The sequence below is a fragment of the Dama dama genome, chromosome 4 (assembly GCF_033118175.1).
Source record: "Dama dama isolate Ldn47 chromosome 4, ASM3311817v1, whole genome shotgun sequence".
NCBI lineage: Eukaryota > Metazoa > Chordata > Mammalia > Artiodactyla > Cervidae > Dama > Dama dama.
This window is the reverse complement of record NC_083684.1, coordinates 54,876,618-54,933,009: the sequence shown is the minus strand read 5'-3', so window position 1 is coordinate 54,933,009 and position 56,392 is coordinate 54,876,618. Positions and strand designations below refer to the sequence as shown.

Below are 56,392 nucleotides of genomic sequence, written 5' to 3'. Positions count from 1 at the left end.
GCCAGGCTTCCCTGTCCTTCACTGTCTCCTGGAGTTTGCTCACATTCATGTCCATTGAGTGATGAGAACCAACAGGGGACTTATGCACGATTGTCCATCTCAGGGTCACTTGCCATGGACCCAGCCTGCAAAGTCCTGTGTAGTATCTCCCCACCTTGTGCCAGGGATCTCTGTGTCCTAATCTGTACACCCTGAGAATATGTTAAAATATCTTTCATGGCATAGGGGGCTTTGCAGATGGGACGAAGTTAAGGATCTTGAGGTGGGGAGATTAACCTTGATTATCTGGATGGACCCAATGTAACAGCAAGAGGTTTTATAAGAGGGAGGCAGAGTGAATTCCCCGGTGGTCCAGTGGTTATGACTCCATGCTTCCACTGCAGGAGGCACAGGTTCTATCCCTGGTTGGGGAACTAAGATCCTGCAAGCCATGTGGTGTGTCCCCCTGGAGAAAAAAAGGAGCAAGGCAGAAGATCAGACATAGAGAAGACAGTGGCAGAGGTCAGAGAAGAAAGAAGATGCTATGCTCCTGGCTTTGAAGACTGAGGAAGGGGCCATGAGCCAAGAGATGCCACATCTAATAACCAAAAATGTGTAAGATAATAAAAAGAAATGAACTGTAAGGTGATACAGCTAAATCAATAAATAAGCTGTAAGATAATACATTTGTGTTATTTGCAGGCACTGAGTTTGTGATCGTTTTTTATATCAGCCATAGGAAACTGATATATCATGTGACTTTCCATCTGGGGTCATCCCAGTCTATATTAGTTTCTAAGTCTGTTGTAACAAGGATCACGGAGTCATCAGAGTTGATTCCTTCTAAAAGCCATGGGAGAGAATCTATTCCAGGCCTCTCCCCTCGTGTCTGGTGATTTGCTGGCCATCTTTGATGTTCCCTGACTTCGAGAAGCATCATCCTCATCTCTGCCTTTATCTTCCCATGGCATTCTCTCTGGGATGTGTCTGTGTCCTGAACTACCCCTGTCATAAAGACACCAGTCTAACAAGATTGGGGCCCACACTAAGGACCTCTTTTTAACTTGGTTACATTTGCAAGGAATGAATGCATCTTCAAATAAGGTCACATTCTGAGGTACTGGGGGTTAAGACTTCAATTCAGTTCAGTTCAATCACTCAGTCATGTCCGACTCTCTGTGACTCCATGGAAGGCAGCACACCAGGTCTCCCTGTCCGTCACCAACTCCCGTTGACTCAAACTCATGTCCACTGAGTTGGACTTCAATGTATCAATTTTGGGGATGACACAGTTAAACCCCAGAAAATCGTTATTCATGTCACAATAGTCTTCTGGGCCCCTGCCACGACCCAAACACCCAACTGGGCCCTGGAAACACCAGACTCATACAGTCTGTGCCCTGCAGGGACTGGGATTTACATATCGCAAACTCTTCTGCTTCCTGACCTTTGTTTCCTGTTGATCATATTGTGGTGCATTTCAACACAGGGGTGAAACATGCACTTTCCTGACCTTGGAGCTGCACCACCGTGGACTTTCCTGACCCCAGGTCATGGTTCCTACTGTGCTGTGTGACCTGTGTGATTCATTCAATAGCCACATTCTTGATGTAATGTGTATAAAGAATTTTAAAACACCCCATTTTAGGAATATTACTCATTCATGAAAAGGAACGCATCTGAGTCTGTGCTAATGAGATGGATGAACTTACAGCCTATTATACAGAGTGAAGTAAGTCAGAAAAAGAAAAACAAATGTGTCATATTGACGCATATATATGGAATCTAGAGAGATGGTACTGATGAATCTATTTGTAGGGCAGCAACGGTGATGCAGCCATAGAGAACGGACTTGGGGACGTGGGGGTGGGAGGAGGAAGGTGAGGGTGGGATGGATGGAGAGAGTAGCATGGAAGAACATACACTACCATGTGTAAAGTAGATAGCGTTTGGGAATTTGCTCTATGGCTCATGGAACTCGAACCTGGGCTCTGTAACAACCTAGAGGGTGAGGTGGGGGTGGGAGGTGGGAGGGAGGGGACATGGGTATGCCTATGGCGGATTCATGTTGGTGCATGGCAGAAATCAACACAGTATTGTAAAGCAATTATCCTCCCATTAAAAAGAAATGTTTTAAAAAAGATGAGAAAAAACATAAAAACTCCCCATTTTATAGATGACAAAATGGAGGCCTAGGGAGGACAGTCACTTGTCAAAGCTAATATGTGCCAGAGACAATGTTTAAATCCAGGCCTGCAGGACTCCAGGGCCTCGATTTGAAGCCTCTAGACCTGGAAGTCTTTATCTGAGGTCCAGGCACCCCTAGAATTCAGGGGCCCCAGGAAATTGGTTGGAAAACAAAATTGTATGTTTTTCACTAAACTCATTCTGAACTTTAGCCTTTCTCTCATTTATGAAGGCAGATTGCAGTCATGTCAGCAGTAACAGTGGGTTTGTCACTAACGGAAACCAGATATTTTCTTCTCTTTTCGGCCAAGCCCTGCAACATTTGGGATATTGTATCCCCGACCAGGAAAGGAACCCATTCAATCCTGCTGCATTCCTGCTGCAGCCCTAACCACTGGACCATCAGGGAAGCCCCCAGAACCCACAGGTATTTTCATAGCACATTTCAATTGCAGCTCTGGAAATATCATTTAGACTCATCACCAGTCAAAATGATGCCACTAGATCTTGTTTTTGAAGACGTTTCTGAGAAGAATGCACTATATCACACATTTGGTTTATTTTTGACTTTTAATAAATTGACTTTTGTGGGGATCGTATGAAGTAAAGTGTTTTTTTGTTTGTTTGTTTGTTTGTTTTTTATCATCCTGGGCTTCCCTGGTTGCTCAGACGGTAAAGCGTCTGTCTGCAATGCTGGAGACCCGGGTTCGATCCCTGGGTCAGGAAGATCCCTGGAGGAGCAAAAGGCAACCCACTCTAGTATTCTTGCCTGGAAAATCCCATGGACAGAGGAGCCTTGTAGGCTACAGTCCATGGGGTCGGAAAGAGTCCGACTCGACTGAGCGACTTTACTTACATACTTCACAGCAAATATAACATGAGCTGTACTATTTTTAAAAGTTCAATTTGTAAGGCACAGTTCCGGTGAGGCAGAAAAGGAAAGACGACCTCAACAGAAGTAGGTTACCTTTATTCAGGCAAGGAGGGGTGACAGTCGGCCTAACGACCAGGCTGAGCGCCGAAAGGGATCAGGGAGGATTCATACTTATAGGGAGTTTTGTGGAAGTGATAAGGGAAACGTCAATCAGGCGGGATATTTTGAGTATTCTTTTGTTGAGATGACACTTGTAGTTGGGCAGGGGGTGATAAGTCTTCTGGGCGAGTGTAGGGGGTGGTAGGTTTCCGGACAGGGGGTGATAAGTCCCAGATAGATGCAACTGGCCTGGAGCATCAGGATGGAACTAAAGTTATGCTTTGCTTTCTCCGAAGTTAGATGATTCAGCAAGGGGCCTTTGAGACTTTTGTTCTCTTTTCTAGGCCCAAAAGACTTCTTCACAATTGAGTGCATGAAGTACACACAGGATGCTGTAAAACCATACCACTGTCTAGTTTCAGAGCCTTGTCATCACCCCAAAGGAAAACCCTGTATATATTAGGCAGGCACATCCCATTCTCCCCTCCCCTAGTCTCTGCCAACAACTGATCTTTCTGCGTCCACAGATTTGCCAGTTCTGGATATTTCATGGAAATGGAATCATGTGCAATGTGTGACTTTGTGTGATTGACTTCTTTTTCTGGTTTGACATTCATTTATGCTAAAGAAACTTTATGATGGTATATGAAGAATATTAGATATCTTAAAAATTGCCTTTTTTTTCCCTTTTGAACTTTATTTTGTATTGGGGTGTAGGCAACTAACCAGGAGGGCATGGCAATGCATTCCAGTATTCTTCCCTGGAGAATCCCCATGAACAGAGGAGCCTGGCGGGCTACTGTCCCCGGGGTCGCAAAGAGTCAGACATGAGTGAACGACTAAGCGTCACACACAGCCGATTAACAACGATGTTGTGATAACTTCAGGTGAACAGCAAAAGGACTCAGCCATCGCGTGTGCTTGGCTTCTTTAAGGAATTTAACCGGATGCAGTTAAAAGCATTATTCTGAAACCATTGTGCACCTTCATGTGTGAATGGGCAAAAGAGGATTTGGAGCAAACCTCCTGATGTTTCAATTGACTTTAGCAGGAAAACAAGTGTGTAATGGGTAATACATGCTAGAATCTACCCACGTTGCTTTTTCTTTTGTTTAAATACTTCTAATTTTTATTTATTTGGCTGTGCTGGGTGTTAGTGGTGGCATGCAGAGTCTTTAGCTTGCAGCGTGGGGGATCATTAGTTGTGATATGTGGGATCTCATTCCCTTATCAGGGATGGAACCTGGGCCCCCTGGTTTGGCAGCACAGAGTCTTAGCCACTGGACCATCAGGGTGTGACAAGCGTAGGTGTGACACCTGACTGAACTCTCGCAGCATCCCTGGGGAAGGCGTTGGCCGTTATCCCCATTTGACAGTGAGGGGAGAGAGGCACAGCCAGGTCTGAGAATCACACAGACAGTGCTGGTGGCAGTCGGACACGACTTAGCAACTAGACATCTACAACCACCAGGGCGAGGGAAGTCGCCCCGTCGTGTCCGACTCGTTGCGACCCCCTGGACTGTGGCCCGCCAGGCTCCTCCATCCATGGACTTTTCCAGGCAAGAGTACTGGAGTGGGTTGCCATTTCCTTCTCCAGGGGATCTTCCTTACCCGGGGATCAAACCCAGGTCTCTCGCACTGCAGGCAGACGCTTTACCGTCTGAGCTACCAGGGAAGCCCCCACAGGGACGGCACCGGGGAAGGCCCTACACAAGTGCCTGCACTTCTCCCATGTTCATGTCTGTCCTCTGTCCGTCTGTCTCGGGGCTCCTGGGTTTCCCTCTTCGTGTCTCAGCATCTCTCTGCCTGCCTCTATGCCATACCTGTCCTCTCAGATCTCAGGTATCACCATTTCCACCTTTGTGCCTCCTTCCCTGACAATAAAACGTGTCCCACTCCCAGGGTGATTAGCAAACCGCCATGGACCCAGCACAGGTGGATGCTGATCAAACGAAATGTGCACAGGTGATAGACAATCAGGAAGGACAACCCAGGGCTTGATGCCTGTATGTTACCTGTCACTGTGGGAATTTACTGAATGTATCACCGTTTATTGTTATCTGACCCTCCCGCTAGAATGTTAGCTCTGTGAGAGCGAAGATATTCACGTTTTGTTCACTGCTGCGTCCCCAGTGCCTAAAACAGGGCCTGGCACACACTCGGCACCCAATAATGGCTTATTGAATGAATGAGTAAATGTCTGCTGTGTCCTTTGAGGTCTCGCCATAGCCTTGTCTTGGGTGTCTCTCTCAGTCATGTCTCAAGTCTCTCTTTCTGGGCCTGTCTGTCTCTCTGCCTTCCTCAGTCTTGATCTCTGAGTCTCTGTGTCCCTCTCTGTGGCCACAGTGCATTCATAGAACACTTACTTTGGCCAGGCCTGCCAGCGTCCAGCCTCAGCAGGATCCCGGGGTACCCTCAGGTTGAATGGCGTCGGAGAGAGAGAGAGAAAGAGAGGGAGACCAGACTACGGGTATGCAGCAGGGTCTGGCAATGCTCTATTTTTTAAAGTAGCTTTTATACCCTAAGTTAGTACATTTCTAAGGGGAAGATAGTGTAACTTTACATCAGCTTGTCCTTCACGAAACCAGGGTGTTTTCTGCATCCTTCTTTGTTTATGAGAGTCTTGTACATTATCTTCTGGCCTCGGGGCCTATTGACATTTTATGACCTAGGTGAATGCAAAGCTGTTTTCTGTAATCTATTCTTTACTGAACACAAAGGTCAGTCCTTTTGCAGAAGTTATCAGTTAAATTTATCTAAAAGGTTTACCACACAAAGACTCTGCAGCCCTGGTGAGGCAGCCCCCGTTTAGCATTCCTGGTTAAAATTAACAATTCTAAACTCTTATTTTCCTAAATCTTTAACTATAACCACTTTTAGAATAATATTTTGTGTTCTCTAATAGGGCTTCCTCACCTCCAAAGGGCTCTGTGCCTATTAGGGCCTTTTGTGTGATCAGGTTCTTTATGCTGTTTATGATTAAGGTGTTGTGAGCAGTCATATGCATTAGTACGCATTTGCCAAGCAGGCTAGAATGCCAGCAAAGGGGTCTAAACTGAAACACTCCTTTCATCCTGGATAATCTTACAGGATAACACTGTCTGGGGGACATATTAATTAAAGTTCTTAGTTGATTCTGTTTGGAGAGAGATCGGGGAAGGCCATCTACCTATGTCACAGAAATTAGGGAGTAGTCTAATATAGCAAGCATCAGAAAGACAGAGATCATCTTTAAGGTGAGCGCTGGGGCAGCTTTTTGAAATCCCTGATGTCTTGATCTGCCTTGCTTGTCAGGTCTTCTCCTCATGACCTTGTCACGGGTGGGGTCTCCTGTGCTGGCTCACGGCACAGGCCCCCTTCACACTGGGTCTCATTTTCATTCTCATAAATATCCTATAGCGTAGGTACCCACATTTTCCTGATGAGCAAACTGGAAGGTCAAAGAGCAGCAGACACTTGCCCAGGAGATTGTGAGTGTCCTCCAAATAGACTGGGAGCTCCTGTCAAGTCCCCTCCCCTCTTGATGAGTGATTGACAGCTCATGTTAGCAATCTAAGGACTCGGAGAAGTCCTGTAGGAAAGAAAGCAGTTTGTTTCACCAAGCTTCTCCCTTGCTTACTGACCCAGAGAACTCTTTCCCTTCGAACTAACTGTCCTCTCTGCCTCTCACCCTTTCCATTTCGTTGTCTTTCTGCTTCTCTTTGTCTGTTATCTCTCTCTGCATGTGTCTCAGAAAGGCAGCCCAGTCAAGAGGTGGGAAGAACAGACTCTGGAGCTAGACTGTCTGGGCTTGACTCCTGATGCTACCTCTGGATGGCTGTGTGACCTTGGGCAAGATCTTAATCTCTCTGTCGTTCACTCCATTAACTGAATGAGGATTAGGTGATTTCTTCTGGGTAAAGCACTTCATGTCTCCCCATCGGTGATTCCTGGGCCTGGAATAAGACCCAAGTTCAGTGCCAGTTCACACAGCACAGGGGAACCCAGGACCTGGGTTAAGGAAAGTTCATGGTGGCCTCTCTCCAAGGTCAGGAAAGTACAGGTCCCACCTCTTCAAGAGATCAAGGGACACTGGGTTGGAGGAGTCTGACTCAACTGCTGGGATCAGAGTTTTGGGTCCTCAAGAGGTTTGTCTAACATTGCAAGAAAGAGACTGCCACCCTCCTTCTAAAGAGGAGAGACAGAGGGAGGTGGAAAGCCAGACCCAGGCCACGACACATGGACACAGACAGAATCATTAGCGTATTTGGTAAATACAAATGGGGCTGCCAACGGCTCAGGGGAGGCAGGAGACAGGCCAGCTGAGTGGACATTGATCAAACTGCACACAGTCTCTGCTCTTGGAGGTCAGAGTTTAAGGAGTGAAACAGACACAGAGACAGAGAGAGACAGCAGGAGAGACACACACACAGATATGGACTGTCATCGGGGGATGGAGGAAAGTCCTGCCGCTGTGAAGATGGAGCAGGAGGCAGGGAGAAAACTCAGGGCATCAGAGATCTGAAGACCCCAGAGCTGTGTCTCTCACCCCGATTGTTTTGTTTTTCCTGTCTCTCCCATCTGTGGCTCTCACAGAAGGGAGGGCGAAGGAGGGGGGCTGCCGAGATAAAGGCTGAGTGTCTGCAAGCTCTGTAGTGGCAGGGACTGTCTGATGCGCGCGCACACACACACACACACACACACACACAGACACACACAGACTCACACACACAGACCCATCCCACCACCACCACCACCACGAAAACGCAACACACCTTCATGTGTGAGGCACCACATAAATACATAGATCCACATACGTGCAGAGACATATGTGTAAGCACACTCATACTCATGTGCAGAAACACACATGGGCATGTTCACATAAATACAAGGCCTCTTTCATGTGTAGGAATCATGCAAGCACACACATGGAAGCAGGTATACACCAAAGTATTAAACACAAACCCAGGAACAGAGCTAAAGCCAGGAGACAACGCATGCTCCCCATACCCACAAAAGTCAACAGACTCATGGTGACCTTGTTATGGCTACCGTGGTGTCTCTGCCAGCCTCTAGGGAGGGGCTGTAGAGGTGTCAGGGGAGCAGGTCACCTGACTGCGGGAGCAGGAAGTATGTGCTCCTTTTCTTTTGAGTTCACACTCGCTGAGGATTCCAGGGAATGGATGATGTTACATAACTGGGTGTGGAGGCAGGCTTAGCATAAAAGGCTCAGCCAGAAGCCCAGCGGTTGGGACACCGTTGGACGGCGACCATGGAGCTCAGCGTGCTCCTTCTTCTTGCTCTGCTCGCCGGACTCTGGGTCCTGCTGGCCAGAGGCCACCCAAAGGCCCATGGCCGCCTCCCACCTGGCCCCCGTCCGCTGCCCTTCCTGGGGAACCTTCTGCAGATGGACAGAAAAGGCCTGCTCAAATCCTTCCTGAGGGTGAGACTCGGGTGGGCGGGGTCTGAGGGTGGCTCCTTGCCTCTATCCTCGGGGATGATTCATCAGGAAATGTGAGGCATCCTTCCAGGCTCAAGGGTGGGCTGTGGGAAGTTCTGCGAGGAAGGGATGTGGAGCTGAAGTGTGGTGGATGGCAATCAGGCAGTCAGGGGCGTCCCTTGCTCAGTTGCAAGTGTGTGGGCACTGTCCCTGGAGAGGGTGGGCGGGTGTGAAGTGGTGTTTGGGTGTGAGCCGGGGGTATAGAAATCCCTGCTCCTCTGTCCCCCTCTCCCGAGTCCCTGCCTGCCACAGGGAGAGAGAGAGAAAGGGTGCTGGTACCAGTCAATAGGTTTCTCCTCTGCCAACGAAAGCTGTCAAAGATTGGCCCCAGCCAGAGCCAGATAAAGGGGAGGAGGGTGGGGGAACAGAGGAGGCAGATCCCAAGTTCTTACCAATCGTTAACATTGATGTGCAATGAGTAGCTGACCCTGGAGTGTTTACCAGGCCCTGTATCATGGCTCTCTAGGCATGATTTCATGATGGATGATCTATTTATGTATCAATAATGAAATCCATGGGCTACCCAGGTGGTGCAGCGGTAAAGAATCTGCCTGTCAGTGGGTTCGAATTCTTGGTTGGGAAAATCCCTTGGAGTAGGAAATGGCAACCCACTCCAGTAGTCTTGCCTGGAAAATTCCATGGACAGAGAAGCCTGGGGGGCTACAGTCCATGGGGCGGCAAGGAGTCAGACACGACTGAGCAGCCGAACACATGCACCATGTAATCTGCACCCTCGAGCCCACTGCCCAGCAGGTCAGGCTTAGGGAACACTCGACAGTAACCCCCAGCAGCCCCAGTGCTCTGTCCCCTCCCCCCAGCCCCTGCAGTGACCACACTCCTGAATCTCGGGCTTGCCATCTGTTTTGTGTGTTTTTGATTTTTTGTGCTCTGCTGGTCCTTTGCTGTGGTGTGTGAACTTCCTCTAGTTGTGGTCTGCCAGCTTCACTTGTAGCGCATGGGCTCTAGAGCGCGCAGACTCAGTAGTTGTGACTCAAGAGCTCTCTAGTTGGGGCAGTCTGGTTTAGTTCCTCTGTGGCATGTGGGATCTTAGTTCCCCCACCAGGGATCGAACATGTGTCCCCTGCATAGGAAAGTGGGTTTTTTTTACCACTGGACCACCCTTGATTTTAAGGGAGAGTGTTTTATCACAGATGTGGGGGCCCCAAGTGTGTATTATTTCATTTCCATCACAAGGGTGAACACTACGGACTTTGGCGGAAATAACTGGACTTAGTTTCTTCACTCAGAATTAAGTGGCTAGGATTTACCTGTATTGTGGAGCGAAATCATTAGGTCTTGGTTACAACAGCTCGTGGCCTAGAAGAGGAGTCGCCCTCACCTTAGAGAAATAGAGAGTGACGACAGCCCGGGGAAGGCACTGGGCCGTAGTTACACCCTGGGACTTCAGAGAGGGGATGTGCGAGTCCAGCATGGAGGCCTTTTCCTCTCCTTCATAGATGGAAGCTGCCTAATAATTTGTTATTTTATTTATTGTTATCACATGCACACTCAGTTGTGTCCGACTCTTCGTGACCCCATGGACTGTAGCCTTGCACACTGCTCTGTGCATGGGATTCTTCAGGCAAGAATACTGGTGCGGGTTGCCATGTTCTACTCCAGGGGATCTTCCCAATCCAGGGATCAAAACCCCTTTTCCTGGGTCTCCTGACAACTTGGGGATCACTAAATCCTTTGGGAGTTTAAGTCATGGTGGATCCCTTCCTCCGTAAATATTCACATACATTTTGCATAAGTTTTTGCTAGTTCCAGACCCCCTAAATCTCTTCTATAGCTCTTGCAAGGATCCTTTGTGTGTCTGTGATCTTCTTTTTTTCCTGTCGTGTCATGGGGCATGTGGGATCTTAATTCCCCAACCCGGGATTGAACTCATGCCCCCTACCATGGGAGCTTGGAATTCCAACCACTGGACCACCAGGGAATTCCCCATGATCTTCCATTCTAATTGTGTCTTTGGAGAGAGAGAGAGAGGTTGAGGGAGATAGAGGGAGGGAGGGAAAGAGAGGTCATAGGTTAGTAGGTGTCATAATTTACTTCCAAATCCTTCTGGAGTCAGATGGATGAGGGTTTGTGTTCCAGATTCAACTCTTACTCATGGAATCTTAGCTTCTCTTCAGCAAGATGAGGTTGTGATGATAAGAATGCCTGCCTCATAAGAGACTTGTGAGGACTAGATAGTGATTAGAGCTTGGTATACAGTAAGTGCTCATTAAATGGAGGTAACTTGGTCTATTCATTCATTTATTCATTCATTCAGTGGTAACTTACTGGGCACCTTCTGTGTGCCAGGAAACATTCTAGGCATTGATGATGTGGCATTAGACAGGGCACACAAACAGAGAAGGAAACATTAGGTTGGTAAGAACTATGATTAAAGTAAAGCAAGGTGATATTTTCAAGAGTTGGGAGAGCCAGAAACCAGTGGTCTGTGACAACCTAGAGCAGTGGGATGGGGTGTGAGGTGGGAGGGAGGTTCAAGAGGGAGGGGACATAGGTATACCTACGACTGATTTATGTTCACATATGCAGAAACCAACCTAATGTTGTAAAGTCATTATCCTCTAATTAAATAATTTTTTACAAAAGTGACAGGAGCTACTTGAAGCTACTTTAGAATGAGTGGTGAAGGAAAGGCTCCATCTTGCCTTGTTGCTGATCAGACACCCTGAAAGATGCCTGTGGAAGATATCAATGAGAGACAGGTGTCAGAGCCAGAACTCAGAAGCAGGAGCAAGCTCAGCATGTTTGGGGAACCACAGGGAGCCTGGAGCTGTGGGATCGAAGGGTCTGTGTGAGTGGGTGGAGATGTCAGAGGGGTTATGGGGCAACATCGTGTAGGGCTCTGTCCACCATGGGGAAACTTCAGGTCTCAGTCTCAGGGTAGGAGGAGTGCGGGATGGTTTGAAACAGGTTAGGATATTAATTAATTTACATTTTAATGAGGTAGCTCTGGTTTCAAGATAGGGTGGGGTATGCAGTGAAAGGATTGTGTGTAGCACAGGAAAGGAAGTAAGGAAAGAGGGTTTGTAGAGATCAAGGTGAGAGAGTTTTCAGTGAACTTAACCTTTTTATAATTTTAAGTCAACTTTTTAATCAATTTTTGAAATTGTAGTATTGCTGATTTCCCAAGTTTTGCTGATTTCTGCTGTACAGAAAAGTGATTCCGTTGTACATATATACGCATTCCTTCTAAAAGTCTTCTTTTCCATTATGGTTTATCTCAGGATATTGAATGTAGTTCCCTGTCCTATACAATAGGACTTCATTTTCTATCCTTTCCATGATAAAAGTTTACATCTGCTGTGCCCAGCCTCCCACTCCATCCCCAGGTCTTCCCCTTGACAACAACCTGTCTGTTCTCTATGTCTGGGATTCTGTTTCTGTTTCTTAGGTATGTTAATTTGTATCATATTTGTTTCATTTGTGTCACTTTTTAAATTAATTTTTTTTACACTGTGTTACCTTACTTTAATTATTATTTCTTTGGCCAGATTGTGCAGCATGCAGAATCTTTTGACTGTGTCATACTTTAGATTCCACATACAAGTGATATCATATGGTGTTTGTCTTTCCTCTTCTGTAAGTCAACTTGTAAGTGAAGTTTAACCTTTAGGGTAAAGTACACAAATCCTACATGCTCAGCTCAGTGAATTTTTTCAAAGGAACATACTAATGGAGTTGACATACAGATAGGTAACAACTTGGCTCATGCCCAGAAACCTCCTTAAGTCCCCCTTCCAGTCACCACCCTCCTATTATTCTGACACCATAAGTTCCTGTTATCTATTTCTGGATTTCATATAAATAGAATTATGACATATGAACTCTTCTGGGTCTATTTGCTTTCACTCAATATTACATCTGTGAGTTTCATTCTTGTTGTTGGTTGTAGCAATGGTTTGTTTTTTCATGGCTGCATAGTAGTCCACATTATTAATTCATCACTAGTTGTTTATTCCCTATATTGCAGAGCATTTTATTATAAGGCAACTATGAATCTCCTCGTTTTTTATTTTGCTGAGCACCTGTACGCATTTTAGTTGAGTGTATTTCTGGGAATGAAGCGGCTGAGTTACTTAGTATACATGCCTCCAGCTTCAATAAATACTGTTGACTGTTGCCCAAGTGGCAAGATTTGATGTTATGATTTTTCAAATTTCATCATAAGCCCCAGAAGGCTATCACTTTAGCTTCATGCCTCCCAAGTGGGTGGTTGGATCTCTGGGGAAATTGCTAGGAGGCAGATGGGGGTTGAAGGTGGGTCACAAGGAGGATGATTTTTTTTAAAAAATATTTTATTTATTTATTTTTCCTGTGCTAGGTCTTAGCTCTCTTCACTGTGCAATGCAAATGCTTAGTTGCGGCATGTGGGATCCAGTTCCCTGAGCAGGGATTGAACATGGTCCCCTGCATTGCGAGCTCAGAGTCTTAGCCAGTGGACCACCACGGAAGTTCCAAGAAGGATGATTTTTCAGTTGAGATGCCAGTGAGATCTCACCAGACTCAACTAATATCACCTGGGCTGGGGCCAAATTCTTAATAAGAATATTTAACCATCTGTGCTTCTTAGGGTGCTTTCCAGGTGGTGATAGTGGTAAAGAACCCACCTGCCAATGCAGAAGATGTCAGAGTTCTTGGTTCGATCCCTGGGTCAGAAAGATCCCCTGTAGGAGAGCATGGCAACCCACTCCAGTGTTCTTGCCTGGAGAATCCTATTGATAGAGGAGCCCGGGGGACTATGGTCCATAGGATCATAAAGAGTTGGACACGACTGAAGTGACTTAGCACACACACATGCTGGTTAAGACACAAACCAAGCCAAGCAGTGTGGACTGGGCTGGGTCATGGGTTAATCTTTTAGTTGCTGGGTTCTGGGAAGCAAAAACACAGACTGGGGTGTAAGGTCTTGGGTCAGTGGGTAGTTATCACTCTATATGTAAGTGTTTAATTACCAATCTATATGTAAGTGTTTTAGGGCTTCCCTGGTGGCTTAGATGGTAAAGAGTTTGCTTGCAATCCAGGAGACCCAGGTTCGATCCCTGGTTTGGGAAGATCCCCTGGAGAAGGGCGTGGCCACCCACTCCAGTATTCTTGCCTGGAGACTTCCTTGGAAAGAGAAGTCTGGCGGGCTACAGTCTATGGGGTCGCAAAGAGTCAGACACAACTGAGTGACTAACACACACACACAAGTGTTTTCCTGGTTTATAAATGGAGATGGGGACAGAGGTGCATGCTGAGTAATAGCAGCCCTGGCTGTGGGTTTGCTTGGCAGTTCCAACAGAAATATGGGGATGTCTTCACGGTGTACCTGGGGCCAAGGCCAGTGGTCATCATATGTGGGACAGAGGCCATTCGGGAGGCCCTGGTGGACCAGGCCGAGGCCTTCTCTGGCCGAGCGAAGATCGCCGTTGTTGACCCAGTTTTCCAGGGATACGGTAAGGGCCTCAGGGCGACCGGGAGGGGACAGGGGATGAGGATGGGGATTGGGGAGGGTGAGCCTGGGAAGGGAAGATAAGGGGTGGAGTGGGACCCGGAGTCTCCTTGAAAATTCCTCTGCCACCCAAGCCTGTCCTAAACCCTAGGTGTTATCTTTGCCAACGGGGGACGTTGGAAGGCCCTTCGGCGATTCTCTCTGGCCACCATGAGGGACTTCGGGATGGGAAAGCGGAGCGTGGAGGAGCGGATTCAGGAGGAGGCTCAATGTCTGGTGGAGGAGCTGCGGAAATCCCAGGGTGAGCCCTGGGGCGGGTGTGGGCAGGAGAGGAACACGGGGAAGCCGTGTGAGCACAGTAGCACAAAGAGAGAGGGTGTAGGTGGGCAGAAAGAGAGATGTAGAGACAGAGTGGAGACAGAGCTTGGGAGGCCAGCAGAGGAACAGGGACCGGGAGAGGGGCAAAGAGACGGGGCAGAGGTGGGTAGGTGAGAAATGCGGGGGGCAGGAGAGGTACAGGCGTACAGTGTCAAGAGGAGGGCAAAGACGACTCAGGCAGTAAATAGCATGTTAGTTGCCTGTGTTCAGGGGAACCGGTTCGTGGTTTGATTGTATCTGTCAAGGGCCAAAATGTGACTTCAATTAAAACAAAGTAAAGAGAAAAAAAGAGAAAACAGACATTTCAAAAAAACGAACATACTGTGTTTTCCTTTCTTTGGCTGAACAACTGGCAGTGAGCGAGGGGGGCAGTCGGGATTTTCTGCTCTTAGAAAGTCAGGTGGGCACTTCTGGGGGCTTTAGGATTCCTCAGAAACGTCCTGAGACATAGGGGTGACAAGATGCTTTCTTAAGAGATTTTGAGACTTAAACGGAGAGTCTGGGAGGAAGAGGCAGAGCCATTGACAGCTGTTGAGGTATAAGGATGGAAGGACTCAGAATAAGACAAGAGGAGACAGAATGATTCAAATGGAGACACAGAGAGGAAGAAAGAGACAGAGATGGAGGGATCGAAGCAAAAAGAGGAGACTCAGAGAGGCAGGAAGGAACAATGGCAGGGAGAAACTGAGGCACGAAGATTGGAGAGAGACAGAGAGGCTCAGGAAAGGGTGTGCAAGGGAAAAAGAGACAGTGGACAGGAGAGACCCAGGGAGAGGCCGCACTGACCTACAGGCCTGGGTGCACAGCCCGCCCTCCCTCCGCCTGGGGTGAGCTTGGCGCATCCAGACACCAACAATCACGTGCAGAGCAGTTCCCAAGGACCGGAGAGCTCTAGGGGTGGATGGAAAAGATGGGGGTGGGGGGGAAGGGCGGACAGTTAAGGGACCAGGAGAACAGAGCTTTGTCAATGGCACCTGCAATTGATTGAACAAGTCCACTGCACCTTCTTCACAGGACTGACATGAGAATTTAATAAAATAATATGTGAAGTGCTTAGAATAGGGCCTGGCACAACTAGGCTAGTGAGTGTTGGCTGTGATGAGGCTGCTTTTTTTTTTAATTGTGAGTTACTGATAGAGGAGAGTCACACAGAGACAGCTCCCCTGGCACTAGAGTCTGTGTCCTGTGACCCACCCCTTTCCGTCTAGGAGCCCTCCAGGATCCCGTCTTCTACTTCCACTCCATCACCGCCAACATCATCTGCTCCATTGTCTTCGGAAAACGCTTTGACTACAGAGATCCTGAGTTCCTGAGGCTGCTGGACTTGTTCTTCCAATCGTTCGTGCTCATCAGCTCCCTGTCCAGCCAGGTCCGGGAGGACAGAGCTCCGGTGGACACCCAGACAGGGGAGAGGGGTGATTTGCTTTTGGGAACTGGAAATGCAGCTTCCAGCCAGAAAAGGGACAAAGACAACAGAGAGACAGGGACACAGAGGCCTGGGGGAAGGGAGAGATGGTGAGACAAGGACTGAGAGAGTAAGAGGAAGAAAGGGGAGTGATGCAGGAGGGAGAAACAGGAAGAGGAATCAAAGACACACACATGAACCTGCTCCTCTCTTCAAATAAAAAGGTAAAGTGTGTCTTTCTCAATGAACCTAGAAATACCCCTATTGCAAAATGTGAAAGTGTTGGTCCCTCAGTTGTGTCTGACTCTTTGGGATCCCAGGGATTGTAGCCTGCCAGGCTCCTCCTCTGTCCATGCAGTTCTCCAGGCAGGAATGCTGGAAGGGGTTGCCATTTCCTCCTGGAGGGGATCTTCCGGACCCCAGGCATTGCAGACAGATTCTTTACCTTCTGAGCCACCAGGGAAGCCCCACCCATATTGTATGTTCAGTTAAAGAGTTAAACTTCAGAAAAGTCTGCCTGGCTGTTCCTCTCAACCGAGAGTGCAGGTCAGAGTCACAGGAATGAATATGGGAAATCCAAATTCCCATGACCTCCTAGTGGAGAGTCAGGCCTGGAAAATCTGCAAGGAGGTTCAGATGAGTACTTGCACAAGTCCAACACAGGGTTTCAATTTTCTTCTCTCACAGAGAACCACAGAGAGGGGGAAAGTCTGGAAGGAGTTCTGCCAAACAGTTAACCATGTTATCTCTCGAAGGACAGGTGAAGGAGGAATTCCACATCATAGTTTATACTATCCTGCATTTTTTGCAATTGTTGGCAACAAGTCAGATGTTAGATTTCTCATTAGGCAAAGCAATAGACATAAGCTCCCAGACAGTCAGTAGCTTCATTTTGTGTAGGCATCGTGTTATCAACGCCTGACACAGCAAGATGATGCAAGAGGAGGAAAGAGGCAGAGAGAGGTTTGAGTAGAAGAGATAAACTGGCTGGGGTAGGCAGGGACAGGGCAGAGGGTAGATGAGCAGGAGACCCATGGAGATGAGGAGAGGTGGAAAGGAGAGAGAGACAGGTGGGCCAGAGACTAACAAGAAGACACAAAGAGAGGGGGAAAGATGCAGAAAGAGAAAAACGTGATCTCTTACACAAAGGAGACACAGAAGCAGTGAGTGAGGGGCTCAGATACAGAGTGAGAGCTGGAGGGAGACAGAGACTGAGAGGTGGAGAGAGAGACAGAGACAGGGAGACCAAGACACCCCAGAGAGGCAGAGAGAGATGGAGAGAGAGACAGGAAAACAGAGATCCCTTGTGAGGGTACTGGGCAGAAGGGCTGTCCCTCCCTGTGACCCGCTAGCTGAACCCTGCAAGGGCCTCACAGTCCCTTCTCTCCCGCAGCTGTTCGAGCTCTACCACAGCTTCCTGAAGTACTTTCCTGGCTCACACAGGCAAATCTACAAAAACCTGCAGGAAATCAACGTCTTCATTGGCCGCAGTGTGGAGAAGCACCGTGAGACCCTCGACCCCAATGCCCCCCGGGATTTCATTGACTGCTACCTGCTCCGCATGGAAAAAGTAGGATTTGGAAGAGGCAATGGGGTGGAAGGGAGGAGACCAAAAGATATAGTGTGAAAAGGGAGGGGAAAGGAGTAGAGCAGTGGGGGGAAGGGAGAGGGGAGGGGAGATTTGGAAGGAAGCAGAGGGAGAGAGGAAAGAGGGGGGAGTTGCTGGGGAGGAGACAGAGGTTCGGGAAACACAGGACAAGGGGGAAAATGCAGCAGCTGGTGAAAAGAGTCACAGAGGCAGTGAGACTGGGAGAGGAAGGGAGACAAACACACCAAAGAGATGGAATATGATTGAAACAGAGCAAGACAGAGCGAAGGGAGATTGAGACCAAGATAGAGAAATGGTGGGACACACAGAGAAAAGAGGAAGGGGGAAAGGGCCAGACGGTGTAAGACCCAGAAACAGATGGAGGGACCCTGAGAGAAGAGGTGTGGGCAGCAGGGCCCCCGGCCTCCCCTGATGTGAACCCCACCCGTCTTGATTCAGGATAAATCCAACCCGCAAAGCCAGTTTGATCATCAGAACCTCATCATGTCTGTTCTGTCGCTCTTCTTTGCTGGCACGGAGACAACCAGCACCACGCTCCGTTACGGGTTCCTGCTCATGCTCAAGTACCCGCACATTGCAGGTGGGCAGGCTGGGAACGGACACTGGGAGGGGCTTCTGACCCCTCTGCAGGTCCAGAAATGGGGCTAGAGGTCTTTGGTGAAGGAGAGAGGCAGCTTTCCCCTCTTACACCAGGAGCCTTAGGTTGTTTTTGTCTTTCTGTTTCCCTTGGCCCCTGACCAGGCATGGAATTTGCACCCCATGCTGTGGCAGTGAGCAGCCTTAACCACTGGACCACCAGGGAAGTCCCCTGAGCAGTGCAGGTTTTGAATGATCTACCCAACTAAGCCAGCCCTGCTGGTGGATGGATGAATGAAGAATTTGTCAATCTGGGGAGTTCCCTGGAGGTCCAGTGCTTAGGACTCAGTACTTTCAATACCATGGCCCTGGGTTCAATCCCTGGTCAGGAAACTAAGATATGGCAAGTAGCACAGAGTGGCCAAAAAAACAGAATCTGTCAATCTGTTTTCCCACTGTTTCTTCTATCACTTAAATATCGACCCACTCATTTACCCATCTGTCCTTTCAACTCATCAATCAACCTGTGCACTTAGATTCTTTCATCTATGATTCATCTAGGATATATACATCCATGCTTTATTTGGACAAACTAATTCATCTATTGATCTTTTGAAACAGTGATTCATTGAATGAAGTGTTTGTCACTGATTCATCTGTTTCTTCATTTATTCATGCATCCATCTTTTTTTCTAAAACTAGGTTACATACCTTAATCCTTCCATTGCTTGTTTTTCACTGCATCCTTCACCCATCTATATTTTCATTTATTTATTTAATAACACACTCATTTATTCACCCTTGATTTATATATCTATCATTCAATCCATCCAACCACCCATTTATTCCTCTGTTTACCTGTTCCTTTAATGTATTCATTCACATGTTCTTCCATAAATTTAGCCATCCAACCATTCACATGAGTTATTGGTTCATCAAGTTCATTTATTTATTTGTCTATGGATCATTTAGTAATAAATTATTCTTTGATAAGTTAAGAATAAATTCATTCATTAGCATTCTTCCATTTACCAGTCTTTCCACTCATGAATTGGAGAAGGAAATGGCAACCCACTGCACTATTCTTGCCTGGAGAATCCTGCGGACAGAGGAGCCTGGTGGGCTGCTGTCCATAGGGTCGAACAAAGTCGGAAACGACTGAAGTGACTTAGCATAAATGCATACATTGGAGAAGGAAATGGCAACCCACTCCAGTTATCTTGCCAGGAGAATCCCAGGGACAGAGGAGCCTGGTGGGCTGTCGTCTCTGGGGTCGCACAGAGTCGGACACGACTGAAGCGACTTAGCAGCAACAGCAGCAGCAGCTGCTCATGATCTACTAATTGATCAAATGATTGATGTGCTCATTAATTTCTCCAGTTGTTCATGGGTTAATCCACTGATGTGTTTTACTATTATATTCCTGAGGACCTAGCACAATGCCTCATCTATAATATACACACAATAAATATTAGTTCATTTTCTACTCATCTTAGAGGAGGAACTTTGATAGGTTCATAGCCTTGAGTTCTTAGTCTGAAATTCTGAGCAAAACTGGGATTCACATGTGTGTGTGTGTGTTTGGTTGTGTATGTTGGGAGAGAATCCATAATGTTCGTTAGATATTAAAGAGTGAAAATTCTTGTAGTTTTCCCATTTCTCCTCCCACCCCAAGGTGGTTGCTCAGAGGAGTGTCAATGATCTAACCATTTCCTATCAGTTTTCTGGGCTTATTGGCCTGGAAATGAATGGACCAATGTTCATAGAACATTGAACTGTGTTCCAACATAGAAAGCAGTGTTCCTGGTGAAATGTCTCTATTATGAGGTTCACTGGTCCCACGCTTCTGTGCAGAGAAAATCCACAAGGAGATTGACCAGGTGATTGGCTCATATCGCCCACCAGCACTGGATGACAGAGCCCAAATGCCATACACGGATGCAGTCATCCATGAGATTCAGAGATTTTCGGACCTCATCCCCATTGGCGTGCCCCACATGGTCACTAAAGACACTCATTTCCGAGGGTACATCCTCCCCAAGGTACAGCACCTCACTGGGCTGCCATATCTCCCTCGTGGGGCTCTCCTGGGTTCTCTTTCACCTCCCAACCTTGACCTCTTTTTGGCTTTGTCACTCACCCTTGGGTCATGATGTGTAGGGGTGGCTTGGGGGAGGAAATGGAGATATCTTTCAATCTTGTGACCCTCCCTCAGGGCACAGAAGTCTACCCCATCCTGAGCTCTGCTCTCCATGACTCGCATTACTTTGAGAAACCAGATGACTTCAACCCTAACCACTTTCTGGATGCCAGTGGGGCGGTGAAGAAAAATGACGCTTTTATGCCCTTCTCTATAGGTAAGCTGGGCCTGCATTCCAGAGTGCAGGTGCCATGACCTCTTGAGGACAATCAAAGAGAGGTCTTTGTTCATTGAGCAGTTTATCTGTGCCAGTTGCTTTACCTGTATTAACTCATCTCATCTTCACACCAACCCTAGAGGGGGCTTGAGAACCAAGATCACATCCCAAAGGCACAACTCTGTAAGGGGGACAGTTATATCTCTCTACACACAGGTATTAAATCTGTTGAGCACCACTATGAGCCAAACATTTTATCAGAGTTTGAAGATAACGCATCAGACAAGTCACAAAGAGACACAGTTTGGCTTTGGGTAGTGATGAGGCAAAGTGTGTGCATCCGCTCCCAGTGCTCACCGTGATCCGAAATTCTGTGCCTTGTGTCCACATGGTGAACCTTTTTTCTGTCCCCACAGGGAAGCGCATCTGTCTTGGTGAAGGCATCGCCCGCACCGAATTATTCCTCTTCTTCACCACCATCCTCCAGAACTTCTCCGTGGCCACCCCTGTGGCCCCTGAGGACCTTGACCTTACTCCCCGGGAGAGTGGGGTGGGCAAAGTGCCCCCCAGCTACCAGATCCAGTTCCTGCCCCGCCAAAGAGGCTGAGGGAAGGCGATCAAGGATACCAGGGTCACGTGTGTCCCCACCTCCGCAGAGAATGGCCCCCGAACTCTCTCCGTGTCTTCCTGCCTCTGAGCAGGCTGTGCTGTGAGCCAGCATCCCTCCCCTCCATGCATGCCACCTCCTTGGGAAAGTCCCACCTGCATCTCACTTCCTTCCATCCTTCTGCAGCTCTTCTAAACTCAATGAGGTGTCTCCTTTCACCTATTAATAGATTTCCACAAGTGATGTATACATATATACATAAATATGTGTATATATGTATATGTATATATATGTACATGCATATGTATATGTATATACTTGGTTGAATAAATGAAGCAAAGAATGAAAACTTGCCTCAGTATCTCTCAGCATTTCTGCCTTTGAGGCCAGAACTTACCCAAGTGACTAGTCCCCTCTTGAGAATAACCACAGCCTCCCTTTCTCCACACCTTGGGCTCCTTGATCTGTGCATCCATGAGCTCACTTGAGTCCTTCCAGTAGCCCTACGTGGTGAGTACAATGATCATGCCCATTGTACAGATGAGTAAACAGAGGCCATGCAATGGCCAGCATGGTCTGAGGTGACCTGGCTAGTGAGTGGAGAAGCAAGATTCGCACTCTGGGTCCCTGGCTCTTGAACCCAAACTCTTCACATAGCTTCTTTCTGTCCCCAAGATAGACTTTAAAGTGAAGATGAAGTTCATATCTTGTAACTAACCAGTCTCAAGTGTATAATGAGGTGGCATTTAGTTCATTCACAATCCTGGCCATCACCAGCACTATTTAGTTTCAAACATTTTCATCACCCAGAAGAAAACCTGGTACCCATATTAGACATTCCCCATTTTCCCTTGTGCTCAGCCCCTGGCAAAACCAAATGCTTGATGTCTCCATGGATTTGCTATTCTGCACATTTCATATAAACGGATCATGCAATCTGTGTTCTTTCATGTCTGGACTCTTTCACGTAGTGTGATGCTTTTGAGGTACATCCATGTTTGTAGACTGTGGGTTACACAGAGTGGTCCTCCTTATTTATCTTCCTGCTTCTCCTGCCTCCCTCCTCCCACGAAGGACCTCAGCCCATGGCCCCTGAGTTGTGTGGCTCTATACAGGGGTCTTGGATTCCCTGACATCCCCCCTCCAATGCCCCGAGTGGCAAATAAACATCAGAAACCTGACATCCCTGGGTCCAGTGGTGATCCCTGCCAGCTTACATATGACTCATTGATTGTCAGGTCACTGGAGATCATTCCAGAAGATGAGAACTGCTTCATCTCAATGCCTGTTCCTTGAGGGAAAACCTATTGTCTTGTTTAATACTCTACCATCAGCATCTGAGGCAGTGTGTGGTAGGTGACAGGTATCTAAAATATTTGCTGATGGATGAATGAACAAAGCAATGAACCCCTAAGCCCAGACCACACGGAGTTAGGTCTTCCATCAGACCCCGCCTCCTCCTCTACACCTCACTCTCCACAGATGTGCAGACAAACCCCTGTCCCCAGTGGGCACAGGACGCCCACTTCTGCTGGCCTGCTAATCTTAATCTCTTAGTTGCGATGCCACTCACTGATAAAATGTCTGAGAGCCGCCCTTGCAGGGCCACCACCCTAAGTGCAGCCTCCACAAGTTCCTTCATCTGACACCATCCCTCTTCCTTGGAGGATGTGCTCCCTGTTCAATGGCATCACCCACCAAGACAACTCTAGCCCATCAGGGACTCGTGGGGAGCTGGCTTGGGATCTGCTGAGATGATAAAACTTCGTGGCCTCTGCAACCCCTGCAAACTTCGGGCTCTCTCTTGTCTCTGGAGAGTTAACAGGAGCTCGGCCAGGGCAGGATCCTTGCACAACCTCCACACCCATCGGGCAAAATAACAAAGAACAGAGACACCTACATTTTTAGAGGAACGTCAGATGGAAGGCAGGCATGGACCATGGCTCCCTCTGCCATCCTGCTCCTCATTCTCTTCATTGGCCTCCTGATCCTCTGGGGCTGCCCTGACTCCCAGGGCCACCTCCCCGCTGAACCCCGGCCTCTGCCCTTCCTGGGAAGTGTTTGCAAAAGAACCCCAAGGATTTACTCAAGTCACTGCAGGTGATGAGATGGAAAGGGCACCAGGGGGTGGAAAGCAAGAGGTGGGTGAAAGGGAAACAGCTCCCAGTTAGCAAGGAAGCCAGGGGAGGCGGGTCAACTTTGGATGGGATTTCCCAGACTCCCTTGGGAACTGTCTTCTTCCAGCCATGATCTGGCCCTAGATATGCGACAGAGAAGCTGCCAGAATTCCTATGAGAAGGAGTGGAGGATGGGTTGAGTGAAGAGAGAAGTAACTTTTTTTTTAAATTAAAATTGTTTATTGGAGTATAGTTGATTTATACTCTTGTGTTAGTTTCAGATGTACAGAGAAGTGATTCAGTTAAACATATACATATGTTTTCAAATTCTTTGCCCATGTAGGTTATTACAGAATATTGAGTAGAGTTCCCTGCTATATAGAGGTCCTTGTTGATTATCTGTTTTATATTAATACATAGATGGGTGTGTATGTTAATCCCAAACTCCTAATTTATCCTGTCCCACCTTGCTGCCTTATGTTTTCTCTTCAGTAACCATAAATTTGATTTTTACATCTGTGACTCTGTTTCTGTTTTGGAAATAAGTTCATCTGTATCATTTTAAAAAATTGTATTCCACATATTAACAACATCATAAGATACTTGTTCTCTTTCTTACTTCACTTCCTTTGATAATCTAGGTCCATCCATGTTGCTGCAAATGGCATTACTTTGTTCTTTTTTATGGCTAAGTAATATTTCACTGTATACATACACCATATCTTCTTTCCCAAGCCTCTGTCAATGGACGCGTACATTGCTTCTGTTTCTTCCTTATTGTGAATAGTGCTGCAATCAACATTAGGGTGCAAGAATCTTTTCTTTTTAAAAAAAGACTTTTAACACAGTTCCCAGTACAGTTTAATAACAAGTGCCAAATGGGTTTTCAAAAAGTAGTTTTCAAAGTAAGGATAGATAATGATCATTAGTACTTTGGAAGGTTCAGTGAAAGAGTTGCTCCTTAAGGGCTTCTTAAAAAAAATTTTTTTTTTTAATTTTTGGTCGAGCTGAGTCTTTGAGGCTGCTTGTGGGCTTTCTTTAGTTTCAGAGAGCAGGGGCTACTCTCTAGTTGAGGTGTGTGGGATTCGCATTGTGGTGGCTCCTCTTGTTGAGGAGAACAGGCTCTAGGCACACGAACTTCAGTAGTTGTGGTACATGGACTTAGCTGCTCTGCAGCATGTGGAATCCTCCAGGGCCAGGGATCAAACCCGTGTTCCCTGCAGCGGCAGGAGGATTCTTATCCACTGTACCATAGGGAAGCCCTGCATTATTTCTCTAATTCACTTTATATTGGAGTATAGTTGAGTTAGAATGTTTTGTTAGTTTCTGCTGTATAGCAAAGTGAATCAATGATGCATATAGATATATCCACTCTTTTTATGGTCTTCCCTGATGGCTCAGACAGTAAAGAATCTGCCTGCAATGTGGGAACCCAGGTTCAATCCCTGGGTTGGGAGATCCCCTGGAGAAGGGAATGGCAATTCACTCCAATATTCTTGCCTGAAAAATCCCACAGAGAGAGGAGCCTGGTGGGCTACAGTCCATGGGATCACAAATAGTTGGACATGACTGAGTGACTAGCACACACAGACTCTTTTTAAGATTCTTTTCTCATATAAGTCACTATAGAGTATTGAGACGAGTCCCCTGTGCTATATGGTAAGTTCTTATTAGTTATCTATTTTATATATATTAATGTATATATGTTAGTCCCAATCTCCCTTCTTTTACCCCTGGTTACTGTGAGTTTGTCTTTTTGTATTTGTGACTATTTCTGTCTCACAATTTTAATTGACTTTTTACTGGAGTATAGTTGACTCCTAATGGCGTGTTGGTTTCTGCTGCACAGCACAGTGAATCAGCCACACACACACACATATGTATCCACTCTCCTTTAGACTCCATTCCCATACTGTACATTGCAGAGAACTGAGTAGAATTCTCTATTACGCAGTACGTTCTTATCAGTTACCTATTTTGCATATAATCCTGAGTATATGTCAAACCAGTCTCCCAAGTTATCCTCCCCCACTTTCCCTCTAGGTAACCTATAAGTTTGTTTTCTACATCTGTGACTCAATTACTCTTTCTAGATAGGTTTTTTTGATACCATTTTTTTAGATTCTATATATATGTGATACCATATATTTTCCTTTTCTATCTGCCTTACTTCACTCAGTTTGACAATCCCAGGTCCATCTGTGTCAGTACAAATGGCATTACTTCATTCTCTTTTATGGCTGAGTAACTGTCCATTGTATATATGTACCATATCCTTTTTATCTGCTTCTCTATTGGTGGACATTTAGGTTGCTTCCATGTCCTGGCTATTGTAAATACTGCTGCAATAAACACTGGGGTGCATATATCTTTTTGAATTATGGTTTTCTCCAGACATATGCATAGGAGAGGGATGGCTGGGTCATATGGAAACTCTATTTTTAGTATTTTTAAAGAACATCCATTCTATTCTCTATAATGGGTGTACCATAGCAGCTGCACCAATAGTGTCGGAGGGTTTCCTTTGGAGAGAGAGATTCTGATAGACTTGAGACTTTGAGCTGTGGTCCTGTGTGGGTTGGAGAGGAGAGATTCTATAGCTTGGATGTGATAATCTCTGTAATTCTTAAAAGCAAAGCTGGGGAGAATCTTGGAAAAGCCAAGAGAGGAGGATGCTTTGGGTCAGGTGATATATGTGAGGCTCGGAGGAGACCACAGAGTTCCAGTCTCTGCTCTTCCCTGACGGGGCTGCAGCCTGCAGGGTAGGCTACCTGGGAGGTGTGGTCCAGGGGTGAGGTGGAGAGCCTTCTCTTGAGTCAGAGAGTGAGACCTGGTCTCTGCCCCCACAGCTGCAGGAGAAATATGGGGATGTCTATATCATCCACCTGGGGTCTGGGCCTGTTGTCATCCTGTGGGGGTACAAGGCGATGAGGGAGGTCCTGGTGGATCATGCCGAGGCATTCTCTGGCCGAGGGCACATTGCCATCATTGACCCTGTCTTCCAGGGAACAGGTGAGTGGGGGACGAGGGTGAGGATTAGGGAGGGGAGGAGGGACCATCCCATGTGCCTTCAAAACCTTCCCTCCACGCCCCACCATCAGGTGTGGATTTTGCCAGTGGAAAGTCTTGGAAGGTTCTACAGCAATTCTCTGTGACCACCATGAAGGACTTTGGGATGGGGAAGTGGAGTATTGAGGAATGACTCAAGGAGGAACCTCAGTGCCTGGTGGAGGAGCTTCAGAAATCCCAAGGTGAGTGTGGGCTGGGTGGAGGTGGGGATGAGATGGGGACAGGGAGGAGAGAGAGAGATGCACAGACAGGTTCAGGAATAGAGAGAAGGGGACATAGACAGAAAAACAGAAAATGGTAGAGAGAGAGAGAGACAAAGTGAGACTAGCAGAGACACAGAGAAACAGGCAGAGAAAGCAGCCAGAAGCACCAGAGACCAGAGACAGAGAGAAACAGGCAGAGAAAGCAGCCAGAAACACCAGAGACAGAGAGAAAACAAAAGACAGAGATACTGAGGACACTGGAAAAACGAACCCGGGAGAGAAACTGCAAGAAAAAACCATACAAAGATAAAGGTAAAGAGAGACATAGAGTCAGAGGAACACAGAATGTCAGTGAGGTCAAGGAGAGAGGTCATAAAGGTAGATGGGGAGATGGAGAGAGAACAAAGAAGGGGTGAGTCTGAAATAAAGAGTCAAAAATAAGACCAGAGAAAGTCAGCCCAAGACAGAGAGCAAGAAAAACTACAAGAGACACAGATGTGGACATTCCTAAAGAAAAAAGGGGAGACAGAGAGGAACAATGAAAGCAAAGAAAAATGGAGGAAAACCATCAAACAAGCTAGGCTGGCACCAGTCAGGTCAGTCTCCTAGAAAGGCAATGCAGGGGACCCCCATGACAGACCTCTCCTCCTCAGGGGCCTACCTGGATCCCCACTTTCTCTTTAACATCACTGTGAACATCGTCTCCTCCATCGTCTTCAGCGAGCACTTACCAGGACCCTCAATTATTACGGCTCCTACATTTAATGAATGAGGGCTCTGTCATTATCAGCTCCTTCCATACCAAGGTGAGGCTAAAGATTCCATGGTGCGCCAGGAATCAGGGTGGGTAGACCCTGGGAAGAGGTCAGATGCTTTCTGTCCTGATTACCAAAGGCAGAAGGCATTGAGAGATCAGTTTTATGTACACACTCCAAGCCCTGACCCCTCCCAGGTGAAGTCATCCGTCAGTTTCAGTGTCAGAATCAGGCCTTGGACAGGATGGGCTTCGAGAGAAGAAACCTCAGCAGATGAGACAGTGACTGGGGCTGGATGCAGAGGTCCATGCAGCACTGTGTGTGTGTGTGTGTGTGTGTGTGTTCAGGTGGGAGGCACACCCTCCAAGTCTGCAGGGTAAATAGTTGCCTTTGGATGTTGCTACGTGTGTAGCTCAGAACATCAACACTCACAGAACCAGCCCAGTGAATGCAATGGGTTCTGCGCCTTGTCTGCTGCCCTGTAGGTGTTTGAAATCTTCCCAGGCATCTTGAAACACTTTCCTGGCACACACACCCGCTTGTACAGCATGCTTCAAGAAGTGAAAGATTTTATCACTGAGAACATGGAGAGGCACCAGAAGATGCTGGATCCCAGTGGCCCTAAGGACTTCATTGATTCCTTCCTGCTTTGCATGGACAAGGCAAGACCTGCCCCAGATGGGCGTTGGGGGTGGGAAACGGAGTGATGGAAACCGTATTGACATTGAACTAATATCTTTGGGTGTGACTACATGTTTTTTAAATGTTGAAATATTTCCTTAAGGATTAGCAAGAAAGCCAAGATCCACAGTCCCCCACTATTTTTTCCTATGCCTCCCCAAGCCTTCCTCCCAGCAGCCTTTAAAGAGATGGTAATTAAGCAGTTAACGTGTGTCCAGTAAGCTTTCTCTGAGACACAGCTCACTTCTTCCCCAGTTCTGACAGAGTCAAGTCTGTTCTGATTAGTCAGGCTCCGCGTATATTCAGATTGATAGAGACCAATGTCTGTTCTGATTGGTGCAGGCCAATGTCTGTTCTGATTGGTGCAGGCCAACGTCTGTTCTGATTGGTGCAGGCCAACGTCTGTTCTGATTGGTGCAGGCCAACGTCTGTTCTGATTGGTGCAGGCCAACGTCTGTTCTGATTGGTGCAGGCCAACGTCTGTTCTGATTGGTCTGGGGCACGTGCTGTGTGCTGTGCTGTGTTTAGTGGCTCAGTCGTGTCTGACTCTTTGTGACTCCAAGGACTGCAGCCCACCAGGCTCCTCTGTCCATGGGGATTCTCCAAGCAAGAATACTGGAGTGGGATGCCATGCCCTCCTCCAGAGGGAATCTTCCCAACCCAGGTCTCCAGCATTGCAGGCGGATTCTTTACTGACTGAGCCACCGTGAAAGCCCAAGAATACTGGAGTGGGGAGCCTATCCCTTCTCCAGGGAATCTTCCTTACCCAGGAATCCAAGTGGGGTCTCCTGCATTGCAGGCAGATTCTTTACCAGCTGAGCTACCAGGGAAGCTTGGCAAGTGCCATACCAGTTGTTATATGTCTTTATTCGCATCCCGGGAATGTCAGCTTCAAGGGCCAAACAGGAGTGCAATGACACCCAAAGACAGAAAAACAACAACACAAGAACAACATCAACAATTTAAACTCTACATTCATTGAACTTGAAAGTAAAAGTGTTAGTCGTTGAGTTGTGTCCAACTCTTTGTGATTCCATGGACTGTAGCCTGCTAGGCTCCTCAGATTGGAATTCTCCAAGCAAGAACACTGGAGTGGGTTGATATTTCCTTCTGCAGAGGATCTTCCTGACCCAGGTATCAAACCTGGGTCTCCCGCATTGCAGGCAGATTTTTTACCATCTGAGCTACTAGGGAAGCCCATTGAGCTTATTATACATTATATCACGACAACCCACATGATGAACTAAGCACATAGAATTTGTATTTCTTGCACAAAGACACACAGTTAATACATGGTAGGACCTGAGTTTGAAATCCAGAGCTTTGGCTCCAGAGCTCACCCTTTTAGTATCTTATTGGCCTTAGCTAGAGAAAAACAGATCAGGAAAAAGAATGACGGGCACAGAGGAACATGGTGCTGTTAGAGAGGGAAGAAGACCCTGAAAAGTGAAATCTTCACAAGGCGAGGCATTAAGAGGCATCCATCCCTGTCTCTAGGAGCGCTCAGATCCTGAGAGTGAGTTTCACCAGAAAAATCTTAACACGGTGCTCTCACTGTTCATTGCTGGCACAGAGACCTCCAGCGCCACTCTCAGCTATGGGTTTCTACTCCTTCTTAAGATTCCCGATGTCTTTAGGTGAGCTGCGCTTATGGGAGGGGGGGGACGATGGAGGGGTGAGTGTCCCTGAGGCCGTATGGGAAGGTGGTCGTCTGATGGACTAAGACAGATAACTTTTGTCCTGAGTAGTCTGAAAAATAAAAAATCACTGCTATTAGGACTTATAATAAAAGCACAAAGCATTTGAAGTGGATTTTGCCAGTCTACGAAAGTACATGGTTCTTGACAGCTACTCTTTGAGGTTGTCTTTTTGAGTTTGATTTAAAAAAACTTGACTTTTTGAAGTATTTTACCCATTTACAGCTAATTAAAGAGCCCCTCCATTCAAGTTAGTGGTCTGTAGATCAGACTTGGAGATGCTCTCATCTAGTCAGACACCGTTATTTCACAAGAATGAATTTAAGGCCAGAGTGGGGAATGACATATATAAAATTACATAGCATGTGAGTGGGACAAAAAGAGAAGACACCAGTTTTACCTGCAACTCATTTTTAGCTGAAAAGAAAAAAATACATCCTGAAGTGTTGAATGAATTTCCACCCACCCATCTTTATCCAAGTTATCCTCATGTTGTAACAAGAGTGGAAACATTACAAAAGACTTCCCTCAAAGAAGCTTCTAATTTCCTTTTTGATGCTTTCATTAAGAAGGAATGGTAGCCTACCATCTTTAGTAAAGAATTTACAAGATCCTCCCATCAGTCAGCAGGTCATTTTTAGGTCACTTGGTTGAGTCCACTGTTAGGGATATTTATCGACATACCCTCCTCACACCCTAACCATTCTCAGAGGAAGTTCAGGCAGAAATCGACAGAGTAATTGGTGCACACCATCTCCCAGCACTGGAAGATCGGCCAAATATGCCTTATACAGATACCGTCATCCATGAGATTCAGAGATTCAGTGACTCTGTCCCACTTGGCCTACTCCACTCTGTCATCAGGGACACTCACTTCTGGGGATATTATCTCCGAAAGGCGAGACCAGAAGGGCCACAGAATATTGGTTGGAAGGTGTTGGTCACCTCCAGTCTTATGGTTCATGTCTGGTTCATGACTATAAGAAGAATTCTTATTTCCAGATTTTTGTGGGCGGGAGGGAGATTTTAGAAATAGAAAAGTCCTCTCCCTTTTGCTCTGTTGTATTTTTTTTTAACCTTTACAAGATGTTATGTTTGCTGAAAAAAGTACCATGTAATTATTGAAACTTGTTATACAGTTGACTGGTTTTATAATCTGTGTTATAATCTCTCCTTTATATGAACCCATATGTTTATATATGCCTATATACACAATGATTGGTCCCTACTGCATCTGTTACTGTGCAATTTATGTGTCCAGCATTCATGTCACCTTCACCTCTGGTCTTTATGTCCATATCAATACAATTTGCAATTTGTGTGTGTGGCTTTCATTTTGAAATATAACCATACTTTGCAGATATATTTTTCAGGTCAATGCCTATGTTCTAACTCTTATCTTTGTCCTTGATTATGTTGCTGTGTATTGGTGTTTCTAGGTGTATCACCTAGATATCTAGGTGATCAGGTGCATCTAGATACACCTGATATTGGTGTATCAAGTTGATATAATGTATCAATTTGCCCAATGAACAGCACCCATCTGATTATATTCGGGCCCCAGTCCTGGAGTCAGCTTCTTATAGGGCTCTGTTGAGTCAGATGTGAACCTTTCAGTCGACAGATCATAAAGAAGACCCAGGGGTCTTGGGGATGAGGAATCAGGGTGGTTGGTGAGGATACCTGGAGGGATGGGACACTATTGACCAAGTAGGGCAGAATTATTTCCACATTCCTGCCACCAACTGTAGAGCCACACAGTAGGTGAAGCTCCTTATCTGCTGAGGATTCAGCCACTCTTTGTTGATGGCCATTTGGGCCCATTTGTCTTTGATGTCCTCTTAGGGCATTAATGTGTACCCCATCCTGAGCTCTGCCCTCCATGACCCACGCCACTTTGAGAAGCCAGATGCCTTCTACCCTGGCCACTTCCTGGATGCGCAGGGCAAGTCCAAGAAGCCACAAGTCTTCATTCCATTCTCCATAAGTAAGTCATGCTCTTTCTCCCCCATGGGAATGTCTGCTCACTCCCACTCTGTATGTGACTCTCTCTCTTGATCCAACTCCAAACCCTGTGTGAACAGTTTGGGAAAAGATGAGGAGTCTAAAGGAAAGAGAAAGCAAGACATCTTCAGAGATAAGAATACTGTGAGGAGGGAGGATAGGGATGAGGTATGATGGGGAAGGAAAACAGAGACTCAGTCAGTGACAGAGATAAACTGAGAGACAGAAAAACATACTTGCACACAGAGAACAAACAAATAAATGATCCAATATTATTGAGCACCTGTTATGTGGCAAGAATGGGGAATGTTTTTACATTACAATTTACAATTTTTCTTTCAAAATTAAATAAAGACATTTCTCTCATTTTTATACAAAAAATGAAGTATGAAGTAAAAGTGAAAATCGTCTGTAATTCACCACTAAACCTGACCTATTATTAGTACTACAGAGGATGTCCTTTAATGGTTTTATTAATATTTGCTCACACACAAAGGTAGGAGGTGGATAGGTAAATAGATAATAGGTGGGTAACTTAATCAAAAGTGACAAGAAAGGAAGGGAATAGAAAGGAAGAAAAAGAACGAAAACTCCTTAATTTGTTTCTTGTTAGCTGATTTCATATTTAAAAATACAAGTAAGACTAGAGTGAGATATATGAGACACTTATGGCACAGAAATGTAAGGAATATTCAGTCCTAGGTTAACCCTGATTCAATATGCATTCCTAGGGTTATTCTGTTATCATCACTTATGAAATAATTCAGTTTTAGCCACTGACTTGAAATTCATCATATGTGAAGGGGCTATTCTCCTCAGGTCTATTTCTGTTTTGGGGTTCTTTTTTTTTTGTAATAATCCATATCCACACTGATTCTCTAATCTGTCTTTTTCAGCTATATAACATTATTTGAATTATTAATATTATACCTATACATATATTTTAATATTTTCCAGGGGACATTACTCTTCCTTTATTTTTTGTAACACATTTTATTTTTCTTGAGTGTATCTTAGAATTATTTTGTCAAAGTCCCAAAATATCCCACTGGGATTCTACTTGGATTAACCTAAATTTGTATTTTGATTCTGATGCTTTGCCAAATCTCCATTTTTGATAGTAATGGTTTAGTCGCTAAATCATGCCTGACTCTTCCAACCCTATGGACTGTAGCCGGCAAGGCTCCTCTGTCCATGGGATTCTCCAGGCAAAAAGACCAGAGTGGATTGCCATGCCATTCTCCAGATCTTCCTGACCCAGGACCCAGGGATCTAACAGGTGTCTCTTATGTTTCCTGCATTGGCAGATGGATTCTTTACCACAAGCACCACCTGAAGTCCATTTTTGATATGTCCTAGATCAAAGATAGTGTGTTCATTTAGTCCTTGTACCACTGGTGGCATCTTGAGCTTTTTTAAAAGTAGGTTTTACATATTTTTTGCTAAATTTGTTCCTAAGAAACATGGGAGAAGATTGTGGCTATTGTTTGTAGGACCTCTTTGTCAGCTCAGCTGTGGGCTGCTGTAACAAAATGCCATAGACTGGGTAGCTTAAACAAAAGAAATTTATTTTCTCACAGTTCTGGAAGCCACAGGTCTGCAATCAGGGAGCCAGCATGGTCAGGTTCTTGTGAGGTCTCTCCTCCTGGCTTGCACACGGCCGCTATCTTGCTGTGGACTCGCATGCAGCCTAGGGACCATGGTCTCACTTCTTCTAAGAATGTTCTCCTCTCAGGGAGACCCCACCCTAATGAGCTAATTTACACCTAATTACCTCCCAGATCCCGTCTTAAAATACCACCGTGGGCATTAGGACTGCAACATATAAATTTTGGGAGGACAGACTTCAGTCCAGAGCACTCTTCTAAAGGTATTTCAAATTGTTTTACTAAGTATGTCAGAAGTCCACTCATCTTTTGGGGCATGTATTTCTGTCATAATTGAACAAATTCCCTATATTACTTTTATACCTAACAATGTTTCATTTATTTTCTTGGATTTTCCTAATAACTGATGTTAGCAGCTGTAAATGATGAGGTTTTGACTTAATTGTTTCTTATGTTAAGTCACATGTCATGTTTTCCCTAATATCAAGGACTAGCACTTCTGGAATCATGTGAAGCAATAGCACTGATAGTGAGCAATCTTGTCCAAGTCCTAACTTTAAGGAGAATATTTTTATTTTCTCTATGAAGCTGAATGCTGGCTATTGCCTATTCCAGATATTTTATGGCTACTCTACCATATATTTTTCTCAACTGTAAATCAAACTAAGGAAATTTGTTTCCTCCATATTTTACAGTAAATTCTTTTTAAATTTTTAACCAAGATATTACACTGAGTAGTCTCAATAATCTTTTCAGCTCTTGTCAAGAGGATCAAATTGTCTTCCTCCTTTGATTGCTTAAAAAATAGTCGATGTCTCAGAGTTGAATCATTCTCTGTTGTAGAAGCAGAAGAGAGGCTGTGGGGGTGGGCAGGTTACTTGCTCAAGGCGCAGTAGGAAGTCATGTTCTGTGGAGGTCAGGGCGGGGCTAAGCTGTGATAAACAGTCTGAACATCTCAACAACTTAAAATTAAAAGGTTATTATTTTCCTGTTCATGCAACATGCCCACCCCTGACCTTAACAGTCATGTAGAAATGAGGGCCAATGGGGACTCTCTCCTGACATATGAAGAAACAGGGAAAAATGCATGACATGCCTAAGTTTAGACCTCATTTCACCAGATAAAGAAAATCCCAGCCAAGTTCAATGTGGCAGAGAAGTTTATGCACCAAGAGATGTACTGTGAATACTTAATGAACAAACAGTAATGAACTTTGCCACACACACAAGGCTGCTCTCTGGGCTCCTTTCCTTCCCATGAGACTGCGGGTCAACAAGATGCAGTTGAAACTCTTGCTCAACCCAGGAACATGCCAGTCCCTCTGCTGGTTACTCCAGTGGACACAGCCTGTGCTGAAGTCAGTCAAGGATATTCAGGGTTCCACCTAGATGGACCCATTGGTGATAATTGACCCCACGTGGCAGGATGATGTGAGGAGTGGTCATGAGAGTCAGAAAAATGGGTGCAGAGGTGGGCAGGGCATATCTAAAATCCCTATCAAGCATGATGTGGGCATGACTAGACAGTACCTCCATGGGTTGGGGTGTGGGGATTGGGTCTGGGAGGCTGACTCTGTTGCCTGCTGATGGTGGGCAGGACCAGGGGGCTGGGAGGAGGGTCGAAGTGACCAGAAGAGTGCAGACACTCAGAAGCTTAGAGCAAAGACCATGTATCCACTGATTAGAAGTAGGTCTGTATTTAATCAGCTAAGTCCCCACCTACACCAGGATGGGCCAGAGGTTTCAGCTCCCCTCTATCCATCTCTGGGAAGACCCTCTGGAGGAGGAAATGGCAACCCACTCCAGTATTCTTCCTGGAAAATCCCATGGAGAGAGGACTGTGGGGTTGTGAAGAGTTGGACACAACTTAGCAACCACCACCAACGTAGAATCAGAAGTACTTGACACGTAAATCTATGTAAATGAGCAGGCAAATATCCTTAGATTTTTGGGGTGGGGCCTGCAAGTACTCTGCAGGGCTCCCCTCACTGACACCCTTTCCCTTACACCTGCAGGAAAATGCCTCTGTCTGGGTGAGAGTTTGGCCTGCTCCCAGCTCTTCCTCATCTTGACCTCCTTGCTGCAGAACTTCTCTTTGGAGTCTCCCAAGGCCACTGAGGACATTGACCTCATGCCAAGGATGAATGGGCTGGGGAGACTGCCCCTTGTGTTCCAGATCAGCTTCCTGCTCCACAGGGGAGGGGGAAGGCGAGAAGAGGCTCAGATCCCCTCTGAGTCCTTGCATGCACCCCCCCCCCCCTGTCCAGAATTAACGTGTGCAGGCTCCTGACTCCTCCCTGCTCACTCTCTCCTGTGGAAAGTCCCTTCTGTGGTCTCTCCATCATCCAGCCTGCTGTAGTCACCACTCATCCCCAGATGGCCTGTATTGTTGACTGAGGATATTTCAGGGTCAAGAAATACCTGCAATATATTAGTGTTACCACCCTGCTAGCACAGTCTGGATAACTGAATCCCCAAAGGAGGACAAGATTTAGACCCAAGCTTACCCAGGGCAGCAGCAGCAGCACCACCAGGTTCCCTGCCTCCCCTTCTGTCTCATTTACTCTGCTCACCCCTGCCCTCCTCCTCCCCCCTTGAATTGAAATGGCTAGTTCATCCCTCAGTGCTCTTTTCCTGTGTGACTTCAAAATATCCCCCTCCCCTCTCTGATTTTATCCTTTAAAACCAGTGAGACCAAAATAAAGTTCTGTTCTCTCTGGCCAGTGGCTGTCTGTGCTACCTTTGTTCTCTCTCTCTCTCTCTTTTAGGTAAATTCACATTTCTTAAATCTAACCATAACAATTTTAAGGTGTACACTTCAATGGTATTTAGTACAATCATGTTGTGTAACCATCAGTTCTATCTATTCTGAAACATTTTCATCACCCCATAAAAAACTCCATGCCATTAAGATGTCAGTCCCCAGTTCTCTCCTCCAATTGACCCCTGACAACCATGACTATGTTTTTGGCTGTTATTTTTCAGATGAATTGATCAATTCTGGAAATTTCATATAAATGGCATCATACATGAAGTGATTGTTTCAGCTTTTTCATTTAGCTTAATGTTTTCAAGGTTCATTCACATTTTAGCAGGTATCAGTACTTCATTTCCTTCATGGCTGAATAGTATTGTGTTATGTGGAAATACTAGCTTTATGTATCCCTTCATCAGTGGATTAATGTTTGTTTACACATTTTGACTATTGTGAACAGAGTTGCTAGAAACATTTGTGTACACGCTGCCCCATTTTTGTTTCACTCTGTATTGGGGTAATAGAAGGGAGGTGTTCTTCCATTTTTTTTTTCCAGCAAGGCTTTACTGGGGCTCCCCCTGCATTATGGGGGACTGGGAACAAGTAACAGGTTCCCTTGCTGAACTGCTGACTAAGGGGGGCAAGTTTGTTCCTTATATGGGGTGAGGGTAGGGGTGTGTCCAGGGGTTAGGTTGTAGGGTTGGTTTAGGTGGTTTGCCAACTCCTCTGGTGAGAGTTGGATCATAAAGAAGGCTGAGGGCTGAAGAATTGATTCTTTTGAATTCTGGCACTAGAGAAGATGCTTGAGAGTCCCTTGGACAGCAAGGAGATCAAACCAGTCAATCCTAAGGGAGTGAAGTGAAAGTCACTCAGTTGTGTCTGACTCTTTGCGACCCCATGGACTATACAGTCCATGGAATTCCCCAGCCCAGAATACTGGAGTGAGTAGCCTTTCCCTTCTCCAGGGGATCTTCCCAACTCAGGGATCGAAAACAGGTCTCCTGCATTGCAGGGGATTCTTTACTGGCTAAGCCACAAGGGAAGCCCAAGAATACTGGAACGGGTAGCCTATCCCTTCTCCAGCGGATCTTCTCGACCCAGGAATCAAACTGGGGTCTCCTGCATTGCAGGTGGATTCTTTACCAACTGAGCTATCATGGAAGCCCAATCCTAAGGGAAATCAACCCTGAATATTCATTGGAAGGACTGATGCTGAAGCTCCAATACTTTGGCCACTTGATGCGAAGAGCCAACTCATTGAAAAAGACCCTGATGCTGGGAAAGATGGAGGGCAAGAGGAGAAGGGGGTGTAAGAGGATGAGGTGGTGAGATAGTATCATTAACTCAATAGACATGAGTTTGAGCAAATTCCCAGAGATAGTGAATGACAGGGAAAACTGGTGTGGTGCAGTTCATGGGGTTGCAAAGAGTCAGACATGACTTGGTGACTGAACAACAAATAGTTACTTTGTATTTTGTTGCTGGAGGAGAGGTGTGCCCAGGTGCAAGCACTGAGGTGAAGCATCCCAGATCCCAGGTCGTCCTCACTTCCCCTGACACACTCTAAACTGTTGTTCTTAAGGGGTCAGGGGCTGACTGTCTCCTCTTCTGAAATTTCTTCCTACTGGACAGACCCTAGCCTTCCCTAGCTGTGTAGAATCCCTCACTGAGTGTTCTAGGACCTGTAGGGACCTGGACCACTCTGCTGGAATGGGTTGATTTCCTTGAGTCATCATGAGGTTTAGTTCCAACTATTGGAGCCTAGAAGACACAAATTTAACCAAACCTTTAAACAAACAGGGGCTGAAAAGGAGAAGAACAACAATAGCCTTGAAGGGTCTAGAAAGGAAAGGAACCACATTAACGTTAGAAGGGCTTCCTTAACTGTAGACCAGACAGGGAGGTGATGTCACCCCTTTCAAGAAGCCACTCTGCTTTGGTATATATTTTTGTTAATCTCGAGGTTCAAGTTTAATAGTTTCTCTATTTTTATAATGGCAGCTCTGGACCTATTGGTCCCAGATGTCCTTCTTGGACCAAAAATTCTTAGTCATAGGTTGACCACAGTATGGTATGCAGCAGAGCATGAGACATTTGTAGTATGAGTCTGTATGACTGGGGGAAAAGGGTTATAAGGAAATAAAAACCTCCTGCCAGCAAGTTTGTTAAACCTTGTAGAATCCAAGAGAACAAAGTAGAGAATCAGTTTTTAATTTTCTCTCCTATATTAAATAAAAGGATTGGTGGTTATTTGTCTGCTGAAGCCTAGCAGCTTGTTGTCAAATTTTCTCCATGTTTGTTTCCCACTGATACCTGGGTCGGGAAGATCCCCTGGAGAAGGATACGGCAAGCTCTCCAGTATGCTTGCCTGGGAAATCCCATGGGTAGAGAAGCCTGGAAGGCTACAGTCCATGGGGCCTCAAAGAGTTAGACACGACTCAGCAACTAAACACACACACACACACCTTTAATGATCATCAGGTCTGTGGCTGTTTTTGTTTCCTGACCTGCTGTGTTTTTTGTTCCCCTGGGTAATTTGTGAATTTTCCTTTTGGTGCCCACAGCAGGGAATAACTACTACTAGTTTTGGCTTTTGAACCCTTTCTATGAGCTGTAAAATCACAGGTCCATATTTTACAGGGGAACTTTTTGCATATAAAAAGTCCTCTTTCTTTTCAGATAGTAGCATGGGCATGTAAGACAAGGAAGGCATATTTTGAGTCTCTGTATATATTTATAATCTTTCCTTCCCCTAAGGTTAAGGCTCAAGTTGGGGCTATTAGCTCAGCCCTTTGGGATGAAGTATTACTGATAAAGGTTTTGCTTTTACAAAGTATAAGGGTTCATAAAAGCATAGCCTGCCCTCCCAACTCCATCTTTAAAGCAACTACTGACTTAAGTAAATCATTCCTCCTCAGGTTTTTCTATGGCCTGGTCAGTAAGATCAAACCCACAGGTGTAAACCTAGACAAGGGTTTCAAGGCAGGAATGTGTTAGTTCTGGGGCCTGAGCAGGCGTTAGCGTTGCTGGGTTGAGGGTGTGGCAAGTTTTGAAGGTTATATCTGGGAAGTCAAGGAGTAAAGCCTGGCGTTTATTACAAAACAGCTAACGAATGGTGGCTTTTAATTTCCAGAATCCCTTGTACTTGATGAGGGATCTGGACTTCCAGTGGCTGTCCAAAGGTGGGCTTGTTTGCTTCTTCCATTAATAAAGCAGTGGCAGCTATCACCCAGACGCAGCCAGGCCATGGAATCCAGTTGTTTGGAAAAAACAGCCAATAGGCTTAGGAACTTCTAGCTTTCGTACAAGGACCCCCAGAGCAGTGCCCTGTTTTTCAGCTTAATACAAGATAAATGGTTTTTTAAATTGGGGAGTGCTATGTCTTTAAAAAAAAAATTCTCCTGGGGACTTCCCTAGTGGTCCAGTGGTTAAGACTCTGTGCTTCCACTGCAGGGTGCAGGTTCAATCCATGGTCAGGGAACTAACATCCCATACAAAATTTTCTCCCAGATTAAAAAGTAACATGCTCCTCTTTTAAGGCAAAATAATAGGGACTTCCCTGGTGGTCCAGTGGTTTAGAATCCACCTGCCAATGCAGGAGACATGGGTTCGATCCCTATTCTGGGAAGATCCATATGCCTTGGGGCAATGAAGGTGGTGTGCCACAGCTATGGAGCTCTTGAGCTGCAACTACTGAGGTCAAGTTCCTGGAACCCGTGCTGAACAACAAGAGAGGCCAGCACAATGAGAAGCCTGAGCACCGCAACCAGAGAGTAGCCCCAACTTCCCGCAACTAGAGAAAAGTTGGCGCACAGCATGGAAGACCCAGCACCACCAAAAATAAATAAATAAATAATAAAAATAAAACAAAGTAATAAAGCTTCTCTTTCTCAACTAACCTGGAAATACTTCTATAGTACATTAAGCTAAAAGGTAAACTTGAGAAAAGTCTGCCTGGATGTTGTTCTCAACTGGGAGTGCGGGTCAGAGTCACATGAATGAATGTCGCAAATACAAATTCCCATGACCTCCTAGCAGAGAGTCAGATCTGGAAGAGCTGGAAGGAGGTTCAGGTGAGTATTTGCACAAGGCCAACACATGGTTTCATTTTTCTCCTCTCACAGGGAATCACAGAGAGGGGAAAAGTCTGGGAGGAGATCTGCCAAACAGTTAACCATGGTTATCTCTAGAAGGACAAGTGAAGGAGGAATTTTGCATCAGACTTTATACAATTTTGCATATTTTTTTGCAATTGCAATTGTTGACAAGTTAGGTACTACATTTCTCTGTAAGCCAAGCACAGAGATATGCTCTTAAGTACATAAATCGTCTTAAGTAGTCAGCAAATTTATCCTGTGTAACCATTATGTTATCAACATCTGACACAGCAAAGAAGATGCGAGAGACAGAGAGAGAGGCAGGGCAGAGGGTGGATGAGAAGGAAACACAGGGAGATGAGGAGGGGTGAGAAGGAGAGGGAGAGAGGTGGGGCAGAGACCAACAAAAAGACAGAGGAGAGGGGGAAAGATGCGGAAAGAGAAAAATGTGAGAATAAGAGATCAAAGGAGACACAGAAGCAGTGAGTGAGGGCTCAGATACACAGAGGCACAGAGGGAAACACAGACTCAGGGAGACAGAGACAGAGGCAGAGAGATGGAGAGAGAGACAGAGGGAGACAGAGACCTCTTGTGAAGGTTCTGGGGGCCAGGAGGGCTGCCCTCCCTGTGACCTGCTAGCTCAGCCCCAGGAGGACCTCACCGCCCCTTCTCTCCCGCAGTGGTTCAAGCTCTACTCCGGCTTCTTGAAGCACCTTCCTGGCGCTCACAGGCAAGTCTACAAAAACCTGCAGGAAGTCAACGCCTTCATCGGCCACAATGTGGAGAAGACCCTTGAAACCCTGGACCCCAACTCGCCCCCACTGCTTCACCCTGCTCCTCCCAGACTTCATCGACTCCTACCCGCTCTGCTTGGGTACAGTGGGATTCCAGAGAGGCAATGGTGTGCAGGAGGGGAGGAGAAAAAGATGCAGGGTGAGAAGGGAGGAGAAAGGAGTAGAAGAATCATGTGAGGGGAGATTCTGAAGGGGAAAAACATTAGCAACTGGTGAAAAGAGCCACAGAGGCAGAAAGAAGCTGGGAGAGGAAGGGGGACAAATACACCAAAGAGGTGGAGAGATGGATTGAAACCAAGCAAGGCTGAGGCGGGAGAGAGATGGTTGAGCACAGAGGAAAGGAAAAAGGGCCAGATGGTTTGAGACCCAGAAAGAGGTGGAGGAACCCAGAGATACGTATATGCAGCAGGGCCCCAGCCTCTCCTGGTGAGAACCCTGCCCTCTGGACCCAGGAGAAGTCCAACCCCATCAGCAAGTGCCACAAGAGCAACCTCATCGTCTCTGCTCTTCTTCCCTGGCCCTGAGACCACCAGCACCACACCCCGCTATGGATTCCTGTTCACACTCATACCTGCAGTTGCAGGTGGGCGGACTGGGGACAGCCACTTGGGGAGGGGTGTTCTGATCCCTCTGGGGGCTGCAGAAATGGGTCTAGTGGTCTTCTGTGAACCAGAAAGGCAGTGTTCATCTCTTATACCAGGAGCACTGTAGGGTTTTTTTCCCCCTTTGGCCGTGCCCTATAGCAAGAGGATCATATTTCCCTCACCAGGAATTGAACCCATGCCTCCTGCATTGGAAACTCAAAGTCTTAACTACTGGACCACCAGGGAAGTCCTGGAGCACTGTAGGTTCTGAATGACTCCAAAACTAAGCCAGTCTGGTTGGTGGATGGATGAATGAAGAATCTGCCAATGTGGGGAGTTCCTTGGTGGTCCAGTGGTTAGGACTCAGTGCTTTCACTGTCTTGGCCCCAGGTTCAATCCCTGGCAGAGGAACTAAGATCCTGGAAGCAGAACAGCATGGCTAAAAAGAGAGAAAGAAAGAGAAGCTGTCAAGGTCTTTTCCTCCATCACTTAAGGATCGACCCATCCATTTATCCATCTGTCTATTCTTTCATTCATCAATTAAACTAATTCATCATCAGATTCTTTCGTCTACAATTCATCTAAGGACATACACTTCCATTCTTTATTTGGATAAATTGATTCCTCTGTTGATCTTTTAAAATAATTATTCACTGAATGAATTGTCATCGATACATTGGTCCCTTTATTCATTCATTCATCCACATACTTTTCTAAAACTAGGTAATATACCTTAATCCTTCCATCATCCAGTTTTTCAATTCATCCTTCATCCAATCAATCTATCTTTTGATTTATGTACTTAGTAATTGACTCCTTTATTCACCCTTTGTTTATATATCTATTATTCAATCCATCTAACCACCCACTTATTCCTCTATTTATTCCTTTAAAACAACTTTATTCTTCCATAAATTTAACCATCCACCATTCATGTGGTTTATTGGTTAATCATGTTCATTTATTTATTTGTCAATGGATCATTTAGTAATATATTATTATTAATTGATCTTTGATAAGGAAATAATATATTCATTCATTAACATTCTTCTATTCATCAGTCTTTCCATTCATGAATTGACCCACTGCTTGACTGATTGATGTATTCATTTATTTTTCCAGTTGTTTGTGGGTTAATTCACTGATCTGCTTTATTATTATATTCCTGAGGACCTAGTACATTGCCACATCTATAATACACACACAGTAAATATTAGTTCATCTTAGAGGAGGAGTTTCAACAGGTTCATACCTTGAGTTCTCAGTCTGAAATTCTGAGCAAAACTGGGGTGCACATGTGTGTGCATACTTGCCTATGCATGTTGGGAGAGTATTCATAACATTCATTAGATACCAGCAGGTGAGAAATCTTACAGTTTTCCCACTTTGCCTCCTGCCACAAGCTGGTTACTCAGAGGGGTGTCAATGATCTAACCATTTCCTATAGGTTTTTCTGGTTTCATTGGCCCAGAAATGAATGGGCCAATGTTCACAGAACACTGAACTGTGTTCCAACATAGAAAGCAGTGTTCCTGGAGAAATGTCTCTATAAACAAGGTTCACTGGTCCCAAGCTTCTGTGCAGAGAGAATCCACAAGGAGATTGACTAGGTGATTGGCTCATATCTCCCTCCAGCCCTGGATGACAGAGCCCAAATGCCATACACTGACGCAGTCATCCATGAGATTCAGAGATTTGCAGACCTCATCCCCATTGGCGTGTCCCACATGGTCACTAAAGACGCTTATTTCTGAGGGTACATCCTCCCGAAGGTACAGTACCTCACTGGGCTCCCATATCTCCTTGGTGTGAGCCTCCTACAACAACTCTTTTGGTTGGACCACTCACTCTTGTTTCATTATGTCTGGAGGTGGGTTGGAGAGGGAATGAAAGTATCCTTTAATCTTGTGACCCTCCCCTCAGGGCACAGCAGTCTCTCCCATCCTGAGCTCTGCTCTCCAGGATCCGGGTTACTTTGAAAAACCAGATGCCTTCAACCCTGACCACTTTCTGTTTGTTTGTGTTTGTTTCTTAAATTTTTGGGCCACTCTGTGGGGCATGTGGGATCTTGGTTCCCTGACTAGGGATTGAACTGGCACCCCCTGCATAGGAAGTATAGAGTCTTAACCACTGGACTGCCAATATGGTCCCCCTGACCACATTCTGGATACCAATAAAAGTAGTCTGGACCTGCATTCCAGAGTACAGGTGCAATGGCCTCCTTGAGACAAACAGAGGTCTTAGTTCATGGGGCAGTTAGCTTACACCACTTGCTTTACCCGTATTCACCCATCTCATCTTCACTCCAAGCCTAGAAGGGGCTAGAAAAGTGAGATCACATTCAAAGGCACATCTTGGGGAGCTAGGCCTTGGGCAATTACTTTTAACCTCTTGACTAGTGGGTTGCCATTTTCTCCTCCAGGGTATCTTCCAGACACAAGGATCTAACCTGCGTCTCTTCTGCATTGGGCAGGCAAATTCTTTATCACTGAGCCACCTGGGAAGCTCCACACATATTGGTGTCAAATATCTGTTGAGCACTATGCTGATCCCGAATATTTTATTGGGGTTTGAAGGTAGTACAGCAGGTAAGTCACATCAAAACACAGTTTTTGCCCCAGGAAATTTACAGTCCAGTAGGAAGATGAGCATAAATTATGGTCACAAAACAACCTATAATTAAATGACTGCTTGCAATATGCTTAAAACTGCTTGGCTAAAGTACGTGCTCAGAGAGCAACTCTTTTTTTTTTTTTAACTTTTCATTTTTTTAATAATAATTTTCTTTCTTTCTTTCTTTTTTGGCCATACTGGGTCTTCGTTGATGCACAGGCTTTTCTCCAGTTGTGGCAAGCAGGGATAGCTGCAGTACTCGAGTTTCCCATCGTGCCAGCCTGTCTTGTTGCAGACCACGGGCTCTAAAGCGCATGGGCTTCAGTAGCTGCAGCACTGTGGGCTGAGTAGCTGCCCTAGAGCACCAGCTCAGCAGTTGTGGTGCATGGGCTTCACTGCTCCGAGGCATGTGGGATTGTCCCAGATCAAGGAGCGAACTCATGTCTCCTGGGCTGGCAGGCAGGTTCTTTACCAGTGAGCCACAAGGAAAGCCCAAGGGCAACTCTTATTCAGATAATTAATTGTAATTATGATACGTGCTCTAAAGCCAGCTTTGGGAACATAAAATAGGAAGTACTGACTTCCCCTGGTGGGTCGGTGAGGAAAAGCTTACCTGAAGCAGGGGCTTCTAAGCTATGACATCATGGACGAGTATCAGCCAGCCACTGGAAGGCGTGTTCCTTCAGAGGGAGAAGCAAGGGCAAAGCCTGAAGGTGGAGATGGCATGGCTCATCTTAGAAAGTAGAACTCTGGAAGACCCGGTTAAAGAAGTCGTGTCCAACTCTTTGCGACCCCTTGGACTATAGGCTACCAGGCTCCTCCATCCATTCATGGAATTTCCAGGCAAGAATACTGGAGTGGGTTGTCATTTCCTTCTCTAGAAGATAGCAGTGAAGAGCTCAGCTGGGCAGGGCCTTGACGTGGGAAGGAGTCTGGGTTTGTCCTGCCTGCCAGGGTGGGGCTGGATGGGGGTGGTGGTGGGGATTGTGAGGGGAAGTTGAGAGGATCTTGACCTGCTCTGGCTTCTCTCTCTCCCCATTCTCCACTCTTTGACCCCATCCAGAGAAAATCCCAATGCCCAGAGTCCTCCTCCCTGGGGAGAAAGGTAGACCCCAGCATCACATCCCTAGTCTTGAATTGCACGGGTGACTTCAGTGACCCAGGACTCCTAACTCCTTGCAGTGCAAAGGCTTCTTCCCTCATTTCCTCTTCATGAGAGTCAGGCGACACGTGGGGTGGGGGAGCTGAGGGTCAGTTTCTCCATCCATGAGTCCTTTCTGAATTTAGAGAGGGGCAGAGATGTGGCAAATAAACAGACAGATAAGGACAGAGGAGTGAGGAACACAGAAAGACAGGAGATATGATGGCAGAAAGAGAGTGAATGTGAGATAACAGAAGAAGGTAGAGGGTGAAGTGAAAGTCGCTCAGTCGTGTCTAAGTCTTTGCGACCCCATGGACTGTAAAGTCCATGGAATTCTCCAGGCCAGAATACTGGAGTGGGTAACCTTTCCCTCCTCCAGGGGATCTTCCCAACCGAGGGATTGAACCCAGGTCTCCTGCATTGCAGGTGGATTCTTTACCAGCTGAGCTGCAAGGGAAGCCCACGGTGGTAGGTGGAGGAGGGATAAAAGGTACAGAAACAGTAAGACAGAGAGAGGAAAAGAGAAAGTGACATCAGGAGCAGTGAAGAGACCCTGAGGGAGAGAAGAGAGTACCTCACAGGAACACTGAAAAATGAGAGAGCGCCGCAGAGAGGATCGGACCCGCACAGACAGACGACGGGAGTGAAACTGATGGGAGAGGACAAGGGAAAGGAACAAGGAAGAGAAAAAGAGAAGACAGACAGAGGAACGGCGCCTGGCAGGAGTTAGAGCTGTATGAAAATACTGAGATGGCCAAGGGCAGAGAGGAAGAGCCAAAGGGTGTCCAGTTGCAAAGCCCCAGGGATGGGGAGGACCAATGGGGAGGAAGCAGAAGTCAGGCTGTTTTGGAAGAGCCTGGTTGCAGAACCAGTTACTGGAGATGAATCAGCTGGGAGCTCCATTCCGAATATTTGTAAGCTTATGTATCCTAACTTGTAAATGTGCATAGAAGATGTGGGTTAAGTGTTACTCAAAATATTTTAACAAACACTAACTTCTTTACCGTCATAATAGCCCTACAAGATAGGTGCTGTTCTTCCCACATTAGACATAACAGGCATCAAAAATGTCAAGTCAGAAATATGCACCTGCCTATATGTGGAGGCTTCCCAGGTGGCACAGTGGTAAAGAATCAGCCTGCAAATGCAGGAGATACAAAGGGTGTGGGTTTGATCCCTGGGTAGGGAAGATCCCCTGGAGTAGAAAATGCAACCTGCCATTTTCTTTTTTTAAAAATTAATTTAAAAAATTAATTAATTTATTTTCATTGGAGGCTAATTACTTTACAATATTGTAGTGGTTTTTGCCATACATTGACATGAATCAGCCATGGGTGTTCATGTGTTCCCCATCCTGAACCCCCCTCCCACCTCGCTCCCCATCCCATCCCTCAGGGTCATCCCAGTGCACTGGCCTTGAGCACGCTGTCTCATGCATGAAACCTGGACTGGCAATCTATTTCACATATGGTAATATACGTTTCAATGCTATTCTCTCAAATCATCCCACCCTCGCCTTCTCCCACAGAGTCCAAAAGTCTGTTCTTTACATCTGTGTCTCTTTTGTTGTCTCACATATAGGGTTATCATTACTATCTTTCTAAATTCCATATATATGTGTTAATATGCTATATTGGTGTTTTTCTTTCTGACTTACTTCACTCTGTATAATAGGCTCTAGTTTCATCCACCTCATTAGAACTGATTCAAATGCATTCTTTTTAATAGCTGAGTAATATTCCATTGTGTATATGTACAACAGTTTTCTTATCCATTTGTCTTCTGATGGACATCTAGGTTGCTTCCATGTCCTAGCTATTGTAAACAGCACTGTGATAAACATTGGGATACACGTGTCTCTTTCAATTCTGGTTTCCTCAGTGTGTATGCCCAGCAGTGGGATTGCTGGGTCATATGGCAGTTCTATTTCCAGTTTTTTAAGGAATCTCCACACTGTTCTCCATAGTGGCTGTACTAGTTTCCATTCCCACCAACAATGAAAGAGGGTTCCCTTTTCTCCACATCCTCTCTAGTATTTACTGTTTGTAGATTTCTGGATAGCAGCCATTCTGACCTGTGTGAGATGGTACCTCATTGTGGTTTTGATTTGCATTTCTCTGATAATGAGTGATGTTGAGCATCTTTTCATGTGTTTATTAACAATCTGTATGTCTTCTTTGGAGAAATGTCTGTTTAGTTCTTTGGCCCATTTTTTGTTTGGGTTGCTTATTTTTGTGGAATTGATCTACACGAGCTGCTTGTATATTTTTGAGATTAACTCTTTGTAAGTTGCTTTGTTTGCTATTATTTTCTCCCATTCTAAAGGCTGTCTTTTCACTTTGCTTATAGTTTCCTTCATTGTGTGAAAGAACTTCTCCATGGCCAGCCCCAAGACCTCTGAGGACATCGACCAGACTCCCCAGGAGAGTGGAGTGGACAAAGTGTCCCCAGTCTACCAGATCCAGTTCCTGCCCTGTCAAAGAGGCTGAGGGAAGGCGATCAAGGATACCAGGGTCATGTGTGTCCCCACCTCTACAGAGAATGGCTGCTGGACTCTCTCCCTGTCTTCCTGCCTCTGAGGAGCCTGTGCTGTGATTCAGCATCCCTCCCCTCCATGGATGACATCTCCATGGCAAAGTCCCATCTGCATCTCCCCTCCTTCCATCCTTCTGCAACTTGGCTCAGGATCTCTCTGCACTTCTGTCTCCAAGGCCACAGCTCATCCTGAGTGACTTCTCACCTCTTGAGAATAGCCACAGTCTCCCTTTCTCAACTCCTTGGGCTCCATGATCTGTGCATCCATGAGCTCACTTGAGTCCTTCCAGTAGTCCCATGCAGTGGGTACAGTGATCATGCCCATCATACAGATGAGTAAACAGAGGCCATGCAATGGCCAGCTTGATCCAAGGTCACCTGGCTAGTGAGTGGAGAAGCGAGATTCACACTCTGGTTCCCTGGCTCTTGAACTCAAACTCTTCACACAGCTCCTTTCTGTTCCCGAGATAGAATTTAAAATGAAGATGAAGTTCACATCTGGTAACAAACCAGTTTAAAGTGTATAATGAGGTGGCATTTAGTTCATTCACAATCCTGGCCATCATTTTCATCACCCAGAAGAAGACCCAGTACCCATTAGTAGTCAATCCCCATTTGCCCTTGCACTCAGCCCCTGGCAACATCAAATGCTTGCTATCTCCATGGATTTGCTATTCTGTACATTTCATATAAATAGATCATAAAATGTGTGGTCTTTCGTGTCTGGCTTCTTTCATTTAGTGTGGTGTTTTCGAGGTACATTGACACTGTAGACCATAGGTGTACACAGAGTGGACCCCCGACTTATTCATCTTCCTGCTTCTCCCACCTCCTTCCATCCATGAAGGCCCCATCAGCCCATGCCCCCTGAGCTGTGTAGCTCTATATGGGGATCTTGAGTACCTATCAGTTCAGTTCAGTCGCTCAGTCGTGTCTGACTCTTTGCAACCCCATGGACTGCAGCATGCCAAGCTTCCCTGTCCATCACCAACTCCCGTAGCTTACTCAAACTCATATCCATTGAGTCGGTGATGCCATCCAATGATCTCATCCTCTATTGTCCCCTTCTCCTCCTGCCTTCAATCTTTCTTATCATCAGGGTCTTTTCCAATGAGTCAGTTCTTCACATCAGGTGGCCAAAGTATTGGAGCTTCAGTATCAGTCCTTCCAATGAATATTCAGGACTGATTTCCTTTAGGATTGACTGGTTTGACCTCCTTGCCTATATTTCCTTTCTAATGCCCTGCCACCCAAATAATCTGAAGCCTGATATCCCTGGGGCAGGTGATGATCCCTGCCAGCTTAGTTGCGAACCGTTTATTGTCGGGTCACTAAAGAGCTTCGAAAAAGTGAGAATTCTCTTTCACACCTCCATGCCTGTTCCTTGAGGGAAAACCTGTTGTCTTAGTCATCACTCTACACTCAGCACCTGGAGAAGTGTGTGACAGGTGACAGGCATCTAAAATATTTGCTGAGTGGGCTTCCCTGGTGATCTAGTGGTTAAAATTCTGTGCTTCCACTATAGGGGACTGGGTTACATCCCTGGTTGGGGAAAATCCCACATGCCATGATGTGTAGCAAAATAACGTAAGGTAAAACAAAATAAAATTTTCCGCAGGGAAAAAATGAATGAGTCAAGAAACCCATTGGGGCTTCCCTGGTCCCTCAGTGGTAAAAGAATCTGCCTCCCAATGCAGGAGACGTGGGTTCAATCCCTGGTCCAAGGAGATCCCACATGCGGTGGGACCACAGCTACCGAGCCTGTGTTCTAGAGCCCAGGAGCTGCAACTACTGAGCCCACGTACCGCTGCTACTGAAGCCTGCACGCCTCAAACCCGAGCTCCCCAACAAGAGAGGGCACCGCAGTGAGGAGACCCCTGCACTGCCACCTCCTCCCCTCGACCCTCGCCCCTGCTCACTGCAACTAGAGAGAAGAAGTGCAGCAACGGGTCCAGCACAGCCAAAAATAAATAAATAAATAAAACTATTTAAAGAAAAATACAACCCTCCAAACCCAGACCACACGGAGTTAGGTCTCCCATCAGACCCCACCTCCTCCTCCACATCTCACTTCTCACAGATGCCCATCCTCAGTGGGCACAGGACGCCCCACTTCTGCTGGCCAGCTAACCTCCGTTCTTCATGAAGCAACGCCACAAACCCATAAAACTGTCTGAGAGCTGCCCTTGAGGTGCCACCACCCTGCACCCAGTCTCCACAAGTTCCTGGAGCTGACACCTCCTCCCACCACCTTGGGGGATGTACTCTCCGCTCAAGGGCAGCTCCCACCAAGACACCTCCAGCCCGTCAGGGGGCCCGTGGGGAGCTGGCTTGGGATCCACTGAGATGATAAACTTCATGGCCTCTGCAGCCCCTGCAAACTTTGGGCTCCCTCTTGTCTCTGGAGAGTTATCAGGAGCTCTGCCAAGGGAGGATCCTGGTACACCTTCCCCATCTATAGGGCAAAATAACAAACAGTGAAGCAGACTACCTTTAAGAGAGACAGCAGAATCGAAGGCAGGCACGGACGACGGCTCTCTCCACCACCCTGCTCCTCATTCTCTTCATTGGCCTCCTTCTTCTCTGGGGCCACCCTGCCTCCCCGGGGCCGCCTCCCCCCGGACCCTACCCTCTGCCCTTCCTGGGAAACGTCTTGCAAATGGACCACAAGGGCTTCCTCAAGTCATTGCAGGCGGTGAGATGGAAAGGGCAGGTGGGGGGTTGGGGGAAACGGAGGTGGGTAGATAGGAAACAGCTCAGAGGCTGCAAGGGAGCTGGGGGTCAAGTTTGGGTGTGCTTCTTCCAGCCCAGTGTTTCTCAGGATGTACTTTGCATATAAGTTAAACAAGCAGGATGACAATATACAGCCTTGACGTACTCCTTTTCCTATTTGGAACCAGTCTGTTGTTCTATGTCCAGTTCTAACTGTTGCTTCCTGACCATCATGCAAAATGCCGGGCTGGATGAAGCACAAGCTGGAATCAAGATTGCCAAGAGAAATATCAATAACCTCAGATATGCAGATAACACCACCCTTATGGCAGAAAGCAAAGAGGAACTAAAGAGCCTCTTGATGAAAGTGAATGAGAAGAGTGAAAAAAACTGGCTTAAAATTCAACATTCAGAAAACTAACGTCATGCCATCTGGTTCCATCACTTCATGGCAAATAGATGGGGAAACAATGAAAACAGTGAGAGACTTTACTTTGGGGGGCTCCAAAATAACTGCAGATGGTGATGGCAGCCATGAAATTAAAAGATGCTTGCTCCTTGGAAGGAAAGTTATGACTAACCTAGACAGCATATTAAAAAGCAAAGACATTATTTTGCCAACAAATGTCCATCTACTCAAAGCTACGGTTTTTCCAGTAGTCATGTATGGATGTGAGAGTTGGACTATAAGGAAAGCTGAGCACTGAAGAATTGATGCTTTTGAACTGTGGTGTTGGAGAAGACTCTTGAGAGTCCCTTAGGCAGCAAGGAGATCCAACCAGTCCATTCTAAAGGAATCAGTCCTAAATACTCATTGGAACGACTAATGCTGAATCTGAAGCTTCAATAATTTGGCCACCTGATGTGAAGAACCTGCTCATTGGGAAAGACCCTGATGCTGGGAAAGATTGAAAGCAGGAGGAGAAGGGGATGACAGAGGATAAGAGGTTGGATGACATCACTGACTCAATGGATGTGACTTTGAATAAGCTCCGGGAGTTGGTGATGGACAGGGAGGCCTGGCATGCTGCAGTCCATGGGGGCAAAGAGCCGGATATGACTGAGTTACCGAACTGAATTCTCCTTCCCCTCAATGCCTGTTGCTTGAGGGAAAACATACTGTCTTGTTCTACACTCTACTCTCAATACCTGGAGCAGTATGTGGCAGGTGACAGGTGTCTAAAATATTTGCCGAAGGGATTTCCTTGTTGGTCCAGTGATTAACTCTGAACTTCCACTGCAGGGGGCATGGGTTCCTGCCCTAGTTGGGGAAGATTCCACATGTCACACGATGGGGCAAAATAAAATGATAAGATAAAATAAAATAAAACACTTGCTGTGAAATGAATGAATGAATCATCTCAGACCACACGGAGTTAGGTCTTCCATCAGACCCCGCCTTCTCCTCCACACCACACTCTCCACAGATGTACAGACAAACCCAAAGCCCCAGCGGGCACAGGACGCCCATTTCTGCTGGCCAGCTAACCTCAATCTCTCATGATGCAATGCCACTCCCTGATAAAACTGTCTGAGAGCTGCCCTTGTGGTGCCAACACTAAACACAGCCTCCACAAGTTCCTGGAGCTGACATCACTCCTCTTCCTTGGGGGACATGCTCTCTGTTCAAGGAAATCGCCCACCAAGACAGCTCCAACCCACAAGGGCTTATCGGAAGCTGCTTGGGATCCACAGATGATAAACAGCATGGCCTCTGCAGCACCTGGTCCTTTGGGCTCCCTGTTGTCTCTGGAGAGTTAGCAGGAGCTCTGCCAAGGGAGGATCCTGGCACACCTTCCCCAACCATAGGGCAAAATAACAAACAACAGAGTAAGCTACCTTTAAGAGGGCCAGCGGGATCGAAGGCAGGCCCAGACCATGGCTCTCTCCGCCATCCTGCTCCTCATTATCTTCACTGGCCTCCTGCTCTTATGGGGCCACCCTGCTTCCTGGGGCCGCCTCCCTCCTGGACCCTGGCCTCTGCCCTTCCTGGGGAATGTCTTGCAAATGGACCAGAAGGGCCTCCTCAAGTCTTTCCAGGCGGTGAGATGGAAAGGACAAAGGGGGTGGAATCATTAAAGAAGGGATTGGCTACCCACTCCAGTATTCTTGGCTGGAGATTTCCATGGACAGAGGAGCCTGGCTGGCTACACTCCATGAGATCACAAAGAGTTGGACACAACAGAGTGACTAACTCTTCCATTTTATATATAATAGTGTATATATGTTAATCCAAATTCCCCAATTTATCACACCCCTTTCCCTACTAGGTAACTGTAAGTTTGTTTTCTAGATCTGTGACTCAACTTCTCTTTTGTAAACAAGTCTGTTTGTACCATTATTTTAAAGATTCAATGTATATGTGACACCATATATTCGTCTTTCTGTGTCTGACTTACTTTGCTCAGGATGACAGTTTCGAGGTCCATCTATGTTGCTGAAAATGGCATTACTTCATTGATTTTTATGGCTGAGTAATATACCATTGTTTATATGTACCACTTCTTTTTTACCCACTCCTCTATCTATGGGCATTTAGGTTGCCTTCATGTCCTGGCTATTGTAGACAGTGCTGCAGTAGACACTGGGGGGCATGTATCTTTTCAACTTATGATTTTCTTTGGATATAAGCTCAAGAGTGGGATTCCTGGGTCATAAGGCAACTATCTTTATAGTTTTCAGAAGAACATCCATACTGTTACCCATACTGGCTAGACCAATTTACATTCTTACCAACAGTGTAGGAGGGTTCCTTTGGAGAGAGACATTCGAATAGATGTGAGACTTTGAACTGTGACACTGTGTGGGTTGGGAGGGAGAGATTTTATAGCTTAGATGTGGGGAGTCTCTGTAATTCTTTTTTTTTTTTTTTTTCATTTTAAAAAATTTATTTATTTTAATTGGAGGCTAATTACTTTACAATATTGTAGTCGTTTTTGCCATACATTGACATGAATCAGCCATGGGTGTACATACGTTCTCCATAATGACCCCTCTCCCACCTCCCTCCCAATCCCATCCCTCTGGGTCATCCCAGTGCATCAGCCCTGAGCACCCTGTCTCATGCATCAAACCTGGACTGGTGATCTGTTTCACATATGATAATACACACGTTTCAGTGCTATTCTCTCGGATCATCCCACCCTCGCCTTCTCCCGTGGAGTCCAAAAGACTGTTCTATACATCTGTGTCTCTTTTGCTGTCTCACATATAGGGTTATCATTACCATATTTCTAAATTCCATATATATGCATTAGTATACTGTATTGGTGTTTTTCTTTCTGACTTACTTCACTCTGTATAATAGGCTCCAGTTTCATCCACCTCATTAGAACTGATTCAAATATATTCTTTTGAATAGTTGAGTAATCTTCCATTTTGTATACATACCACAGCTTCCTTATCCATTCGTCTGCTGATGGGCATCTAGGTTGCTTCCATGTCCTGGCTATTATAAACAGTGCTGCGATGAACATTGGGGTACATGTGTCTCTTTCAATTCTGGTTTCCTCAGTGTGTATGCCCAGCAGTGGGATTGCTGGGTCATATGGCAGTTCTATTTCCAGTTTTTTAAGGAATCTCCACACTGTTCTCCATAGTGGCTGTATTAGTTTGCATTCCCACCAACAATGAAAGCGGGTTCCCTTTTCTCCACATCCTCTCCAGCATTTACTGTTTGTAGATTTCTGGATAGCAGCCATTCTGACCAGTGTGAGATGGTACCTCATTGTGGTTTTGATTTGCATTTCTCTGATAATGAGTGATGTTGAGCATCTTTTCATGTGTTTATTAACTATCTGTATGTCTTCTTTGGAGAAATGTCTGTTTAGTTCTTTGGCCCATTTTTTGATTGGGTCATTTATTTTTGTGGAATTGAGCTGCACGAGCTGCTTGTATATTTTTGAGATTAACTCTTTGTAAGTTGCTTTGTTTGCTATTATTTTCTCCCATTCTAAAAGCTGTCTTTTCACCTTGCTTATAGTTTCCTTCGTTGTGTGAAAGCTTTTAAGTTTAATTAGGTCCCATTTGTTTATTTTTGCTTTTATTTCCATTACTCTGGGAGGTAGGTCATAGAGGATCCTGCTGTGATTTATGTCGGAAAGTGTTTTGCCTGTGTTTTCCTCTAGGAGTTTTATAGTTTCTGGTCTTACATTTAGATCTTTAATCCATTTTTAGTTTATTTTTGTGTATGCTGTTAGAAAGTGTTCTAGTTTCATTCTTTTACAAGTGGTTGACCAGTTTTCCCAGCACCACTTGTTAAAGAGATTGTTTTTTCTCTATTGTATATTCTTGCCTCTTTTGTCAAAAATAAGGTGTCCATGGGTGTGTGGATTTATCTCTGGGCTTTCTATTTTGTTCCTTTGATCTATATTTCTGTCTTTGTGCCAGTACCATGCTGTCTTGATGACTGTAGCTTTGTAGTAGAGCCTGAAGTCAGGCAGGTTGATTCCTCCAGTTCCATTCTTCTTTCTCAAGATTGCTTTGGCTATTCGAGGTTTTTTGTATTTCCATACAAATTGTGAAATTATTTGTTCTAGTTCTCTGAAAAATACTGTTGATAGCTTGATAGGGATTGGATTGAATCTATAGATTGCTTTGCGTTGTATACTCATTTTCACTATGTTGATTCTTCCAATGCATGAACATGGTATATTTCTCCATCCATTTGTGTTCTCTTTGATTTCTTTCATCAGTGTTTTATAGTTTTCTATATATAGGTGTATATTATATATATATATATGTCTATATATATATTTTTCTATATATAGGTCTTTTGTTTCTTTAGGTAGATATATTCCTAAGTATTTTATTCTTTTTGTTGCAATGGTGAATGGAATTGTTTTCTTAATTTCTCTTTCTGTTTTCTCATTGTTAGTGTATAGGAATGCAAGGGATTTGTGTGTTAATTTTATATCCTGCAACTTTACTGTATGCTTTAGTAATTTTCTGGTGGAGTCTTTAGGGTTTTCAGTGTAGAGGATCATGTCGTCTGCAAACAGTGTTTTACTTCTTCTTTTCCAATCTGGATTCCTTTTATTTCTTTTTCTTCTCTTATTGCTGTGGCCAAAACTTCCAAAACTATGTTGAATAGTAGTGGTGAGAGTGGGCACCCTTTTCTTGTTCCTGACTTTAGGCATAATGGTTTCCATTTTTCACCATTGAAGATAATGTTTGCTGTGGGTTTGTCATATATAGCTTTTATTATGTTCTATTCCTGCTTTCTGGAGGTTTTTTTTTTTTTTTAATCATAAATTGATGTTGAATTTTGTCAAAGGCTTTTTCTGCATCTATTGAGATAATCATATGGTTTTTATCTTTCAATTTGTTAATGTGGTGTATTACATTGATTGATTTGCAGACATTAAAGAATCCTTGCATCCCTGGGATAAAGCCCACTTGGTCATGATGTATGATCTTTTAATTATGTTGTTGGATTCTGTTTGCTAGAATTTTGTTAAGGATTTTTGCATCTATGTTCGTCAGTGATATTGCCTGTAGTTTTCTTTTTTTTGTGGCATCTTTGTCCGGTTTTGGTATTAGGCCTCATAGAATGGTTTGGAAGTTTACCTTCCTCTGCAATTTTCTGGAAGAGTTTGAGTAAAATAGATGTTAGCCCTTCTCTAAATTTTTGGTAGAATTCAGCTGTGAAGCCATCTGGTCCTGGGCTTTTGTTTGTTGGAAGATTTCTGATTACAGTTTCGATTTCCTTGCTTGTGATGGGTCTCTTAAGATTTTCTATTTCTTCCTGGTTCAGTTTTGGAAAGTTATGCTTTTCTAAGAATTTGTCCATTTCTTCCAAGTTGTCCATTTTATGGACATATAGTTGCTGATAGCAGTCTCTTATGATCCTTTGTATTTCTGTGTTGTCTGTTGTGATTTCTCCATTTTCATTTCTAATTTTGTTGATTTGATTCTCCTCCCTTTGTTTCTTGATGAGTCTGGCTAACGGTTTGTCAATTTTATTTATCTTCTCAAAGAACCAGCTTTTAGCTTTGTTGATTTTTGCTATGGTCTCTTTTGTTTCTTTT

The 56,392-nt window shown here is 45.6% G+C and overlaps 1 protein-coding gene and 2 pseudogenes across 1 annotated transcript; all 3 read left to right on the top strand.

Moving 5' to 3' along the window:
• Positions 1-8,390: 8,390 nt before the first annotated feature.
• On the top strand, positions 8,391-21,291 carry LOC133051151 (cytochrome P450 2B4-like). Its single transcript, XM_061135605.1, has 9 exons — positions 8,391-8,561; positions 13,909-14,071; positions 14,219-14,368; positions 15,654-15,814; positions 17,244-17,420; positions 17,898-18,039; positions 19,890-20,077; positions 20,251-20,392; positions 20,809-21,291. Exons 1-9 carry the CDS (start codon positions 8,391-8,393, stop codon positions 20,997-20,999), a joined length of 1,485 nt encoding a protein of 494 aa, XP_060991588.1. The 3' UTR covers positions 21,000-21,291.
• A 1,647-nt stretch (positions 21,292-22,938) lies between these two features.
• Positions 22,939-35,904, top strand: LOC133055099 (cytochrome P450 2B11-like; annotated as a pseudogene).
• Positions 35,905-40,414: 4,510 nt separating this feature from the next.
• Positions 40,415-47,605, top strand: LOC133055098 (cytochrome P450 2B11-like; annotated as a pseudogene).
• The last annotated feature ends 8,787 nt before the right edge of the window (positions 47,606-56,392 follow it).

What these genes read in the sequence shown, in the direction of transcription:
- LOC133051151 (XM_061135605.1), top strand. Translation starts at nt 8,391, where the DNA reads ATGGAGCTCAGCGTGCTCCTTCTTCTTGCTCTGCTCGCCGGACTCTGG. An exon ending in CCCAGTTTTCCAGGGATACG is followed by an intron (nt 14,072 to 14,218) that starts GTAAGGGCCTCA and finishes CCTAAACCCTAG; the next exon opens with GTGTTATCTTTGCCAACGGG. An exon ending in CAAGTACCCGCACATTGCAG is followed by an intron (nt 18,040 to 19,889) that starts GTGGGCAGGCTG and finishes GCTTCTGTGCAG; the next exon opens with AGAAAATCCACAAGGAGATT.